The sequence below is a fragment of the Sorex araneus genome, chromosome 3 (assembly GCF_027595985.1).
Source record: "Sorex araneus isolate mSorAra2 chromosome 3, mSorAra2.pri, whole genome shotgun sequence".
Taxonomy (NCBI): Eukaryota; Metazoa; Chordata; class Mammalia; order Eulipotyphla; family Soricidae; genus Sorex; species Sorex araneus.
In genome coordinates this window covers 124,207,624-124,278,041 of record NC_073304.1, presented here as the reverse complement: position 1 = coordinate 124,278,041, position 70,418 = coordinate 124,207,624, and the positions used below count along the sequence as shown (strand labels likewise).

The window sequence follows — 70,418 nt, the reverse complement described above, 5'->3', positions numbered from 1 at the left end:
AAAAAGCAAAAAAAAAAAAAAAAAGAAAGAGAAAAAGAAAAAGAGAAAGGAGGAAGAAATAGAAAAAGAAAGAAATAGAAAAGGAAAGAAAAAAGAGAAAGAGAAAAAGAAGGAAGAAAGAAAGAAAAAGAAAGAAAGAAAGAAAGAAAGAAAGAAAGAAAGAAAGAAAGAAAGAAAGAAAGAAAGAAAGAAAGAAAGAAAGAAAGAAAGAAGGAAGGAAGGAAGGAAGGAAGGAAGGAAGGAAGGAAGGAAAGAAAGAAAGAAAGAAAGAAAGAAAGAAAGAAAGAAAGAAAGAAAGAAAGAAAGAAAGAAAGAAAGAAAGAGGAGAAGGAAGGAGAGAGAGAGAGAGAGAGAGAGAGAGAGAGAGAGAGAGAGAAAGTCAGGTCACTATCAGAATGGGCAGGTAATGGGATCTTCTACCTAGAAAACCCAAGAACTGACTCATAAGTAATTAAAGCTAATGATGGTGTTTGCAGTTTAACCAAGTGTGTAACAGTATTCACAAATGAGTAGGTTCCCCAATCCCCAGCAGTGGGTTAGGTGGCATTTCAAACCAAAGGGGAGAGGCTCATCCAGCCAGCAGTGGGGGAAACCAGTCAGCAATGAGAAGTGGGCGCAAACCCTGCATCACTGCCTCCCCACCAGCCTGTCCTCTGAAGACACAACTACTCTCCAGAACTTAAGGCCCTGGGTTCAACCTCTGGCAGCAAGCCCCCTCCACGAGAAAGAGAGAGAGAGAGAGAGAGAGAGAGAGAGAGAGAGAGAGAGAGAGAGAGAGAGAGAGAGAGAGAGAGAGAGAGAGAGAGAGAGAGAGAGAGAAACAAGAAACTATTTCTTTTTTGGATTTTGGTTGGGGTGCTCAGGGCTTCCATCTTGGTTCCATGCTCAGGCAGGGCTCAGGGGACCATATGCCCTGCTTGCTGGGGATCAAACAAGGGATACTCTAACCAAGGCAAGCACCTTAACTAACCTCTGTACTATTTCCCAAGTCTCAATGAACTATTTAAAAATACAACTTTGTTATCTGGGATTGAAATGGATATTCTAGGGACTGGAGCAATAGTACAGTGGGTAGGGCATTTGCCTGGCACGCGGCCGACCTCGGTTTGATTCCCAGCATCCCACATGGTTCCCTGAGCACCGCCAGGAGTAATTCCTGAGTCCAGAACCAGGAGTAACCCCTGAGCATCGCCAGGTGTGACCCAAAAAAGAAAAAAAAAAGAAATGGATATTCTAAAGCAAGGCTCAAAAGGAGCAAATCATAAGAAAAAAATATTGTTTATTCTGAATTTAAAACTTCTTTGTATATAGCCATAAACAAAGCTCTGACTGGGAGAGAACATTTGCAATTCATATCACAAGTCAAAAAATTATGTTCTTAATCTATTTTCTTAGACTTCTACAAATCATTAAGGAAGAAATAAACAACACAGAAATATAGGCTAAAGGGTAAAACAGATCCCTAGGGGGGAAGAAACCTGAATGGCTAATCATTATGTGTGAAAATATCAGTCATTGAGAAATGCAAATTAAAATAAAACCCTTAGGGGCCAGAGAAATAGTCCAGCTGGGAAGGCTCTTGCTGACCCAGGCTTGATCCCCAGCACCCCATATGGTCCCCAGAACCTGGCAAGAAGTAATCCCTGAGCACAGCACCAGGAGTAAGCCCTGAACACTGCCGGGTGTGGCCCCCAAACCAAAACATTGATAACAAACACACAGATCCCCGTTTCCGGAACTCTCTATGATAAATAGGGCTCCCTGGAGATAGCTGGTCCGATGGCTGAATGGCTGCAAAATTCAGGAACCTCATGAAGTGCCAGAAAATAAGGAAGGGTTGAAAGGGGAGGGGAGCCAAAGAAAGATAGGAGCCTCCTGAAAGCACCCGTGTGGCGCAGACCCGAGAGCAGCTCAGGTCAGGGTGCGTGGCTGACCCCGCTCAGACCCCTGCACCTTGTGACCCTTGGCACCAGCAGGCCTTATAGCTCCTCACTGCAAAGTCCCAGCAACCCTTGCAGTGAACTGAAGCCCCATTGGCCAGGAATTGCCGGGAGGGGCCTCCGAGGTCTCCCAGCTCCACTTGAGAGGTTCCCACCACCAGAAAAAAAAGGGACTCAAGAGGCAAAGCCAGAACAATTTAACTAAAGTGGTACTGCATTATACTCCAAATTAGCACTGTCATCCCATTCATTGTTCATCGATTTGCTCGAGCGGGCACCAGTAACGTCTCGATTGTGAGACTTGTTGTTACTGTTTTGGCATATCGAATACGCCACAGGGAGCTTGTCAGGCTCTGCCGTGTGGGCAGCATACTCTCGGTAGCTTGCCGGGCTCTCTGAGAGGGGCGGAGGAATCGAACCCGGGTTGGCTGCAGTCAAAACAAACACCCTACCCGCTGTGCTATCACTCCAGTCCTGCTTTTAATTGCTTTAATAGAATTCTCCTAGTAGTATGCTACAGAATTCTATTGTTCTCTGGATGAGTGTTGTAGGAACTCCAAAGGAGGGTGGCAATGCTTTCCCCATGCTAAGTGGCGGCGTCTAGTGACTTCCTTCCAAAGAGTACAGAGGGGAAAGGGAAATAGACACCTCCACAGGGAAACACAGCAAACACTTTCTCCACCGGCATCAAGGCCGGTGTCGGCAGTCATAGCTCAGGGAGAGCAGGCGTCCCTACGGCGTGAGATGATGAAATGGCACTTGCAGGACTGGACAGAGAGTACAGTAGGCAGGGTGCTTGCAAGGAAGGAAGGAAGGAAGAAGGAAGGGAGGAAGGGAAGGAGGGAGGGAAGGAGGGAGGGAGGGAGGGAGAGATGAAGAGAAGGAAGGAGAGGGAGCGAGAGGGAGGGAAGGAAGGAAGGAAGGAAGGAAGGAAGGAAGGAAGGAAGGAAGGAAGGAAGGAAGGAAGGAAGGAAGGAAGGAAGGAAGGAAGGAAGGAAGGAAGGAGGGACGGAGGGAGGGAGGGAGGGAGGGAGGGAGGGAGGGAGGGAGGGAAGGAGGGAGGGAGGGAGGGAGGGAGGGAGGGAGGGAGGGAGGGAGGGAGGGAGAGGGAGGGAAGGAGGGAGAGGGAGGGAAGGAAGGAAGGAGGGAGGGAGGAGAGACAGAAGGAGAGAGAGGGAGGGAAGGAAGGAAGGAAGGAAGGAAGGAAGGAAGGAAGGAAGGAAGGAAGGAAGGAAGGAAGGAAGGAAGGAAGGAAGGAAGGGTGGCACTTACCTCTGCATTTTCCTCCCTACAAACTATAGTCCTGATGTCATCAAGAAAGCACCAGATATGCCCGCTCGAGCAAATCGATGAACACTATAGCACTGTCATCCCATTGTTCATCGATTTGCTCAAATACACCATGGAGAGCTTGCCAGGCTCTACCTTGCGGGCGAGATACTCTCGGTAGCTTGCCGGGCTCTCCGAGAGGGGTGGAGGAATAGAACCCGGGATGGTGACGTGCAAGGCAAATGTCCTACATTAAATATCAGAAATAGTAATGTATTTTAAAAAATGTGTAATCTTTAGGAAAAATAATTGAGCTTAAATGGTCCTTTAAAATAATAATAATTAAAAAAAAGAAAGCACCAGATAAATTCCAATGGGGGGCAGCATGGGGGTGGTGGCGGGCAGAGGGGTAGCCCAGGAGGTCAGGTGTTCGCTTGCCTTGAAATGTTGCTTGCCTTGAATTGCTTGCCAACACCCATTTGATTTCCTGTACCACATATGGCCCCTGAGCACTGCCAGGGGTTAGACTCCAACAGAGCGCCAGGAATAGCTTCTGAACAACACAGGGAATGGCCCAACCTTGCCTCTACCCCCACCCCCAGCAATCCCAAGAATGGACCCTCCTATATTTCTCAAAACCACTAACATAGTCAACTCTCTGAGGAAGAGGCACAGCCAAGGGGAGCTTCCGGGCACCGGGCAGCAAAATGCACTGCCGTCTCCTCTGGCACCTGCTGGCATTCCGAAACGAAGGAAGGACAGGGGTAACCACAAGGGAAACCTCAAGAGTCTGGGCTCCTGGGGCAGGAATAATATCCCCCTGTTGGTTTGTAAAGTGCAATAAGTGACCCAGGTTCTCGTAACTGTTGGTAATAGAGGAAACAGTGGAGGTGAGACAGGTATCTACACACTCACATTTGCTACGTTTATTTGTGGGGGAGCATTGCTTACCTGGGGGTCATGCCTGGAGGTGCTTGGGGATCACTCCTGCCAGAGCTCCAAGGAACATACGGGGTGCAGGGATAGAACCCAGGTCAGCTGCACGCAAAGCAAGCGCCTTCCCCACTATCCTATTCTCGAACCCCAGAGTAAGCCGTTCTTAAGAAAGGACTGGCCCAGGGGCTGGGGTGTGCCTCCGGGGTAGACACTCGCCTTCTGTGTGGGAGCTCTGGGTTTGATCCCTAGTACGGCAAAGAAAGAAAAAGGAGCATCGGTACAGGACACATACAAAACTGAAAGAAAGCTTCAGCAAAATACAACTGTTTTTGGATGTGTTAGCATGGCTCTTTCCACACATGAGAGACCTGGATGGAAATATCCTGAGGACACGGGGACTGACCTCAACAACACTCTCCAGCCAACAGGTCTCATAGGTGTGGTGAGCCGCTCCACCCCACACCAGGGCAACACACATCCCCTGCGGGCACGGCTGCATGCCGGCCACTGCGCCAGGCCATGAACCTCAGCAAGGGCCAGGATTGCAATCCGTACCGTACAGTTTCGCTTGGAGAACAAGCCACGCCCACCTTTCTGTGGGTATGTTCTCTCTTACCAGTGCGTGTCCCTAGCAACGTTATTTATCTAAGCGTATTTAAACTATTTTAGCATAGAGCTTTCTCTCCTCTTTCTTTCATTTGTTTTGTCTTGGAGCCACACCCAGGGATGCTCAGGGGCTACTCCTGGCTCTACACTCAGGAGTCAGCCTGGCGGTGCTTGGGGGACGTGTATGAGATGCCGGGGATCGAACCCGGATGCGCCGCGTGCAAGGCAAACACCTTCCCCACTGTAATATCTCTCGGGTCCCATTTTTAAAAGACAAAACAAAAAAAAAAATAATTCAGAGTTTGGAAGTACAGCAGGTAAAGCTTGCACACAGCCCATCCAGGTTCCCGTATATGGTTTCCCGAGCCCCATGAGAAGTGATCCCTGGACACAGAGCTCCAGGAGTAAGCCCTGGGCACTGCCAGGTGTGCCCCCCGCCGCCACCCTGACTCCCGACACCTCCCCCACCAAAAAAAAAAAAAAAAACACAAACCACAGGATCAATCAAGTTCAGGGCATCCAGGGAACAGTTTTCCATGCAGCACTCTCACGTTGGTCCCAGATGACCAGCAGAGGGCACCAGAGGACAGGGTTGGGTCCGGGCTCAGCTCTTACATGCAAAGATCTGAGCTGAACTAGAGGCTTGGGGAGAAGGGAAGCCGGCCAGTCCTACCTACGTCTGCAGCCCGAGGGTCCTCACCATTGGCTGGGAGGGTGCAGAAGCCGAGGACGCAGGGAGTGGGAATAGAATGCAGCAGCCTGAAGCTTGACAGAAGAAAGGGAGGCAAGGAGAGTGGCAAGAGGAGCTCACTGAATGGTGGATGAGGAAGGACCAGAGGGAAGGAGCGAGGGGAGAAGGTGTGAGGGTCCCTGCGATTGGTGTGTGCGCCCGGAAGGGTCGCCGCACTTCCACTGTATGTGCAGGGCCGGGGAGGGGGGGGGCGGGGGGGAGGGCCGGGGGGATGGGGGTTGTTTGCCAAGGAAGTTGGCTCCAGACCTTCTATTTCATCTCTGAAGCAGACAGACCTTATAGCAAGTTCACGATGAGAAGGGACAGAGATCTGACAAGATCCCTGGACAGGTGGGGTGCTGGGGGGATCTTGGGTTGCATCTGGGCTCCCTTATTCACACGCTCCTCCATTCTGCAAGTACTGGCTCCTGATGTCCTTGGCACAATGCTAGGATTGTCACTTATGGGGGGGGCGGGGGGATGAATGAACAACATGTCAATCAACACACATGCCAGAGCCCTGGGAATGGACCTGCTTGGAGAAGCAAACAGAGGGCCGAGCATAGGGAGTGCTGTGATACGGGGTCCTTGGGGGTGGGCTAGCTGAATTAGGGTCTTTCCAGGACAAGAGACTTGCAAAGATGGCAGGACAAGCATTGCAGGTGATGGGGACAGGAGAGGGGACGGGGGCAGAGGGGTCGAGGCAGACCCCACAGGTGTTGTTGCCAACCAGGGAGGCACGGCCCAACGCCAAGGGCCTGTTTCTAAAGCTGACCCCAGCTCTTGTGTGTAGAACAGGCCGTAAGGAGGAGCCCCGCGCCCCGGGAAGCATGGAAGCCCAAGGAAGAGCGGCTTAGCCTTTGGAATGTTCCCTGACTAAACCAGCAAGATTTGCTGCTGCCCAAGCAGCGGTGTGAGGGAAATGGTTGTCCACTGTGACTTCAGCGTTCTTTCATCATCATTATTATTATTATTATTATTAAGTTTCTCATAATATTTGATTACATTTAATATTCGAACACCTTCCCACCACCATATTTTGCATGTTTCCATTCCAAACCCCAAATCCTGCCCCCAAAGCAGAGCTGAAATGGTCCAACTTGGGTGTTAATTCTGAGCCGTTTGGTGGCTCCACCTATTTAAACAGAGCAGATGCCACCAATGTGGGGCGGGGCATGTCAAGAGTTCTGCTCCCATGCGTTGGACCCGGGTATTCTGCCCCCCACCCCCGCTCCACCCGCCAGGAGTGATTCCTGAGCCAAGAGGAAGCCAGGTGAGCCCAAAATGCCCGAGTTCCGAGATATCCTCTAGGTGGCGCTGCGGAGCTTTGCTTTGCTGGGGCTGGTGGGGCGGGGATCTGTCACTTTCTCAAGCAACACCCAAGGGTGCCCCAGAGGCAACTGCGGTGAGAGCAGACAATAGATCCGAGAAGAATCTAACAGAACAACTGGCAAGCGAGTTCAGGGAAATGGAAAGAAATCAACTGAAAGGGTAAAACTGAGAATTCCACCCCGGAATGAAGTTTCTTCCTTCGTCTGATGGCAGGTGATAAAAGCCTGACCCAAATCAAGTAGAGAAAAGCGGATCCGCCCTGGGAGCTGGAAAGGGCGTGAGGCACTATTTAACATCAGGTGTCCGTGAAGGCCACGATGGCGTGACCCACGGCCCCACACACGGGAGAGGGGAGGGGACAGACTGAAGAGGAGGAGGAGTCTCTCGCTCTGCGAGCCAGCAGGTCCCAGTTGCTCAAATACGTTGCTCGCTGCCACGGCACCCGTCCGACACTGATATCCGCTGGCAGAGGTCTGGGTTTCCAACAGGCCGGCGAAACTGGGGTTCGGCGCCCCAGCTGGCCTCATGGTGGGCAAATGCAGCTCTGGGTTCTCCGTCGCCAGCTAAAGGAATGGGCGAAGCAAGGCCTCGCCACCCCTCTGCTTCCCCCTACAAACCCAATCTGATTAGGTGACGGGTGTGACCTGGGGGATGCACATGGGGTGCGTGTGGAGGGATGGGGGGTGGTATGTGTTTGGGTGGGGTTGTGGTGTGCAGTGTGTGTGTGTATAGTATATGTGAGCATGGTGTGGTGGCGCATGTATACTGAGAGTGGGGGGTATGGGATGTGTGTGGTATGTACAGTTATGTGTGCAGTGTATATGGATGGCATGTGGGAGTGGTTGTGTGGGGTGGGCAGTGTGGAGTGTGGAAGTGGACTCTGTGTGTGTGTGTGTGTGTGTGTGTGTGTGTGTGTGTGTGTGGCAGGCAGGGGGTGGGGGAGCACCAGGATCCAGTCCAGGGCTTCATACACACTAGGCCAGTGCACTCTTGCTTTTCCCTGCTCAGCCGCCTGCAGTTTGTCCGGGTTGCTGCAGAGCCCAGACTACCCACATCACAACAGCCTCGCACCTCCAGCTCCCTCGGAGGAGGACAGGCTCTTCCCGCCCACATCCATCTCCCGAGCTTGTGCCCACCCTGTCCCCAAGGTCCTCCTCCCTCCTCCGTGAAGGCATCTTCCCTACGAAGTCTCAGGAAACCTCCATTTCCTTGGCTTTACTAGGGTCCCCAGTGAAGGAACACATGCACAGAGGCCGGGGACAGGGTGACATCCAGTGTCACACAAGTCCAGTTCCGACTGCTTGGTGGCGTGCCGGGCCTCAGTGGGTCCTTCTCTGTTCATCTGCTCTCGGGGTGCATCATCTGTTGCAAGGAGAAGATTCTTGTGGGAGCAAACCGTGGTGGGGACAAGAGGGCAACCTAAGACTTTTATATGGGGCCAGAGAAATAATACCACAGAAAAAAGCGTTTGCCTTGTATGCAGCTGACCCGGGTTCAGTCTTTGGCATCCCATATAGTACCCCTGAGCCTGCCAGGAATAATCCCTGAGTGCAGAGCCAGGACTAAGCCCTGAGCACCACCAGCTGTAGCAAAACAAACAAAACCAAAAAGGTACGCATCCGTTCACATAATCCCTCAACAGAAACACCAGGAATATCTGTGGTGGGATCAACCTGGGCAAAGCAAGACACCCCTGAGATATATGTGTGTCGGTGGGTGTGCACGTGATGGGCGCGGGTACAAGGCGGATGTATTGGCTTGTCCACATGGTGGACATCTCCATCATAAGCTGGAGTGGCAGAGGGGCAGCAGAATCATATTCTAGTCAATCCCCCACATTTCCAAGAGGGTATCCAACCTGACCTCAGACAAGGAGAGATTAGGACAGCGGGTACACCACTTGCCTTGTATGCAGGCTGACTTGGGTTTGATCTCTGGCACCCCATAGGATTCCCCCAAACTCTGCCACGCGTGATCTCTGAGCATAGAGTCAAGAATAAACACTGAGAACTACTGGCTGTGACCCCAAAGACAAAAATGAAAAACAAAAAAGATGGTACACTGGGGATACTCACCTTCCCCATAACCTCCCCCGTCCAGTCTGAAGAATTGAGCTCTACCACTAGAAATCCGGTATGAGAAAATGACGAAATATTCTTTGTGGTTCTATACAAGTGTGTAGGTGTGGTTGTGTACAGGAATGTGCCTGATATTTGTGTGGGAGTGAGTACCTGCAGGTGTGTGTACAGACACTCCCAATTCACAATGGTTCCATTTATATTATATCCTTCCTTTTTGGTTGTTTTATTTTGACTTTGTACCTCTTCGGGAGGTTCCTGGGAACTATTTCTGCAGTGCTCAGGGGAGCAGGCAGAGGCAGGGATCGAACCCAGGGCCTCTGCCGCAAAGACTGAGCACCAGCTTGCTGGGGAAGCTCTCTCCCCAGTCCAGCAATGGGTGACTTCCCAGGGTTAAGCAGCTGAGTGATGTTCTCGGACTTGACAACAGAGTGGAAGCCTTGTGACCGCAGTGGCAGCAGAAGACCCCTCTTCCCGCACACGAGGCGGCTGCGATGCTGGTGAGCTCCAGATAGCATTTTCAATTCACTATATTTTTCAATTTTCCACACAGGGGTGAAGACAGAAGCTCATGGTGAGTGAGGGGAGATCTGTGTGTGTGTGTGTGTGTGTGTGTGTGTGTGTGTGTGTGTGTGTGTGTGTGTGTGTGTGTGTGTGTGTGTAGGGAAGCATGCAAGGGGTACGCAGCTGTGTGCTCAGCAAAACACAGAGAGACTACCTGCCAACAGCTGTCAGTTCCTAGAGCAGTTGGTATGTTCAGAGAGCTCCCCACCCCTCCCCCCCCAAAAAAGTGACTGTCCACCTTCCAGAAGTCAGTCAATGCAATCTAAGGGGAGCAGGAAAAGACCTGACATGTCCTTGCATGTCCCTGACCCTGGTTCAATCCCAGGCACCCCAGATGGCCTCCCAAGCACCACCAGGAGGTACTCCTGAGCACTGAGCCAGGAGTAAATGCCGAGCATTGCTAAGTGTGGCCCCCCCACCAAAACTCTAAAACAAACAAAATAAGAACACACCATGGGACGCGCCACTGTTCCACGTAACCCTGACATCCCACCTGACTGGAAGAAGTGTGACAAATGCCAGGGGGCAGGCCCGGGCCTGGCCAGGAGCTGGGCTGGGAGACTAAGGGTCCTGCATCCTGGAGGGCCTCCCTGGAGAAAGGCAAAGCCGTGCCACAGGTTGGGATGAAGAGATGCCCCTTCTGGAGAAGGCAGGCACCTCTGTTTATGGGGTACACAGCCCGGCCACAGCTCCTCCACCATGGAAATGCGATGAAATACATGTGCACACTCATGCATATGTGCACACATGTCTACACGCATGTGGACTCCCACACATGTGCACTCATGCACGTATGCATGCCCATGGACTCCCACACACGTGCACTCACACATATGTGCCTTCATGTCTGCATGTGTGTAAACACACACACTCCCACACACATACACACTCACATCTATGTGCACATACGTCTCCATGGCGTGGACTCCCACACACTCCCACACATGTGCACTCACATGTGCACACATGTCTTCATGCATGTGGATTCCAAGACAGGCCAACATACGTGCACACACAGCTGATGAAATCAGAAAACCGAAGCGAGAAGCTGAGGAGCACAGGAAGGGCGAGCCTCTTTTATTATCCCAAAATGCAAAGTATCGAAGGCACTTACAATGACGAGAAGGGGGATGGAGGGGGCAGAGAGGGGACGGTCACAGGAGGTAAATCAACAGTGCCCACCGGGGTCACGACCTGGCGCCAAGAAAGGGAAGCGCTACAGGGCCAGGCGCGGACTCGGCCGGGGTGGCTAGTACTAGCAGTCAGAATCCATCCTACCAGGGACTGGGGAGTCAGGAGCCCCCCCCCCCCCAGCGAGGGGCAGGGCCATCACGAGTCAGCGGTCCTCTGAGGGCCGTGCGGGCAGGGGCCGCCTCAGGGACCCTGCTGGAAGAGGTCGCGGTACATCTCGATGAGCCGGGCCGCCTCGCGCTGGCCCGAGAGCAGAGCACCATGGGTGGTGGAGTAGTACTGGCGGTGGGTGGCCTCCCCGGAGAACAGCACCTGCATGGGCTGGGGGGCGACAGGGGCCGGGAGTGAGGGGGTGGGGAGCAGGAGCGACCCCCGGGCCGCCCGTCTGCCCAAGAGACCCCCACCCCTACTCCCAGCCAGGCCTGGGAGGCCTGCGGCTGCCTCAGCCTCAGCGCGGCCTCAGCCTCAGCGCGGCCCGTCCGCCTCGGCCACCTCCCCGGCTTCTGTCCCCGACTTCCGGGCCGCCCTGCCGTCTGCCTGGAAGCTCCCCAGGGGCTCCCTGCTCCGCTAATGAACTCGGGTCGGCGGTTCCGAGGTTCCCAGACTGAACCTCCCAAAGTCTTGGTTTTCTCCTCGGCCAAGGCACGCTTACGACCTGCTTCTTGGGAGGACGGGGAGGCGGGAGATGGGGAAGGAAGGCACTCAGAGCCTGAAGAACACCAGCGCTCAGGCAGGCCGGGGGGGTAATTTAACAAACCTTGATGGGGCCCCTAGCAGGGTCCAGGGACTGTTCTGGGCAGCTGGAAGATAAAAGGTGACCGGGCTGCTGCTTTGAGGTGCTTCCATGCTGGTGGGGAAGCCAGACACGAGACCCAGTTACCAAACGGTGTCAGACAGGATGGGGTGGGTGTTCGAACAAGGTGCCGAGTCCCGAGGTCAGAGGTTTCGGGGTGCACCAAGACTTCCCCTCCCCCGACAGGGCCTGAGGGCTACTTCTGGGAAAGTGCGAAATAAACAGGCCAAGGGGGTTTGGGGAGGGGGCAGAGCAGTCCCCAGGCACGCCTTGCTGGGGGAAAGGGAGACTCGTGGGTGTCGCCAGCGTGAAGCAAGCTGGCTGTCCGGGCGGGCTCCCGGCCCGGGGAAGCGCTGGCCTTCTGGAGCGGGAGCTGGACTTTCTCCCAGGGCCCTCGAACCCGGGGTCCATCAGAGGTCCCAGTGGGATGCAGCGGTGAAGTCAGCATCTGGGGGTGGGCTGGGAGTTTTCCTTCGAGCTACTGTGCCTGGACCACCCACTCTGAGTCTGAGTCTTCAACCCACCAACAAGGGGCCCAAAGAAGTGGTTGAGCTGGGAGGGGGGTGGACGGCAGCAGAGGGCAAGCGGCCTGCTCCCACACCCATTCTCCTCTTCCTCCTTGGAAACAAAGACCTGATTTTTAACTAGGCTCCTTGCCACCCAGAATTAAGTCAAGGTCCCAGACTCTCGGCAGCTGGGGTGGCCATGTGACTAAGTTCCGGCCAATCACTTCAAGCACATGGCTGCTTTGTGTCTCATCAAGGGCAGGCTTGCCCACCCCCCAGGTTTTCCCGAAACCTCCCCCCTCCTTTTTTTTAGCCCAAGTCTCATGCATGCAAGGCAGGCATTCTAGCCTGAAGTCACATCCCTGTCGCACCCGAAAACGAATCCCCCTCTTTGGTTGGTCTGCCCATCCCCCTCCTCCTTGTATCCTAAAGGATGTAGATGTGAGGGTAGGAGCCCCTGCAACCCTCTTGGATCACAGGGGCACTGAAAAGAGGAGTCGGGTGCAATGACGCTGGGCCCTTTGCGAGATACCCTTTGCGCTCTGGGTTTCCTTTTGTGTGATAGAAGTAAATTTCCACAGCATCTAGGCAGGTGAGTTTGTTTCAGAAAGCCTTTTGTTCTATTCACTGGAGCTGAGGCAGGGGACAAGAGAGGCTTGATTTTCGGGAGGACGGCTGTGGCAGCACAGGGCCTCCTCCTTCCCCTCCTGCACCCAGCTGGGGCAGGCACAAGGCATGCTGGTCCTCGGCTACATCAAACACCTTCTCTAAATACAACTTCACTGGGGTTTTAATCGATTTCTTCTACACTCTATCACGTCCCTTCTTGTCTGTATCAGAACTCAGACAGAACAGTGAGTTCCGCCCTGCAAAAGAGGACCTGGCGTTTGCCCCTGTCTCAAAGCCTCTGTCCGGCTGTCTGACAAACACCCACACGGGTGCTGTCTCTGTGTACACTTGGGGAGGGAAAGTCAAGACACACTCAGGGAAACAAATCTATATAGTCACTTCTCTCAGATTTATTGCTCTTCCTCTCCAAGCTCACGGCTGGTAGAGCCTGGGGAAGGCCACTCGTCTCCGTGCTGCCTCCTCCACCGTACTGGGAGGGACATGCTTGCCTTGGATCAGGGCTGCCAATCCGGCTACCACGTGGAAATGTTCAAGAGCTACGACTTCTAATTTGGCAGCCAGGGCGACACATGCTACTGACTTGAAATGTGGCCGGTGCTCCTCCTTCCTTTACATGAGGCGTGGCTCACGGCTACCTTCCTGAACGATCAAGCATCTAGCGGCTGTTTTTGTAGCCTCAAGACGTCTCAGCTGGATGCCCTCTGTCCTTCTAGTTGTTATAGTGTACACTTTCCAGTTTTCTCCTCCATTGCAGTTGCACCTTGGCACCTGCCCCAGACAGCGCCCGGCCCGCTACCATCCCTCCTTATTGCCCTGGACCACAGGGAGGAAACACCCACCCACCCCGCCCCCCCCCCGGCACAGGGCACCCCGCCCCCACTTACCGCAGTCTTGGAGCTCTCCGTGTACGGGAGGGGCTTGGCCAGCCTCTCCACGTCCGCCCCGCTGGAGCCCACCTGCGTGTATGAGTAAGAGCCCCTGAAGTAGGGGTTGCTGCCCCAGGCCGAGCGCAGGATTCGACGAGGTTTTGGAATGTTGGGGTTCCCTGTTAGGGAGTCAAAAGAAGGGGAAGGAGAGTAAGGAAGGAGAGTAAGCATACACAGAGGGACCCCCCCTCCAAGTCTGTCCCACTCTGGCGCTAAGGTGATCGCAGGTAGGTGTGGGGGGTGTGGAGTCGGGGAGGCACAGAGGAAGCTGCGGTTCAAACAGTGGCAACACTTCCTTGTCACCCCCCCTGTCAACATCCCTCACGTTTCCAGACCTTCACCCGCTGATCTAGAAACTACTGCAGAGTGAGCCCCATTTTCCCTTCCTACTTCTGGGGTGCCTCTGGGGCCCTTCCAGGACAGGACATGGAAGATGTTCAACCCAAAAAATCCAATAGTCAGGGGCCAGAGAGATAGTCCAGTGGGCAGAGCACAGGCCTTGCACGCGGCTGACCCAGGTTTGTTGCTGAGCCCGGCCAGGATTGATTCCGAGCACAGAGCCAGGTATGATGACCCCAACCCTCATCCCCACTAAAGGAAGAATCCAACAGAGGGGAAAAGACCAAGACCTCACTCATGCTCCGTGTGCAGAGAACAGGACAAGGGTATGGAAGGTATCAGACAATGCCAGACTCTCAGCCCTGCTCCTCAGAACTGATATGTAAGGAGGTAGTGTATGCGGGGAATGAGGCTGACCGAAGGAGACGCTGGCACATTGGCCAAGGGCCTGGGGTACTTTGCTGACAGAAATATGATGTGACTGTGTACATCAAAACCAGGAGCATAAACACTATTGTAAATACGTGACCTAAACTGCAACTAAGAACATATATTTTTAATTCTGAGTTTGCCAGCCAGGTCACATGCCAAGCCAGTTCCTGAATGGCGGTTGGTCCACTCTGAGTTTACAGAGGTTCACCAGTGGGGTCCCAACACCTCCTGAGTACCACTGGGGAGGATCCCCCCCTCAAATAAGTAGATACGAGTTTGCAAGGTGGGGTGGAGGGAGGGGAGGATGTGACCACTGATGTTCAAACATGGTAGGCCTGAAACTTGATTATAGACAGCTTTGTAGATCACTGGGCCTGCATACAAATTTGGAAACGGTAAACACATAAAACAGAGACTGGAGCGATACAGCAGATAGGACACTTACTATGCACACGGGGGGACCCAGGTTTGATCCCCGGTACCCCCAGGCTTGGCATGTGACCTGGCTGGCAAACTCAGAATTAAAAATATATGTTTTTAGTTGCAGTTTAGGTCATATATTGAGAATAGTGTTTATGCTCACGGTTTTGATGCACACAGTCACATCATCTCTCTGCCAGCAAAGTACCCCGGGCCCTTGACCAATGTGCAGTGTCTCCTCCAGTCTGCCAGGTGGGATCCCTGGTCACAGAGCTAGGAGTAAGCCCTGAGCAAGCATCACGGGGTGTGGCCCGAAAAACAAAATAAAACGACATAATATATTTGTGTGTGTGTGTACTTTGCTATGGGGGACAAAACCTGGGTCCCCATGTGCAAAGTAAGCATCCTACCCCCTGTACTATTGCTCCAACCTCGTGTGTGTGTGTGTGTGTGTGTGTGTGTGTGTGTGTGTGTGTGTGTGTACTCTATGGGGGACCAAACCTGAGTCGCCGTGTGCAAAGTAAGCATCCTACCCCCTGTACTATTGCTCCAGCCTCTATTTTATGTTTCTGTGTGTGTGTGTGTGTGTGTGTGTGTGTGTGTGTGTGTAAAGGATTCAGCAGCAAAAGATAAAGCCTATCTCTGAGCAAGACACTGGCAGTCAGAAACGGGCAGTCCGGGTGCGGTAGTGACCACAGAGGATTTTCATGACCCTGGGGCTGGAGCCACAGGGCAGCGGGCAGGGCGCTGGCTTGCCTTGCCTGGCACACGGCCGGCCCGGGCTGGCTCCCCCGCCTCCCACCCGCTTCCCCGGGAGCCACCGCACCGCCGCCCGGCCAGGAGCGCAGCATCCTGAGTGCAGAGCCCGGCGGGGTGCAGCCCACGCGGACACCGACCCCGGCGAGGCGCGCCGGGGGCGGGAGCACGCGGGGCTGGTCGGTGGCGCGGGTCGCCCGCCCCCCGCGGCCGGCCGCGCACCCGTGAACTGGCGCAGCATCTCGGTGCAGATCTCGGCCACCGCCTCGTCGTCGCAGCGCTCCATGACCAGCGCCTCCTCGCCGCAGATCCAGCCGCTGAGCACGTGGCCGTAGCGCTCGGGCGGGTAGAGCACGTCGAAGCCGCAGATCTTGCGGTGCCAGAGCTCGGGCGGGTAGGTGAGCGTGCGGCTCTCCGCCTCGTCCTCCCACACGAACTGCAGGCTGTTGCACTCGGGGCCCCAGAAGGGCTCCTCGAACTCCAGGAAGATCTTGTCCGTGGTGCCGATGCCCAGGCGGTGGATGGCCGCCACCTTCTCGGCCGGCAGCCCCGGGCGGAAGAAGCTCGCGTGCTGCCGCTTGAGCACGCCCAGGGACACGGTCACGATCACGTGGTCGGCGGGGATGACCTCGCAGTCCTCGCACTCGACCACCACTGGCCACGGCGCGTCCTCGCGGTCGCCGTCGTCGTCGTTGTCGTTGCGGCCCCGCCCGGGGGGCGCCCCCGTGCCACCGCCACTGCCAACGCCTCCACCGCCTCCGGGGCCGTCCTCCCCCGGGGCGTCGTGATTGTGGTCGCCCCGGGGCTCGATCTCGGGGCCGCGGGGCCGGGCCGAGGCCTGGTCCCAGTGCACGCAGCGCACCGGCTTGCCCAGCTGGATGACGTGCGCCGGGAGGCCCTCGGCCAGCAGCTCCACCACCCGCATGAAGCCCGACGGGATGACGTGGTGGGCGCCCGGGATCTCCGTCCACTCCCCAAAGGCGCTCAGGGACACCTCGTCCATGCTGTGCGAGCTGCTCTCACAGCTCTCCACCTGCCGGGGAGCCAGAGAGGGGCCAGGTGACCGCAAGGGACCGCAGGGCGGCGCCGCCCCCACCCAGCCTAGAATGGCCCAGGACTAGGTCTCTCGCACTGGTGCCTGTATCTATCTCCACCCGCCATAACCCCCCCCATCCCCAACACACACACACACACACACGCGCGCGAACACTCGTGCACACACTCCCCGGCTCCCAGCTCCCACAGGCCACAGCTACCTTCAGGTACTGCTGGATCATGGCGAGCTTCAGGCGCTTGGTGGCCTCCGGCTCGTCGGGGTCATCCCGGATGCGGTTACGCACCTTTTCCCGGGTGAACACCCCCACGCTGTTCTGACTCTCCGCATTGACTGGTTTTCCATGCTGGAAGAACTCCTGGGTCAAGTTATAGACCTGCCCAAAGAAACGTCCAGAAAAGGCTGGAACATTCCCACCTCTGTCTCTCCCTTCGGAAATCACTACCTCCCAGGTGTCCCCCACAGGGGTCTGAGCCCCGAGCCCCGCTCCCTGGATGCAGAAATTCAATGCTGCACTAAAGGGCCGAGTCCCAGTGTAGGGGTGGCCGCAGTCCAGAGAGACTATGATGGGGGATCCCCCGGGCTCTGGGCTTGGACCCTGCTTAGAATGCAGTGACAAGGGGCCCCAGGATAGTAGAGGGTAAGGCACTTGTCTTGCACTCAGATAACCCTAGTTTGATCCCGAGCACCTCCTGATACCTGAGCACAGAGCCAGGAGTAAGTGCTGAGCACCATCAGGTGTGGCCTGAACACCCCCACAAATAAATTAATTTTTTAATAAAATAACTAAAGTTTCGGGGGACCCTACAGTCCTGCATGAAGCTGGGCCCTCAGGCGTTCTGTGGGGCTGAGCTGACCACCCGCTGGAGAGCCCGGGTTTACACACGTTTCTTTTTTCCGCAAACCAAGCACGCAGCCTCTCCTGCCCAAACACGCCTGCCTCACTCTCTCCGCAGCCTGGCCAATATTTGGGGGTGAGGGATGGAGAAGAAGGGTCCCTGACCTTATGAGGCCCTGCACCCCCCTTCCTGCAGGTATCAGGCTCGGGAAATGAAGACAGCCCTGTTGGGGGGTGCAGCAGGTGGAGGAGAGGGAGCCCCAGAGTGCCAACGGGCCGGAAGGTGTTTTGTTGGCATTGCTTGGCAAGAACACGAGCTCACAGCTTGTGAACAGGAGCAAGGAATGGACATCTAGTGCCTCTCTCCCACCCCGCACTAAGCACTATGCACTATGCAGGTCTCCCTGGGGAAAGTATGCTAGCCCTGGGTCAACTCTAGGACGCCCAAAGGGCAACATCTCAGCCCCATGTTCACTCAACAGACCCTGAGTATTGGGGCAAACCAGTCCTGAGCCTCTTCACTTTCAATCTGGTCACCATCAGAACTGGACCATCTCTACGTGATACGCTGTCACTGGAGAGAGTCCCAGGGTTGTACGATGCACCTAGAAAACCCTGGATGGTCAAGAGAGGGTCAGGTGTGCAGGGGGCGAGAGAGAGGGAAAGTATTTCAAGCAGAAAGAACTGAGCACTGATGATGAGGAAGCCGGGGAAGTGTCTCAGAGGGGTGGGGAGCATGCATGACGTGGAGACCCCGGCTTCCATCCCGCACACCACCTGGTCCCCCGAGCACCACCAGGATGGCCCTGGTGGGTACCATGACTGCTAGACCTGAACAGTACTAGCCCAAGTGCCACCAGGAATGATCTCAGGGTCACCTACACACTGCTTGGGAGATCCCTCCCTGCTTCCCATCCGAGAAAAATGAAGATGAGGAAGAGGCAGAGAGAAGTGATTTGTACTCAAAGTGGCTCAGCCTCGCTGGAGTGGGCAGCACGGAGAGAAGAGGTCGAGAGGGATGGCTCCAGCAACACAGGCAGGGCCAGGGGACAAAGGACTCAGAGTCATGCCAGGACACTGGGCTCAACCCCAGGCCTGGGCACCACTGCTAGGTTGTGAGAAGACCACATGTCCACTCTGCCTCCCGGGGCTCTGGCAGATACCGGGTCCTTGGCCAAACTGCTGTGCCCGGGGCCACTTGCTCGCAGGCGCTCCTTCCTCCAGTGTGTTTGCATTCGACGGGCACATGGGCATGAGCATGCCATCTGCCCGGAAGCCAGCCCTGGGCTTGCCCCAGTGGGAAAGCAAGATGGGAGCTCTGCTGTCACCCACCCTCCACTCCGGGGAAAGCCCTCGGCATGAGAGAACTGTGAATCCCCTAAACAGGCTTCTGGGCTGTAGACTCTCCTTTCTTGGGATCACAGCCAGTGGTGCTCACGACTTACTCCTGGCACTGTGCTCAGGGATCACTCCTGGCAGAGCTTGGGGGAACCAGATGGGATGCCAGGGACCAAACCTGCAAAGCAAGCGCCCTGCCCACTGCACTTTCTGGTCTGGGGTAGGCTCTAAGAGGCAAAGGCTTCATTTTCCTCCCTAGAGTCACAAGATGCAGGGTGTCCACTTAGCCTTTCTGGAGCTCCAAATTCCTTACCTAGTGCCGCTGCCAAGGAGACCGACTTTGAACTCACCGCACTCACCCTCCTCCCTGAGTTTTGTTCCTTGGGTGAGAAGCGACATGGTAGCTGAGATTTCATTTATGTTGACCAGCAGCCAAGTGCTCGGCTGAGGAGTAACAACTTGAGTCTATTTACATGAATCATCCACCCCCGGGAGCCTCTGTGCCAGCTTTAATTGAATATGGGTTTGTCCCGTGGGTTCCATCTCCTGTCCTGAGGGAAATGACACCCTCTTAGGGAAGGGGAGAGGGAAAGGACCCAAAGAAAGAGGAACATATCTGTGATGGGGAAAATACCCCAAATCTCACGAGGTACCTTTCTCATTTAAGCCTCTTTATACAACGTATAAAGTAGGTAAGACTTCCAGACATTCACTAGATGTCCATTTGATAGAGGAGAAAAACAAGGCTCAGAAAGACTCCCTAACCAACTAAGATTTACAGCAAATTAATGGTTGAACTGTTATCAAAGCAAGTTTGTCTTTATCGCCATTGAAAACTGTTGCACAGACTGATTAACAGATAAAATAATACAGGTGAATGCCCTTCAGAGTCAATGCCTTGGCAGGGAAGATGCATATTGATCACAAAGACGGGACTATCTGGCAGATTAAGAGCACACCTCTTTAGAACAACCACACAAGGACATCTATCTTTTGCACTTCTGACTAACACCTCCTTCCTCTGACCACACGGATTAATATTAGCACCACCACCCAGATTAATAACCTACCTGATCCCTCCTATTTTCCATGACTCATAGCCATGACTTGCAAAAGCCAAACCCAGGAGCAGACATTGATAATGATCTACTTTTAAGGGCATTTAGAAGAGTAAGTCAGTCATGGACCCTAATAGTCATTCTACCTGAGGTATCCATGCTTGAAGCACTTGAAATAATCCAAGGGCAGGACCAGGGAGGTCTCCTTTGGAGAATGAATACTAGCTCCTATCTGTTCATGGGAAATCTAATCTTCTGGGGTCTGAGAGAGAAGCACATGGAGCGTGCACATGTGGTGCATGCGTAGACTGGGTCTCCCTTCTGCTGAGCAAGAAGGGCGCTCAAGCCAAGAGTTCTTTCTCCCTTCCCAAGCCCAGGGCAAAGAAACCCCATAAGACATGCTCATTGGCCCATGTACTGAGCCAGAGCGAAGGGTCTTTAAGGGACAAGCTAGCAGAAGGCAGCGCCGACATGTCACCTTGCTTGTTCAGTGTGGTTTACACCAGTGAAAGACACTCAAAACAATGTTGGGCCTTTTGGAAACCTGAATGAAGCAAGGATGTGTGCCAGTGCCCTCACTCTCCGACACTCTACTGCTGATACTAGCCAAGGCAACAAGGCTAGGACAAGAACTAGAGAGGCGAGCTCTGACATCTAATAAAGATACCACTGGAAACCTGGGGTGATGGAAGTGAACTCACTGTGTTCCTCCATTTTACACACTACACTTTATTTATTTATTTATTTATTTTGCTTTTTGGGTCACACCCGGCGATGCACAGGGGTTTACTCCTGGCTCTGCACTCAGGAATCACCCCTGGAGGTGCTCAGGGGACCATATGGGATGCTGGGAATAGAACTCGGGTCAGCCGCGTGCAAGGCAAACGCCCTACCCGCTGTGCTATCGCTCCAGCCCCTACACACTACACTTTAAATGCTCAAGACCCATGCATGGCTAAGCATGACCCTGTAGGATTTACAAGGCTCTAGCTTCTCCATCACTGTGAAAAATTCTATTGGACAATGCTGGTCTAAGGATTAGGAAGGGAAAAAAAATCAAAATTTCCATTTTTTTAAATGTGACATATACTCCCAAATTCCAAAATATTGTAATTTATTCATAATGAAAATGAGTAAATACATCACTCGAATGAAATCATTTAGCAAGGTCATTCAAATCAGTGTATGAAAGCCTGTTATGGCTCTATCTTTAGGAATAACTTAAAAGTAAACTTTTTCCAAAAACCGTCTACGGAACCAGAGCAATAGTACAGAGTGTAGGGTACTTGCTATACATGTGGCTGACCTGGGTTCAATCCCCGGCACCCCATATGATCCCCAAGCCCCTCCAGGAGTGATCCTTGACCAAGGAGCCAAGAGTAAGCTTTGAGCATCTTAAGATGTGGTAAAAAATCAAAAAACAAAAAAAAAAGTGTGGGGGGGGAACCCCACTGGAAAGATAGTACAGCAGATAGGGCCTTTCATGCAGCCAACACAGGTTTAATCTCCAGCGATCCCTATGATCTAAAGCAGGTGTAAGCCCTGAGAACTGCCAATTTTGGCCCCAAGCCTAACAAGCAAAACCTTACCATCTGCAAGAATATCAAAAAATAAGGACAAGATTGTGTACCGGCCAAACATGAGTGTACTGCATACCATAAACTTACTACTTCACTAATCTGCAGTCTCTCCTCTTATTGTCCTGTTTTTCCTAAATGCTGGGCCCAGGAAGTATATAAAGATATGACCAGGCTCCCAGAAAACCTAGAAGACCTCTCAATGCTCCCATTCCTCCAACATGCCAGGGCCCTCCTTGTCCCTGCCTCCCACCCACTCCACACCTACAGACACCCCAGGACACCTGCCCTCTGACACCTCACCTCGTTGTATAAATCGCTGAATTCCTCAACCACATCCTTGGGGATCCGGTGGCCGCGGTTGGTAAGGTAACAGGCCACGCCATTCTTGGAGTAAAGGCTGATGCGGCCCACGCTGCGTTCCCCATCCGTTGTCTCTTCCAAGAGCCCATTGGCTTCTGCTAGATGATAGATGGGATTCCCATGGGAACCATGGATCCAGGTGGCTCCCAGCTCAAAGGTGGCGTGTCCTAAGGGTGACAACCATAGGCCCTTAGAGAAGCAAGGAATTCAGAGAGGAGCAAGCCTGCCTCCTCCTCCTTCTACCCCCACCCAATAATGGGGCAGGAAGGCGGGTAGGCGCCCTCCCTCCGGCAACCAGTGAAAGGGGCCAGAGGCAGTTGCCAGTATGAAATCCAAGTAGCCCTTTGAAACTGTGATTTAGAGGCAAATCACATACTGGCTTATTCTGATCCCCAAACTAAAGCTCTCCTACATAGCTGCTTTTCAGCCCAGGTTCCTGCTCACAGACTCTGAAAATCTTAGAGTTGAAAGAGTGAAAAGGTGCCTCTTTTCTTGTTTGTTTGTTTGTTGTTCAGTTTTGGGCTACACCTGCAATGCTGGGGGATCGTGTGGTTCAGAGGATCAGAGATTAAACCCAGGCTTCCTGCGTGCAAGACCTGTGCTCTAGCCATTGAGCTCTCTCTGGCCAAAGGTGTCTCTTACTAAGGGAATGAGGTAACTTTTTAGGAAATACCAGAGAATGAGGGCTGGATGCCAGGGGAATCAATCATATGATTGGAATTTCCAATCTGAACCCCCTAACCGACAGGGAGGGGAGGGAAGCCGGGGGCTGAGGTCAGTATCAGTCTACAGTGGCCAATGAGTTCATTTGCCTTGCCTAAGTAATGAGGTTCCATAAAAATACAAGAGGAGATATTCTTTTCTTGTTTGATGTTTTGGGGGTCACACCTCGTGGTGCTCAGGACTGTTTTTTGGCTCAGTGCTCAGGGATCACCCCTAGAGGACTCAGGGACCCATATGGGGTACCAGGGATTGAACCCAGGTCAGCCACATGCAAGGCAAGTGCCCTATCCACTATACTATCTTTCTAGTTTGCCATGAGGAGGGATTTCCACTGGTCCAGCTCCGATGCTCCTGAACCCTGTTCACTGGACTACACTTCCAGGTAGATCTCTGGGCTGAGAACTCCAAGGCCATTTTGGAATGGGGCGGGTGGATTCCCGTCCCTTCCAGCTAGGCCTGGGAGCCTCCACACAGAGAGCTGCGTGACGGCTCCTCATCAAAATTCACATTATTCAGTTACATTTCTTATCACTTGGTGAAGACAGACAGAGAAGAGAAGAGCAATTCCCATTCTAATTCCTCAGAATCCCAGAAGGGCTAATTACAAAGATTCACATTCAGCACAACAGGATTACAACTAACACGATGGGGAGATGCATAAAAACCCATCAAGTTCAATAAGCAAAACCACTAACACAGAAGGCTCAACCAGCACCAAGCAGCCCAGTAAACCCTCAGACAATGACCTTTGTGACACCAGAGTGAGGATGTTTAATGAGCTCAAAGAAATAATGGCACGGGTAGCAGCAAAGTGCAAGGAAGTGTGAGTGCTGAAATGAGAATTCGACAAGCAGAAATGAAGAGTATGGAAGGTGACAAAAAAATTCAATAGATGCTCTAAGCAGCAGATTAACAGCAGCTGAGGAAAAGATCAATGAGCTCCAACATTGCACTATACTGTCATCCCGTTGTTCAAATGCCCTACCCACTGTGCTACAGCTATAGCTCCAGCCCATATTAGATGGAGGAAATCACTAGAAAACAAGGAAAAGTAGAAAATAGCGTGAATAGAAATTAACAGCATACTCCAGAATTATCAGGTGAGTTCAGGAGGAACAATATAGGAATCATTGGAGTCTCTGGAGAACAAGAAACAAATTTGATGAAGAAACAATAGTTAAAGAAATCACGAGTTGGTGTTGGAATATTGAATATAACAAATCATGAACAGCTTTATAAAAATAAATAATCTGCCACTGTCACTGTCATCCCATTGTTCATCGATTCATCGAGCAGGAACCAGTAACGTCTCCATTGTGAGACTTGTTGTTACTGTTTTTGGCATATCAAATACGCCACGGGTAGCTTGCCAGGCTCTGCTGTGTGGGCAGGATACTCTCGGTAGCTTGCCGGGCTCTCTGAGAGGGACGGAGGAATGAACCCGGGTCAGCTGTGTGCAAGGCAAACGCCCTACCAGCTGTGAATAAATAAAAGAAATCATAGATAAGAACTTCCCAGCATTGAGAAATACAGGCACCAAGATCCAAGAGCCTAGTGAAAACAGACTCAAATCAGAAGATTCAAAGACACTTTTTACTTGACATGACAAAATCCAAAGATAGAGACAAAGCAGCAAGATCAAAAAAGGAACTTGCATTCCAAGGAAGCCCCATGCATTCAGAGCAGGTCTATGGAATGAGACTCTGTGCCACAAGAGAATGGAGGGATATAGTACAAACACTCAATGGGATGAACACGTCACCAACAATTCTCTATCCAGCTAGAATATAATTCAGATTTGAAGGAATGAAACAGAGCTTCAAAGACTGGCAACAGCTCAGGGAATTCATAGCCTTGAAACCAGTCTCACAAAAAGCCTTAAACGAAATTCTTTAGAAGGCAAGATGAACTCCGAAGCACTTGACCCTGAGTATGACATCCATTCATGGCACTTTCGGTTGCCCTCTACTAGATTAAGAAAGTTTTTTTCACTCCCATACTGCTAAGGGGTTTTATATATTCACAATAATGAATTAAAATTTTATTGATATTGAATGCTATTAAATATTATATACATATAATCAGGTGTGTTTTTACACATCCTCAGAAATATTCACTATAATCCTTGACTTATTAATGAAGACACTTTAGCAGTACCTGTCACTGTCACTGTCACTGTCATCCCACTCTCATCAATTTGCTCGAGTGGGCACCAGTAACGTCTGATTGTGAGACATATTGTTACTGTTTTTGGCATATCGAATACACCACGGGTAGCTTGCGAGGCTCTGCCGTGCGGGTGCAATACCCTCGGTAGCTTGCCGGGCTCTCTGAGAGTGGTGGAGGAATCGAACACAGGTCGGCCACGTGCAAGGCAAATGCCCTACCACTGTGCTATCACTCCAGCCCTACAACCTAATATTTTCTAGCATTAAGCCAATGTTCCCTTTCTTAGGATAAAACACTCTTTTATACTTCTATTGGCTGTTTCAGATTCTCCTCTTAAACTTTACTTAACTCTCTTCACTCTTACTAAACATTCCATTTGTAGGATTTATCTATCTCATGTAAATCTTAAAATGTATTAGCACAGAATTATTCATAGTACTAATTTTTAATTTATATACTTGTAAAAAAAAGAATAGCTTTTGAGAAAAAGCTTTTATCAATTTATCATCGAGCTACAATTTTGTGGAATCCCAGTAGTACAGCTCTATTCACCTATGTGTGTTGGTGTCACCACCCCCACAATTTGAGAGAGAGAGATCACAAACATGAGACTGAAAAAATGAAACACGCTAAGGAAGCAACAATGGTCAAAGTTATCACAACTGAAGATTTTCTGTAGAACTACACTTACAAGGAGGTGGAGCGGGTGGGGTCCCTGGGATACTGGTGGAAGGAAATGGGCCTTCTAGTGGTGGGTGTGGTGTTCAAATGATGTGTCCGTGTAAAGTATGAATAACTGGGCCAGAACAATAGTACAGCAAGTCGGGAGTTTGCCTTACACACGGTCAACCCAGGTTCTATTCCCAGCATCCCTTGTGGACCCTGAGCACCACCAAGAGTGATTCCTGAGAGCAGAGCCAGGAGTAAGCCCTGAGCATTTTTTTGTAAATCTTGTAAATCTCAGTACCTCAATAAAAATGGTTTAAAAGAGAGAGAGAGAGAGAGAGAGAGAGAGAGAGAGAGAGAGAGAGGGAGAGAGAGAGAGAGAGAGAGAGAGAGAGAGAGAGAGAGAGAGAGAGAGACGGAGCTTCAAAGTCAGGGGGGCTGGTGGATGGGTGAAGATCTGCAGAACAGAGTGCCTGGAGAAGCCTGGAAACTCTGAGCCTTTATCCATCTTCTGCCCTCCACATCTCTGCCATGTGTCTATTGATGTAGGCCTTTCATGGTCTCTGCACTAAATGGTGATGTCACGAGGAAAAGGGCTTCCTGAGTTCTGGAAGCTGTTACAGTCACTCAAGCCCGAGGACGGTGGCCTGGGAATCTGATTTAGAGCCACTCCAGGGATAGAACCAGAAGCTAAGCTGGCCTTTCCCCAGCACCCAAATTCTGCAGAGGGGGTCATGGACACCCCCAGCCTGGAGCCTGGGGCTACAAGTGGTATCTGAAGAGGAAGGGTGGTTGGGTAGATGGGGCCATTTGCCTATGGACCTGGATGCTGTGTAGTAAAACGTGGCAGAACTGGGCTGAATTCACCCTTGGGTATTGTGTGTGAGTGTGTATCTGTACAAGAGTGTGTGACTGTGTGAGAATCTGAGAGTATATGAGTGTATATGTGTGACCGTGGGTGTGTGAGAGAGTATATGAGTGTATGTGAATGTTTATCTGTGAGTGTATGACTGTGTGTTAGAATGTGAGTATCTGTGAGTGTATGAGTGTTATGTGTGTGAGTGTGGGTTTGTGTGAATGTGGATGTGTATAAGAGTGTATGACTGTGTGTGTTTGAATAAGTATTGCTGAATGTAAGACTGTTAGAATTCAGTATCTGTGAGTATAGGAGTATATGTGTGCAAGTGTGGGTGGGTGTGTAAGTGTGAAAGAGAGTGTATGAGTATGTGTGAACTGAGTATCTGTGAGTATGTGGCTGTGAATGTATTGAGTGTGTGTGTGAGTGTGGGTGTGTGTAAGAGTGTATAGTATTGTGAATGTATCTGCGAGTGTATGATTGTGTGTTAGTGCATGAGTATGAGTGTATGGGTATGTGTGATGAGTGTGGGTGTGTGTAAGAGTGCATGAGTGTGTTTGAATTGTGTATCTGTGAGTGTATGACTGTGTTAAAGTGTGAATATATGAATGTATGGTATGTGTGTGTTAGTGTGGGTGTGTATAAGAGAATATGAATATTGTGAATGTATATGTGAGTGTGGGCTGGAGTGATAGCACAGCAGGTAGGGCGATCCAGGTTCAATTCCTCCACCCCTCTCAGAGAGCCCGACAAGCTATTGAGAGTATCTCGCCTGTACGGTAGAGCCTGGCAAGCTACCCATGGTGTATTCGAAATGCCAAAAAAACGGTAACAAGTTTCACGATGGAGATGTTACTGGTGCCCACTCAAGCAAATTGATGAGCAATGGGATGACAGTTGATACAGTGCTACAGTGATATGTGAGTGTATGACTGTGTGTTAGCACCCGTGAGTATACAAGTAAGTGTGTGTGAGTGTGGATATGTATAAGAGTGTGGAGGGTATTATGGCTGTATCTGTCAATGTGTAACTGTGTATTTGTGAGCATATGAGTATGTATGTGTGTGTGAATGTATGAGAAATGTGGGTATATGAGCATGTGTGTGAGTGAGTACATGTGTGTGTGAATAATGTGATTGTATGAGTATGTGTGGGAATGTGTGAGATTATCTGTGGGTGTATGAGCGTGTGTGTGTGTGTGTGTGTGGTGTGTGTGTGTGTGTGTGTGTGTGTGTGTGGTGATTTATTACAAGGCAACAGCTGGCCAGTGTGTCCTAACAGACAGCATGACACCCTGCCCTCCAGAACTGGCCATTCTGTACTTTTGTGTCTTCTCTTTCTGGGGCTGCTTCTCAATAGATCAACATCTTACACACACGTCTGTGCCAACACAGAGCACAACTCAACCCCCTTATACCACAGTCAGTGTGACAGAATATCCCTGGAATGTATAGATCTCCTTTGTCTAGGAGAAGTTGGTGTGCAAGGGACATGGAAGGCAGAAAGTACAGAGGGTTCCTGAGGGCCCAAGTGCAGAGGGTTCCTGAGGGCCCAAGGCAGTTGTCGTTCTTTCTCCTTGAGATCCTCACTTAGGGCTCCCCAGAGTGTCTCAGCTCCCAACGGGAAGAACAGAAGGGGGCCAGCACACTGGAGGGGGCCCTGGAGCCCATCCCCAGAGCTCGGTGGGCTGCTCTGTTTCGTTCTCTACCAGACAGTGATTTCCAGGCAGGGAACATTTCCCGACCCCAGCTTCTCCGCAAGAGTGGGAATCAGGTGAGCAGCCAGAGGTCAGCAGCAGGGGGCAGCCCAGCTCAGCCCAGGGCTATGGCAAGAGCGGGGCACCCGCAGGCAGTCCCCCATCTGGGCTGTTTCCTGCCCTCTCCCACAGACCTCCCGCCCTCTGCACTCCTTGCTACACCCAAACATGGCCGCTGCCACCTTCATGTCTCTCCCCACACCCCATGTCCTGAGACCTCCTGCTGCTGGCCCTGGCCACCCCCACCCCCCCACTCTGACCACTGAGACTCACAGGTACGATTATCTGCTGCATCGATACAGATCTGGCTGTACTGGGGCTTTCAACCTGCATGTCTGCACATACACACACACACACACACACACACACACACACACAGGCACATGCACACATGCCCAGACATGTGATCCCCTCTCTTGCCAGCATCTGCCTAATCCTCCTCACGTACATCGTCCCAGGGACGCTGCTCCTCCCCTTTCCATCAGCTCCCCAACTCCCACCCCCGAGAAGGCCCTGCCAAGCTCCCGTCCCTTCCCGAGGAAGGCAGCCCTCCAGCCGCCCGCCTTCCTCGCTTCCCCGCAGGGCCCAGCTCAGCGGCCAGCTGCCACAGACACAGCAGAGGACTGTAGGTCCTCCATCTCTGTCTGCATCCAATAACGAGTGTCAACTCAACACTCTAGAGCCACCTATGAAGCCCCCCTGTCACTAGGGCGCCCAACAGGGTCAGCTGGCCGGGAGCAGAGAGCCCAGAGGCTCTCCCAGCTGTCCCAGGTCAGTGAGCACCTGGACTCTGCTTTCACCTCGCTGCCCGGACCATTTCCTCTGTGTCAGCATGTAGCTGGGAGAGAAGGACGAATCACACCCCTTCTAAGCAGTGTTCTCTGTGACCCAGACTCACCAGAGGACAGAGGTCCCTGCATGGGGCCAGAGCGATAGTACAGCAGATAAGGCATTTGCCTTGCCTGTGGCTGACCCGGGTTCGATTCCTCCGTCCCTCTCGGAGAGCCCGGCAAGCTATCGGGAGTATCCCGCCCGCATGGCAAAGCCTGGCAAGGTACCCATGGTGTATTCTATGTGCCAAAAACAGTAACAAGTCTCACCATGGAGATGTTACTGGTGGCTGCTCGAGCAAATCAATGAGCAACGGGACAACAGTGCAGTGCAGCAGCCAACCCGGGTTCAATTCCTGGCATCCCATATGGTCCCTGAGCCCTGCCAGAGGAGGAGGAAGAGGAAGAGGAGGAAGAAGAGGAAGAAAAGGAGAAGGAGGAGGAGCCCCTGTGAGTCCGTGGAGTCTGGGTCTGACCACCTCGAACCCTGGACCAGCAGCCCCACCCATCCCGAGAGGCACCTGCGCTACTCCATGTCCCCTGGGAAGAGTTATGTGACTCTGGAGGGAAAAAGTGCCCCGCCCTGCAGGCCAGAGTCTGTACTCACACTGGCTTCCTGCCCCAGGGTCAGGGCCTCCCTGCTCAGGTGCTCACCTCCAGCCACACTTCGGGCAATCCCGTCCCTTCTCTGGCTAAGCCTCCGTGCCCTGCGTGAGATCTCTAACCCACCTTTCTCCAGAGTGCTCCCTGCTCTCCATCCTGGACAGAATCTCCTTCCAAGTCATCCTTCAACTTCCCATCAACTAGCAGGGCCCCCAGGTCCCCTCCTGCCACCACTGCCCTGAGCTCCCGTCTCCCGGGGGGGGGGTCTCTGACACGCTACCCAAATTCACAATCCAAGCTGAGTGAGATAGTACAGCAGGTGGGGTGTCTGCCTTGCCTGCCGCTGACCCGGGTCCAATCCCTGACGTCCGATATAGTCCCTGAACACCACCAGGAGTGATCCCCGAGCACAGAGTTAGGAATAGACCCTGAGTACAGCCGGTGTGGTCCAAAAACCGGAACCAAAACAAAAATTAAATGGGCTTATACTCATGCTTTGAATGCAGGAAGCCCGGGCTCCATCCTTGGCACCGCCTGGAGTGACCCATGATATGGAGCTAGAAGGAGCCCCTGAGCACCATCAGGAGTGACCCCCCAGACCCCCACAGCAATCAAATTCATGGCTGATAGAAGCCTGCAAAATTCCCGTTTTTGTAAAATAGAAATCGCCATGTGGCTGGAGTGACAGTACAGCAGGTAGGGCACTTGCCTTGTATGCAGCCAACCCAGGTTCGATCCCCAGCATCCTCTCTGGTTCCCTGAGTCTGTCAGGAGTGATTCCTGAGCACAGAGCCAGGAGTAAGCCCTGAACACTGCTGGGTGTGGCCCCAAATCTTTTTTTTTTTTTTTAAGAAAAAAGAAACAAAGAAAAAGAAAAGGAACTGCCACAAGAATTTGGCACAGGGCAGGGTCACCTTCCTCGTAAACCTGGTGTGGCCTCATTCATGGTCCCGAAGTAGAGGTAAGAGCCCAGCTATCCCCTGAGCGGGCTGCAGAGGAACAGAGGAAGCTTCTGGAAAACATCCAGAGTGCATGATGAAACACCCCAGGGAAGGGACTAAAATAGGGAGATGCTGGCATGACCAGGGGCCCCGGGGGTGAGAATGGGGAGACAAGAAGTGGCCTGGGGGAGCCGGAGCAGGTAGGGTGCAGGTAGGGTGCTTGCCTTGCACACAGCAACCCGGGTTGGACCACCAGCATCTCACAGGGCCCAGGAGTGATTCCCGAGTGCAGAGTGAGGAGTAAGCCCTGAGCATCCCCAGATGCAGCCCCAAACCCAGCAAACGAACCAAGAGGCACTCACCAAGTTTCACGCTCTGCACCCGGCCTCCGATGCGGCTGGAAGCCTCAAGCACGGTGACATCGGTGAAGCCCTGCTCCAGAAGCGCTTTGGCTGCAGCCAGGCCAGCCAAGCCGGCGCCGATCACCACCACGCGCGGCTGTCCCCTTCTCCGGAGGCCACGACTGAGAGGGTCATCCGCACTGTCGCCACTGGATTCACAACTTTGCATACCGTCCGTGCTCACCTCCTAAGAACCTTCAGAGAGAAGGGAGGGGGGTGTCGGGGCAAGGGCTTAGCCGGCCCGGGGTCTGGTTGCGACCTCTATGCTCTGGGAGGACCTCACCCCCGCCCCACCCAGCCCCCCGATCACCACCCCTCAATGACCTGGACAGAGGCGTCATGGCCAGAGGCTGTGCAAGAAGGTGAAGGACAGAGAAGAGAGAAAGGGAGAAGGGACAATGGATCGTGCCCCCCACCGGAGATGCCAAGAGAACAATGAGCCCCTGTAAACACAGCCCATCCCAAACCTCCAGGGTACTCGCTGCCCAAGGCTGAGACGGGGACCAGCCAGGGAAAGAATGACAGAGAGGGCAGAAGTCAAGAGAAACCGATCTGGGACCCGCTGACCCAAGGCAGCGCTACCCAGCACAGCTGCTACAGTGACTCAAAGATGACCACACACACACTCACACACAAACACTCACACACACTCACACCTACATACACACTCACACAAACACTCATACACACTCACACACTCACACACATACACACACACTCCCCCCACTCGCATACTCACACTCACTCTCACATTCACACGCACACTCACCCCACACCCTCACAAGCATTCTCACACACATACACACACTCATTCTCAGACACACAAGCTCATTCTCACGCACGCTCACTCCCACTCACACATTCACACACTCAATGACACGCACACATACACACACACATACTCATCCCACATACTCATTCCCTCACACTCCCATTCCCATACACACACTCCTTCCTTCTACACTCATTCACACACACACACATACTGACCCACACACACCATGGAGGCTTACCCTAATCCTAGAATGCTCTCCCCAAATCCAGGATGCAAACACCCCCTGGGATATGCTAACTGATCCCAGGAGTCTCACATGACCCCCAGGAGAACACGCAGAACCCGGAACACTCACAGCAACGCTGAAATACTCATACTGAGATGAGCTCATCCCCCAAGAGGCTTGTCTGGACCCCAGAATCCTTTCACAAATCCCAGGATGCTCACCTAGACCTCAAAACGCTCACACAGACCCCCAGACCGCTCGCCGGGACCCCAGGATCTTCACGAGCATGCCAGGAACGCCTCCACAGACCCCCAGAGCACTTACAGAAAGCCCAGGGTGTTCCCCTGGACCCGAGATGCTCCTCACAGCAACCTCACCAAGTCGGCAGGGTCTCAGGGCGCCCAGAGAGGGGTGCACACGCAGCACCAGTCCCGGAGCACCCTCCCACAACGCTTCCCTTCCTTCTCTTTCCCTGGCCCCTTCCCTGCTTCACGTCCTCACCGAGGTGGCAATTTGGTGGGAGGATGGAGTCCCACCCTCCTCCCAGGAAGTGCCACGGGGCTGGTACCAGAGGCGCCGCTGCTATTTCCGGTCGTCCCTGGTTGTTTTCCCTGGCCACCCAGCCCCTTGGTCACCGCAAAGCAGTGGACCAGGAGGACCTGTGGCACCAGAGGCCAGACATCAAATTGACAGTTACATCAAGCCAGCTTGCTCAGAGACGCCAGGCTGGCGTGACAGCTGGAAGGCCTGAACGCAGCCCCTCCCCATGGGGGGAAGAGGCAACCTTCAGAGTGACCCCCAAGGTTTGAAGGTACCAGGGGGCGTCCTCAGATACAGGTTCCGTCCCTGCTCCTCCCCTGGCCCAGGCTGCCTTCACGGAGGCCTCTGGCAGCGGCTGCGGACTCTGGCTGTATCCAGGAAAGAACCAAAGGGAACAAATGTGGGTGGAAGGTGATGATCCGCGCAGCAGCAGGAGACAAGTAAACACTGGCCCCTGGGCCTTGGAAGAAACCAGGCCTGCTCCCCGGAGAGGCGTGCCAAAGGATGGTCCTGGCAGCTTCACCCCAGAACAGTCCAAGGCCCCTCCATCGGAAAAGGGATGAACCCGAGTGCTCTGGGGAACATGTTCAGACAGAGGCATGGTCTTCGGCAACAATCAGAAGGAACACAAATCTGCTCCACAAGTCCCTGGGCAGAGTCGAGAGCACGCAGCAAAACCCACTCATGCCGACACAGCTCCTGGCTGGGACAGCGAGTGTGCAAGGCTAGACCAAAAACTGGGACAGGGGCGGGGGCTGGGCACGGTATTGCAGGGGTGAGCTGGGAACGTTCTGGCTGAAGAAACACGTATGTTGACCCAAATGTTGGCTATAGAGGGGACAGATGACAAGTCGCTGGGTTGGACATTTGGGATTCAGGCCAGTCACTGTAAGTTTGTGTGTTCATGTGTTCATAAATGTGTGTCTGCAGGTTTGTATATGTTCACCCATGTATGAACATATTAGTGTGTTCATTTACAACTGTGCATATGCGTCTGTGTGTGCACGCATACAGACTTGTATGTGTGCACGTACATGAATGCACTTGTGTGTGTTCATGAATGTGTACGTGTGTATGTATATAGATTTGTATATGAGCACATGTGCATGAATGCACTTATGTGTGTTCATGAATGTGCATGTGTGTGCATGCACACAGGTTTATAGTGTGCACATGTGTGTGCGTGTGTGTGTACCTCACTAACAATACAAAAATTCATCCCCGGATCCCTATAGAAGAATTAATACTGCCCCCTGAACAGGCCTCTGACATCTTCTTTATCACAGATGGTCAAGGGGTCTTTTTCTTTTTTCTGTTGGTTTTTTTGTTTGGGGGCCATTCCTGGACATGTTCAGGAGTTACTCCTGGCTCTGCACTCAGGAACCACTCCCGGTGAGGCTCAGGGGCCGTAAGGGGTCCCGAGATTGAAGCAGAGTTGGGTGCTTGAGAGGCAGGTGCCCTACCAACTACACTATCTCTCCAGCCCTGGGGTCTTTTCCTAAAGATGCTCCAGGTCTAAACTGGAATATAGAGAGAGAAAGCAACAGGGGAAACAGCCTCGCTCGCAGCTCCTGTGGTGCGTGGCCTCCCCCCCCCACACACACACACACTCTTTGGCTACTAGGTGGGGGCATGGGTGGGACCCTCCCCCCACTCCTGCCTCTGAGCCCCCAGACCCAGGCAGCAGGAGAGGGCAAGGCCAGTCTCCCCGTTCTGCCTTCCGCTGCTCCTCCCTCCCTCAGTCCTTCTTCCCAGGAGACCCCACCCTGCAGGCACCCCCGAGAGAAGGGGTGAGCAGAGAGGCCTTGGACTGGGACTAGGTGTGGCCATGCTCAGACACTCCCCTACTTTCTTTCTTCCCGGGGGGGGGGGGGGGGCTAGAGTGAGGCATGAGGGTGTGGCTGCCTCTATGGGGAGGGGGGCGGCTGCAGGGAGGAGGGTCCTGGGCAGTGCCATGGAGCTTGCGTCAGTTTGCAAACACACCTGGCGTGGGCGGATGCCACCACTGCCCAGCACCCCGCCAGGCCACGTGGCACTGCTGCCTGCCGTGCCCCACCCCCAGTGCCCAGAAAGGGGGGGTCTGCCGAGCTGGTGCCAGGCCTCCACTCCTAGCCCCAGTCCAAGGCCCCCATATCCACACAACAGAGCTCACGACTTTGAAAAGTGGGGTGGCCCAAAAAAATCCCCCAAAGAGAACACTGCTCGGTGTTGTGTAGTGTAAGGAGACGGGGGTGCTGGCATTGCTGCCTCGCAAACACCACCCCCTAAAACACACACACACACACACACACACACACACACACACACACACACACACACACACACACACACACACACACACACACACCCAGGAACCAGGCGAGTGGCTGCTTGGGAAGTGGAGAGGGGAGGATGCTGGGGTGCAGATCTCAACTTCCCGGGTCACCAGCCTCAGTGTCCTCCAGGTCCGGGCCACACTAGCAGGCCAAGTGGGCAGGGTGGGGATGGGGGAACACAGGGCTCAGCACGTGCAGGAACCCCGAGCCCTTTCTAAAGGTCTCCTGCAGGACGATGAGCGCAGTCTTGGGAATCCGGACCCTAAAGGACTGGGAGGAACGCAGTATGGCTGTGCCCTTAAGAGAAACCCGGGACCCCGACAGATCAGAGACCCTGAGCCCCGGTGTGCGTGCCTGGGCTGAACAGCTGCACAGGTGAACAGGTGGGCGCAGGCCAAGGGACCACCGGTGTCCTGCCCCTCACAGCGAACTCTGTTCTGTCCCTCCTTGGTTTTGTCCCACGAGGGGCTCCGGGCAGCCCCCTGCACAGAGGGCAGAGCCGTGAGCCCTCGCAGGGCCCACCACCCATCACACCCTCAGCCCAGGCCCAGACACGAGGAGAGCTGCACAGGAAACAGCCTCGGTCCCTCCCACTGGGCCGTCCCAGGCCCTAATCTGCTGCCTGTGGGGAGGAAGGGGGCGGGGGGCCAGCTTGTTTGCTGCTGTTGGTGTCATCTTTTCCTCTCTCAATTTTTATGAGAAAAGGTCTCCTTGAGGAAACAATCACTTAATGCTCCACGGTGCCTCCTCTTGCCTTCGGGAACGAGAGAAATAAATAACATCCGCTCCTCGATCTGTATGCGCAGGAGAAACAGAACACCCTGTACTTTTTTGAGCAGATAAAGGAGAGAAGGGAAAAAAAAAAGTGCTGGCTCAGCCAGGCGGGGAGGAGCGGGAGGGGAGGCTCCTGCAGACACTGGCCCGCTTGCCCTGCTTCCATGGTGAAGGGGGTGCCGGGGAGGAGGGGGACTGCAGCCCCCACGGCCCCAAGTTGATCAAGCTGCTGACTCAAAAAAAAAAAATCAGGCCAGCCCCAACATGAATGGGGCTGGGTGCCTCATCCCCACTAGAAATGCCCCACCATAGTCTCCAGGGTCCCCCACTTCTCCAGCCCAGGCCGCCCCTCTTCCTGCCACCCAGAGCCAATATTGCTCCACGAGAATTGGCCTGATGTGGCTAAACTGGAAAGAAAGCAGCAGGGGGCGGGGGGGGGGGGGCGGGCAGGGTGCAGCGGGCTGGAGCACGGCCTTGCAGGCAGGAGCCCCTGCTTGAAGCCCCCACACCACACGCCCCCCTTGGCCACTGAATTGGGAATAGCCCTCCCCCATGCTACCAGACACACACACCCCCAAATAGAAATAACACCTGTTTGGAGAGACAGTGCAGTGCAGGGCACTTGCCATGCACATGGATGACCTGGATTTGATCCTGAGCCCCCCAGATGGTCTTCCAAGCCCCGCCAAGAGTGATATCTGAGCACAGAGCCAGGGGTAAGCCCTGGGCATCACTGGGTGCAACAAAAAGTAACACTGAGAAAATGTCAGAATCTTTACACATCTTGAGAAGTTTATCCAAGTAAAGAGCGTGGTCCACTGGTGGGGGCTGAGGGGCCTGGGGTGGAGGATGTCACCAGAGGACCAGGGGAGGCCAGACTGGAAGGTCCCAGCAGGTGAGCAGGAGACCCCAGCTCCACACCCCTCTCATCACCTCCCAGCATCTCCTGACACCCTCATCACTTCCGGCTTGGTGACTGACACCTCCAAGCAGTGACACTCACGGCCAGATCCTGGAGCCAGGCTTTGGTCCTGACTGCCTCTGCGCTGCTCAGCCCTCGGCACCCCCAGGGGCCAGAGAAAGAGCACAGTGGGTAGGGCTCTTGCCTTGCACATGGAAAACTACCGCCCAGGACCCTATCTGGTCCCCCAAGCCCCACCAGGACTGATCCCTGAGCACAGAGCCAGGAGGAAGCCCCCAAGCACAGCTGGATGGGGGCCCAAAACCGAAAAGAAAAGTGAGGCGTAGGGCCAGGGCCAGCCACGTGCACACGGAGGACCCGAGCTCGGAGCAGGAGGGGCCCTCTCCGTGCCTCACACACCCACCATCGTCCGATCAAGCCAGCGACCCTCAGTCCCCCAAAGCCTCTGCCCCCTAGTGTCCCACGCCTGGCCCTCACTCTGATCCCCTCCCCGAGGGATCGCACGGCTGCACGGAGACAGCACAGCCAGGCCCTGAGGTCATGACCGAGAGCAAAACCCAGCGATTCCTCCCAGCACATCCCAGGAGCACAACCAGGCATGGGGAGGGGCCAGGACCTGCATTGCAAGTCGGGGGCCCCTGAGCTCTGTCACATTCCCAACTTGTATTTTTATTTTTTGCCCTGTGGTGCTAGGAAGTCAATGAGGGCCTCATGCATGTGACACAAGTGCTCAACTGCTGAGCTGCATCTCCAAACCGCTCTCTGAATCTCTGTCTCTCTTGGCTTTATCTCTCTCTCTCTCTATCTCTCTCACACACACACACATCTATATATATATATATATATATATATGTATATATACACACACAGACACATGTAAGAACATGCATATACACTCATTCACACACATATGTACCACATGCACACTTAAGCATGTGCGCACACATGTATATGTATACCCCACTTGACCACAGCCTGATAGGCCTGCAGGGCGTGTGTCCCCCGCTCACCCCTGAGGTGCAGCCAAAACGCAGAACCTTGAACCACTCCAAGACCAGCTCCATGGAAGTTTCCTGAAGCTGCAGGCACCCTGGAAACGAGTCTTCCCAGCACCGATTCTGCTCCTGGCCACCCCACTCCCCCCTTCCCCACAGTGCTCAAGACACAGGCCTCTCCCCAGGAAATCCTACTACCCCTGTCTCAGGGGTGAGGCTACGGCCCGCTATGGCGGGCGGAGCAGGGCTAGACTCCAGACACACACACACACACACACACACACACACACACACACACACACACACACACCGCCAATGTCCACACTCCGAGCCTAGGAGAACACACACACACACACCGCCAATGTCCACACTCTGAGCCTAGGAGAACACACACAAACACACACACACACACAGCCAATGTCCACACTCTGAGCCTAGGAGAACACACACAAACACACACACACACACACACACACAGCCAATGTCCACACTCAGAGCCTAGGAGAAAATGGCAGAGGAGCCAAAGGCACAGACAGAGCACAGGCCCCTTTGCCCTCCACGCCGGAAGCCTCTCCAGTTCCCCCCAAATCAGAAGAGTTTTCTCCCTCCCCCCAACAGTGCCATGAAGCACTGTCATGGAGGAGGGGCCTACTTCCGGGCCCCCACCTCCCCAGTGGGGTTCCTCCGAAGGATAAACAGGCCGACCCCTGGGTCCTGGACAGGATGCACATGCCTGGCATGCAGGAGCCCCGCGTTCCATCCCACACCACAGGCCCCCAGAGCACGCCAGGAGTGGTCCCCAGCACTGTGGGACTCAACATCACACGCCAAGGAGGCCCCCAAGAAGTCTATACCCCCCTCTGGGTTGCACAGGCTCCTCCCAAACGTAGGGTCTATTTCCCAAGATCCCCCAGGAATAGAGTAAGTGGGGCCGTGGGCATCCTGCCCTCCTCCCCCAGCCCCCCGCCCCTGCAGGGACCCGCAGAAGCGCAGTCCTGGCTGCGTTCACTCTTGCCAGCGAGCAGGTCTCTCCCTTCCTGAGCCCCACCTTTGCTCCTGCTTGCGCTCGGGGGGACCCCTCCACCCTCCACAACCAGCCCTGGAACTTACAAGTCTCTCCTCCCAGTGAAGACGGGTGAAGTCCAACCTCAGAGGTTGACCTACGGCCCTACCTCAGTTTCCCCGAGGGAGCCCCCTAACCTGGTTCTGCCTCAGGCTTCCAGGAGGAAGAGAAAGGGGGCTGGGGAGGTGGGGGGTGGGGGGGAGAGGCTGGGCCAGGGGATTCTCTTTAGACTGCCTGGCAGGTCTGGGGAAGGATTTGGATTCTCGAGGGCCCCCCAGACAATGCAATTATTCTTCAAATGTGAAAAACGCCCAGAAATCCCAGACCAGCTGCTTTGCACAGCGACCCGGACAAAGGGGCTCTGTGTCTGCAGCGGGCACCTCCCACCCCTTCCCCCCAGGGAGAGGCTGGGCCCAAAGTGGCCCCAACCAGACCCTCCTGGGCCTCCTCACCGGGGCCGGCCAGCCAGGAAGCACAAGAACAGCAGTGCCGGGCCAGGCTTGGGAGAGGGGGCGCCGGCTGGGGACAGACAGAACCGTCAGGAGTGGAGAGAGCCCTGCCCGGGGGGTCCAGAGACCCCCCGCCAGGTCGTCCCAGCTTCCTGCCGCCGGACCCCACCTGGCCAACACCCAAGGGTCCCTTCTGGGTCCTCCTCCCGCCCCCAGCCCCCTCTGATGCCAGCCTCTGTCCTGGAGTCCAGGTCCTCCCAATTCCAAACTGGGCGGCAGGGGGACGGGAACCTGCTCGGAGGGCATTCACCGAGCCCGCGCAGGCCAGAGGAGTCACCCCTGCCAGAGCCACCCCCCAGAGGCAGGGAGAGAAGGGAGATCCCAAAGGGACCCGTCCAGAGTGGGACGCCCCCCTGCTCGGGCCCAGAGAGCCATTTCACTTACAGAAGAACCCCAGGCTTCAGCTGGCGTCACCCCAGCCTCCACCAGGACCCCGAGACCAGCTCCTCACCCGACAGTCAGCCATCCCCTCACCCCAAGTCTGAGTCACGGCAGCCCTGACTGAGCCCCCTCATCCCCCCATATTGTCTGCCTGACCACACCCCCCACTCGGGCGAGGGGCGTGCAGAGGATCCTGTAGTGACCATTAGGCACCCCCTGACCACAAGCTCATGAAGGAGGGAAGGCAGGGCCCCACCCGAAACAGAGCACCCTCTGACTCACACAGGCTGATGGGGGGCACGGGATCTTCCTCCCTGGTACAACCTCCCTCCCTCCGCCCCCACCCCCAAGCACAACTTTAAAGACTTAGAAGCAACAGAGAGAGAGAGAGATAGCACAGCAGGCGGGGTGCTTGCCTGGCACATGGCCGACCCAGGTTCAATCCCTGGCATCCCACGTGGTCCCCCCCAGCACTGCCAGGAGTGCTCCCTGATCGCAGAGCCAGGAGTAAGCCCCGAACACCTCTAGGTGTGTCCCCCCAAACCCAAATATTAAAATAAAGGGCTTCCCAAGAGGGGGCTGGGGATCTGCTCCGCAGAGAGGCCAGGGCGGGGGCGGGGCGAGCTGACCGAAGCAGCAGGGCGGGGGCCATCCTGGAGCAAGGCAGCCAGAGCCCCCAGACCGATCCAGACCCCAGCCTCCAGCTGCCCCTCCCATCACGGCCACAGCTCCCCTGCCAGAGCCTGAGGACAAAGGGCCCCAGGCCCAGCTCCTGGCCCCCAGGGACGTGAGAGGGGGGAGGGGGATGCCTTTCTGAGGGGTACGGGCTGTGGCCCCAGAAAGGGCTGGCGCTGGGGACTCCAGGATGCCAGCAGGAGGGTATACACCTTGCCTGAGGGATTCAATCCCCCACACTACCAAAATAATAATACTAATAATAAATAATTAATAAGTTATAATAAACAAATGTAGCACTGTAGCACTGCGGTCCCATTGTTCATCGATTTGCTCGAGCGGGCACCAGTAACGTCTCCATTGTAAGACTTGTTGTTACTGTTTTTGGAATATCAAATATGCCACGGGTAGCTTGCCAGACTCTGCCATGCGGGCGGGATACTCTCAGTAGCTTGCCAGGCTCTCCGGGAGGGGCAGAGGAATCGAACCCATGTACAAGGCAAACGCCCTACCCACTGTGCCATCGCTCCAGTCCATAATAATAATAATAATAATAATAATAATAAAAATAAATTGTTCAGAAAAGGGAGAGCTAAGCCGGAACCCTAGGACTGCAGTCCTGCCCCCGCAGCCAAACAGCCTCAGCCCAGATACTTCCCGAGAGATCTGAAGGAAGCAGGAGGACGCACTCAGCGAAGGTCCGAGCAGGACGAGGTGTGTCGGATCCTGCCCGTCTCTGCAACTTACCTCACCCCGCACAGCCCCACACTCGGCCGAGGCCCTGGCCCGCTCCTCGCACCCACACCCGGCGTCCCCTCCCACCGGGGCACGCCTCGCCGGCCTGCACACAGATGCCGCGCCTGGCCAGGGAACGGCCACCTCTCTGCAGAGAAGCCTCCGCTCCCTGTATCAGCTGCAGCTCCCAGCGGCTGGGAAGCCCCCAGCAGCCACGGCACAGAGAACTCGGGCACCCAATGTGACCCATTACATGGGACTCCAGCATGCACCCGGAGGAAGTGAGATGGCCCAGCCAGCAGGCTCCGCCTCTCACCCAAGCAGCCTCAGGAGAGGCCCGGGCAGTGACCCCTGGGCTTTCCCAGCTGCAAAGCAGGAACCATCGTCCCTACGCTGAGGGAGGCTGTCCTGGCCGCCAGCTGCCTGCGTCCCTAGCAGAGTCCTAAGGTCCTGACTGCTGGGGTTGGGGAGAGGCCCCCAGTGCCAAGTGCCTGCTCTGTGTTCCCTCCCAGGAGCTGTCTGGTCCCCTGAGCACCGTTCCAGGGGGGAACCCCTGAGTGCCCCCAGCTATGGCTCCAAATCCAGAAAACGATAAAACAAATAAATAACAAAGACACATTTTCACGACGGCTCCCTTTAGCAGCCCTTAGGTGAGCCCTGGCTTCCTTCCCGCTGTGTGCCAGGTCAGGCGGTGGCAGGGAGTCCACTCCAGGAAGTCGGCAGCAGGATTCTGTCCTGGAGACGTGGCGTCTGGGACTGTGCCCTTGATGTCATGAGCAGGGGAGGGGGGAGGAAGTCAGCGCTGCCACTCATGCCCCGGGGAGTGCTCCCCAGGGGGCGAAGGGAGAGAAGACCACAGTATGGGGCTGGAGAGACAGGGCAGGGGGTGAGGCGCTTGCCCTGCACACACACGGCTGACCCAAGTTCAACGCTGAGCACCAGACACAGTCCCCCAAGCACGTCCAGGAACAGCCCGAACACCAGACACAGTCCCCCAAGCACGTCCAGGAACAGCCCCCATCCTCAGAGGCAGCGTCACTGCTGGGAAGGCCAGGCCGGGAGGCAGGGGGGCAAGTGCAGCCGGGAGGAAGGTCACAGAGGGCGCCCTTCTGGAATAACCCCTGGAATTAACCCGAAGCAAGAGGTCTGGGCAAAGAACACCCCAACCTAGCAACTGCTACGGGGGGCAGGGGAGCACCTCGGGGGAGAAGCCCCCCACGCCCATTGGCTAGAGGTTCTTGGGCAGCCCAGAGAAGAACAAGGAGGTTGTAAGAGCCATCTGGGGGGGTCACTAACCTCCCAGGGGACGGTCAAGGACCCTGGCGTGCTTGTCCAGCTGAGCGAGCAGCCCTCAGGATATGGTGGAAGCAGGGGTGAGGGTGGGGGGGCGCTGCTGAAACCAGGTCGAAAGCCCTGGCTTCTCCTAGGGAGAGGGAGGCCAGACACCTCGTGAGGAGGGGACTCCTGGGCCAGAGAGAAAGCCCAGTGGGTAGGGAGCTCGCCTAGCACACGGCCAGCCCCCGGTCCTGCACATGGTCCCCCAGCACCACCAGGAGTGAGCCCTGAGCACAGAACCAGGAGTAAGCCCCGAGCACAGCCAAGCATGCCCCCCACATAAAGAGAAGCAAAACAGAACTACCCACGGAGAGCCCTGAGGGCCAGAATGGAGTCCCACCCACACCCCATCCCTCCTGAGTGGACTCGAGTGACCCAGCCCAGGTGCTGGGGGCTTACTCCTGGTTCTGTGCTCAGGCATTCCTCCTGTTGGGGCTCCGGGGAGCTGTGGCGCTAGGGGTCGAACTTGGTGAGTCACACGCAAGATAATACAGCCCTGCCCACTGTGCTGCCAGCCCCAGTGGGGCCTTCCGAGATGGCAACCCCAGCCTGGGGCGGGGGCACGGGGAGCCTGGGGCCAGCCAGGGGCCTGAGGATAGTCTCAGGGCCACTGGGGGGCACTTTCTGCTTGGTCACCCGAAGAAGGCAGATTTCTAGGGCAAGCGCTGAGTGGCGTGTTCTTTCTAGAAAGGAAGAGATGGGTCGAATGTGCTTGAGAACCTCTGACCAAGACAGCACCCCCAGCCCTGAGACCCCCAAGACCCTCAAGAAACCACTCCCACTGCCAGAGCCACAGCCCCTGGGCAGATGAGAAATGCTTGCTGCTGTTTTGAGCTACGATGTTTGGGGGTGCACTGCTGGCTGCAGAGTCAAATACACCAGCAGTTCTCGCCCCGGAAGCCCCCCAGGAAGGAGACCCTCATATGCGCCCTCCTATGCAGGAGACCAGGCACCCCTTTTCTAGAGCCCATGATCTCGGGGCAACCGGGATCAGAGCCTGCGCAGACGCACCCGAGGTCCGGGGGGCAGGGTCTCCTTCCCACCCGTGCATGGACTCCCCTGGACAGGTTTACAGAGCACCCGGGCAGAGTCCACACTGGGCCTCTAACTCAGAGGCTTGGCCGGGGTGGCAGGGGGGCAGGGGTGGCTCTGATTTCCTAAGTGGCGAATAGAGAGCGAAGGTGGAGGATTTAGAGCAGGTCCCAGAGGACCCTCCCGCTGGCCCAGAATATCTGGGGTTCCTGTGTGCAGGAGAGAAGGCGGGAGGGAAACGGTGCCCCAGGCCCTCACGCCCACCCCGGCTTGGCCTGAGGGGCTCCGGCTAGCTCTCCCTCCCCTGTCCCGCCCCTTAAGGCCTCCGTATTTGATGCTTGTAGGACAGTCCACCAGCCCGGGCCCACTCCGCCCTCAGTTCTATCACCCTGGAGCTTACGGACGTGGAGCCTCGCCAAGGGATCGTGGGGGATCCACCAGATCTGCTCTCTAAGGGATCACTGCTTCCTATTCAAAAACAGTTTTCTGAGGGCTGGAGCGATAGCACCCTGGGTAGGGCGTTTGCCTTGCACAAGGCCAACCTGGTTTGATTTCCAGCATCCACATGGACCCCCGAGCAACACCAGGAGTAATTTCTGAGTGCAGAACCAGGAGTGGCCCCTGTGCGGGTATGACCCAAAAAGAAAAAATAAAAAAGTTTTCTGAGATGCAGCCCTGAGTGACACAGACCCCGAGGGCCACCAGCTTGCAGCGCTGTGACCTGCGGTGAGAAGGGCGTGGGGAGGAATGAGATAGAGGCGGGAAGGGCCTTCAGGACAGACGTCAGGCAGGGAAATGGCACATACAGACTCCAGAGTACTGTAGAGACTCCAGAGCACTGCTCACAGCACCAGCTCTCAGACCAGAGAGACACTTCGAGGTGTCTGGAGTGCAAGCTCAGCACGCAGTCTGGGTCCCAACCCCAGCACTGCACATGCCCAAGAGCACTGAGCTGGGAGCTACCCTGAGCACTGCCAGGTGTGGACCCACAGTTTATAAAAAAATAATTATAAATTTATTAAGTTTGTTTTCGTTATTTTCAGTCTGGGGGGGCCACACCTGGTGGTGGTTGGGGCTTACTCCTGGTTCTGTGCTCAGGCATCATCCTGTGAGGGCTCAGGGGACCACATGTGGCGCTGGGGGGTCGAATTTGGTGAGCCACATGCAAGATAATACAGCCCTACCCACTGTACTACCTGTCCAGCCCTAATGATTTTTTTTTTTTTTTTTTTTTTTTTGCTTTTTGGGTCACACCTGGCGATGCTCAGGGGTTACTCCTGGCTCTGCACTCAGGAATTACCCCTGGCCGTGCTCAGGGGACCATATGGGATGCTGGGATTTGAACCCGGGTCGGCTGCGTGCAAGGCAAACGCCCTACCCGCTGTGCTATTGCTCCAGCCCCCCCTAATGATTTTTTTAAATAAAGACCAAATTCGCTCTCAGCACAACTTCCCCTCCCTTGGGCCAAACTACTCCCCGCCTCGGGGCGAGCCTTTGGCCTCTCAGGAGCCTGAGAACACCCCGAGCCTCCTCGGACCAGTGAGCGCCCCCCTCCTCTCCCCACACCCAGAGTCCAAGAGAAAGGGCAGATGACTCCAGCTCCCCAGAAGACACAAGACCCCGGGGGGAGTGTCCCAGCCCTTCCGAGGTGGGATGGGGCGTAAACAGGCTGGTCAGTGAGAGACAGTCAGAGCCCGCCCGCCCCCCCCCCCCCCCCCCCCCGCACAGGCACACCCAGATGTCACAGCGTTGGCGGTGTGGGGGGAGGGGTTCTGCAAGGGCACGGGCAGGATTTCTGGGGGCTGAAGACATCGAGCTGCGTCTGAATACAGCGGTGGGAGGGAATGTTCCAGAAGGGTGTGACAGTAGTACACAGACTAGAGATAAGCACAGACTAGGTACGAGACAAGAGTGGGGGGTGCACAGGGGGGTAGATCCCCAGCACATGGTCCCCTGAGCATCCCTGGTACATCCCCGGAGGCCCGCAGCACCACAGGGCAGGGGTAACAGTTCATCCTCATGCCTGTACACTGAACTGACAGCCACGTTAGCTGACAATCAAGTAGGTCCCCTGGACCTCCTCGGGACCACTGTGAGCCCCCTCCCCAAAGTGGGATGGAAATAACTAAATGATTTGGGGGTGGGGGACCACACCAGCGGTGCTCAGGGGTCACTCCTGGCTCTGCACTCAGAAATTCACTCCTGGCAGGCTCAGGGGTCCTGATGGGATGCCAGGGATCGAACCCAGATCAGCTGTGTGCAGAGCGACTGCCTCACCTGCTGTACTATCACTCTGGCCCCGGGACTGATTTTTCAATCACCCAAACTACTGAGTGCTCACATTCATTAGTTTGGCTACTACCGGAGGTGAACAGCAAGTGTTGGCCAGGGTGTGGAGAAGCGGAGGTCCAGGCACTGCTGGTGGAAAGAGCAGTCTGGCGGATCCTCCCCAAAGGAGAACTGCCGAGGGAGCCAACGGCCCCACTCCTGGGCAGAGCTGGAAGCAGGATCTCGAGGTGCCACATTTGCGCCCCCACTGTGACACTGCTCACAGTAGCCGGTGTTTCAACATGGCGGAGAGATGGTTCGAGGATGCAGGAAGCCCGGATTTGACCCCCCCCTCCCCCACTGCATGGGGTGCTGGTACTTAACGGGGACAAAGTTCAAGTTTTGCAAGATGGAGAAAAGCCTTGGAAATGGATGGAGGGGAAGGTCCTTAATGCACTGCACTGAATACATGCAAATCATCAAAATGCTGAATTTGGGACTCGCAGGGGCTGGAGAGATAGCACAGGGATACAGCACTTGCCTTGCACATGGCTGCCCCGGGTTTGGTCCCCCAGTACCACATACGGTCCCCTAAGTACGGTCAGGAGTGACCCCTGAGCACAAAGCCAGGACTAAGCTCTAAGCACCACCAGATTCAGGGGCCTCACTGGCAGTGCTAGGGTCCACTAGGGTGACACCTGGTGGTGCTCAGGCCTCGGGCAGTCGGACTCAGGGTCCTGTGCATTAGACATGGGCTCTGCCCTCTGAGCCTTCTCCTCCACCGGAAAATGATGTTCCCCAGGCAGAAAATGGTCAGCTTTACGTGATGCTTATTTTAGGGCAGTAAAAATCAAAGCCAGTGACAGATACACAGAAGCCAGCAGCAGAAGAGTCACCCCAGGAAGCAGCAAGAGGTGACAGGTGCCCCAGAGGTTAGATCAGTTGAGGAGGGGGGAGGGGCAACAGCTGTGTACGGAGATCAGGGTGGCACCAGGCACCAGGGTGAGGAAGTGACGGGCAGGAGGGCACCCAAGGGTACCTGTGAGTGGGTGACATCCTGGGCACTCTGTGACCGGCAGCATGTGGTGGGAAGGGCCAGGGGGATCCGGATGACTGGGGTGACCCCCGGGGACCACACAGGGACACTCCCTGACAAGTTCTAGCTGTGTGGTGTGTCTCTTCACCCCAGCCTGGGAGAGGAGGTGAGAACAGGAGGGAAGGAAGGAGTCAGGCTCCAGCGGCCCAGAGGGTGTGACTCCAGGGCACAGTCCTGTCACCGGGCTGCCGCCAGGCCCCAAGTGCCCCCAGATCCAGGGCTGAATTTCATGAGGCATCACCTGCAGCAAGGGGCCGCTCCCCCGTCCCAGCAGGCAGACCCCGCCCATCCCTGGGGCCTGGCAGCTCTGGAGGGGTGAGCTGGCAGAGGAGGCGCCCGCCCTGCACCCCCCACCCCCGCAGGCTCCTCCAGGATTTCTCTCTCCCTGCCAGGAGCCTCAGCCCTGGGGTGAAGCAGAACCGCCCTGTCAGCACTTTCCACGACTTGAAAACCACCACAGACAAGAACCCAGGCTGGGAGGGCCGCGGAGCAGGGCGAGCTCAGTCCCCCGCGGCCCCTCGTGACTCTGCACAAAGCCCGTCTGTGCTCCTGGCTCCAGCTCCCCACGGTGGTGGCGGGAGGGGGGTCCTCTCCCCTGAGCCACGGGGTCCCCACCGCCCAGAACCTGAAGAGACAGAGATGCTGCAGCGGCTTGGCGAGCTGAGGGGGGCCGAGCCTTGGAGGGTCCCCCTCTCCCCGCCCCCCCTCTGGGCACTCTCCGCCTGCGAGCTCTCTCCCGGGCCCAGAGTACTGGCCTGGCCTCTTCGGGAGCCCCCCACCACAGGACTGAAGGAAAACGCCCTCCCCCAAATCCAGCCCGCGGGGAACCCCTCCGGAAGACTCCAGCCAGCCTCTCGGGCCCGTGGCTGCTTTGCGGATGCTCCCCACAGTGACACCCCTGTCACAGGAGGCAGCCTGGAGACCCAGGGGCAGGTCTGGCTCCAGGGCCCTGAGCTCAGGTCTCACTGCCTGTGGCCTCCTGACACAAGCCCCCTCCACAGGGGCAGCCCCCCACCCGCTCTTGCCTCTCCCCTCGCTGGGACACTGCACACTTTGTACCAGGCACTCCGGGCTGGCAGGAGGCATCCCAGGCCTGGCAGCTCACCCGACGGCACCGCCAAACCTTGGGGCTGCCCTGGGAGGTCACTGGCTGGTCACTGGCCAGCCAGTTGGCAGGGTGGGCTGGAGGCCACTCTGTGCTCCCGCCCCGGGAAGCTAGCTGATGGGCACTTGTCTCTGTTTACTCAGCCCTTCACTGTGGCTTTGTGTCCAGAAGAAAAGGGACAGCGAGAGACCCCTTTCTCACTAGTTGTTGGGGTTTTTGGTTTAGGTGGGGCTTGGGTTTTTTTTGTTGTTGTAAATTTGTTGTGCAGAAACTTGCTTTTTCTTTCTTCCCTGCCTACCCCCACTACCCCTACCCCAGTTTTGGGGTCACACCAGGCAATGCTCAGGGGTTACTCCTGGCCCTGCCTTTAGGAATCACTCTTGGCAGTATTTGGGGGGACCATATGGGATGCAGAGATGGAACCCAAATCAGCCGTGTGCAAGGCAAGCAACTTACCCGCTGTCCTATCTCTCTAGCCCCATGAAGAAGCTTTTTTTTTTTTTTTAAACAGTTTAATACTATCCCACTTGTTTAATCTGTTTGGGTTGGGGTTGGGGGCTACTTCTCGTTCAGTGCTTAGGAGTTGTGCCCAGCAGTGCGCAGGGGACACTGTGCTGCTACAGAATGAGCCTGGGTCTCCTGCAGGCAACTTCTAACTGTATCAATGTAGCTAAAACATCAACACGACACCCAAACGTCATTTGAAAAATGATATGCTGTGAGCCGATCCATGTCAAGAAGGCTTTTCCCTGTATTTTCTGATTCTGAATTTTATTTCCAGCCTTTTATGTCAGGTTTCTGGGGGTGTTTTGTTGTTGTTTTGGGTTGTTTTTTTGTTTACTTTTTAGGGTTTTGGTTTTTTTTTCTTTTTTGGACAAAGGTGCAAAGGCATTTCACTGGAGAAGGGATAGTATTTCCAACAAATGGTGCATGAACAATTTTATTTATATAAATAAAAATAAAATTTGATCCATACCTGGCATCATAAAGCAGTAACTTCAAAGGGGTTCATAACCTCAAGTTAAAAATCTAAAATAGGGGCCGGAGTGATAGCACAGCGGGTAGGGCATTTGCCTTGCACACGGCCGACCCAGGTTTGATTCCCAGCATCCCATATGGTCCCCTGAGCACTACCAGGAGTAATTCCTGAGTGCAGAGCCAGGAGTAATCCCTGAGCATCACCAGGTATGACCCAAAAAGCAAAAATAAATAAATAAATATCTAAACTAGGGGCCAGAGAGATAGGATAGCAACTAAGATTCCTGCCTTGCGTGCAGTTGACCCAGGTCCAATCCCAAGCACCTGCTATGGTCTCCTGAGCACCACCAGGAGTCATCCCTGAGCATAGAGCCCAGAGCAATCCCTGAGTACTGCTGGGTGTTGCCCCACACCCTCCCCCAACAAAAGGGGTGAACAGAGATATAACACAGGGGGTCAGGCATGAGCCCTGCATGCAACTGGGCCTGGTTCAATCCGTAGTACTGCAGATGGCCTCCCAAGCACCACCAGGGCTAAGTCCTGTACACAGAGCCAGAAATAGCCCCTGAGCACTGTAGGGTATGGCTCAAAATTTAGAAAGGGGGCAAGGGGGAGACAGAGAGGATAATCGAATTGTTTCTGCCCACACAAATGAAAATTCCAAGAACATCAAAATCCTAACTCCCTCTGCAGATTATTAAGTCCTCTCCCAGCCCACAGTATTCCTCGCCTGGTAACTTCAGGGCGCCCCAGCTGAGCTCCCACAAGCCTGAGCACAGACTCTCCGGAGCACAAAGGGCTCCCCATAAAGTTCAGCCCTGAAGGAGGAACCCCACCACCGCCCGGGCAAGAGGATAAAAAGCCAATGATGTTCATTTCCAAGTGCGCCTTGGGCCCCAAGCCCAGGATTTAATCCATAAAACACCTACGTGGAGCCTGGACAATAAGCATATTCAAGTCTTTTGTTGAGTTCAAAGAGAGACTTACAAACTTCCCAGCTTTTGAAAGCAAGAAATGTCTGTTCTTAGAATTCTATCAGCAGCATCACTGCTATTTCTCACAGGGGTGCGTCTGAGGTCCAGGGTGTAATGGAAGGGACACTGAATCTAAGACCAACATCTCCACTCTAAAGAGGAGGACACGGAGATGCAGAGGGGTGTCACACTGGCCACCTAACAAAATGCATTCAGAATTCACTTAGTAATGTAGAAAGCTGAGCTATGATCTCTTTTATTCCATTTATCAACCTATGCAATTACTTTTTAACCAGATAAAAGTTGTTTTGTTTTGTTGAAATAAAAAGGTTATTGGAAAGTAGAAAGGAAAGGAAAAGAAATTCCCCAGTTGGGAAGAAACAGTATAAGGCTAAATGGATTTATTAAATTAAGACATAGTTTATTGTTCAGCTTCATGGTTGTTTATTTTGGGAGCCACACCCAGCTGTGTTTAGAGCTTATTCCTGGCTCTATCTGTACTCAGGGATCAGTCCTGACAGGCTTGGGGGACCATAAGAAGTACCGGGAATTGAACTTAGGTCGGTCGCATGCAAGGCAAGCATCCTACCCCAACTGTACTATCTGTCTGGCCCTTCAATTACCACTATAATTGAATGATAGAATAAATGGGTTAATAATAAATGATAGATACAAAAGTTCAACAGAGAAAAAGATATATTCTAAAGAACTAAATACGAATTTTAGAACTAACAATTAGCATCTGAAATTTAAAAAATCTTTTAACAGAATGAAGGCAATAAGGAGAGAATCGCTAAACTTGTAAATAAACGAAGAGCCCTACTGATAATTCTCCATCTCTCCCACATTCTATGTTTTTCACGTGCCTTCCTACTTCCGAGTGGAAGTGCCGCTCCCTTCTGGCTCTGGCTTTCTGTTGGGAAATCTGCTGAAAGTCTTGGAGCTTCCCTGATATGTGGCCCTTTGTTTTTCGCATGCAGCTTTTAGAATTATCTCTTTGACTTTTGCCAGTTTAATGATATGTTCTAGTGTGCATCTAGAGTGCACTGTTCTGCTTGAGACTTTCTGAGCTTTCTGGATCTTGGGAGGGCCTTCAATCCCTATTCAGACTAGAAGTTCCCAGCTGTTCTTCAACTAGGAATTCTGGGATCAGAAAGGTAGCTCCAGAGACTGCAGTGTGTGCTTCGCATGAGCGACCCCAGTTTCAATCACTAGCACCTGAAGCACTGCCAAAAATTGCCCCTGAGCACCAAGCTAGGAGTCACCCCTAAGCACTGAACCTGAAGTGATCATTCCCCCCGAAAAAGACTTCTGCTCCTTTCTTTCTTTCTGATCCCCGATAATGTAACTGTTACTCTTCTTGCTGTTATTCCATACAGCTCATATACATCTTCACTGTTTTTAATTCTTCTTTGTGCTTTTTTTTTTTTTAAATGATCTTCCCTTACTTTACCTAAATGCTCACAGATTTAACCAGTTTCTGTCATTCTGCTATTGAAACCCTCCACTGCAGTTTTTTAAATCGTGGTACCATGTTATCTGGATGATTTCTATTTAGACCTTTCCGAAACTTTCTCTCTTGCTCTGTCTTTGTTGAAATTCTCTTCCAGTGCCCTGTTATTTCAGTGAGCACTGTTGGGACAATCGCTTTGAAGTCTTCTGCAGGGAGCTGCGTGGCTCTGTGATGTTGGGGCTTCTCTCTGGACCGCTGTCTTGTCTATTCGGGTGTGAGAATTCCTCCATCTCCCCATCAGATCTGACGTCCTGCACAGGCCTACGAGGACCTGGGGGCCTGTGCTCAATAATTCAAGTGCCTGAGTAGTGACCAGGGCCTCAAAATAGGAGGGACCTGGGGGCACCACTGCAGCAAGTTTGAGAGGGCCCAGGAGGCAAGCAGGAGTTTGCAATCACAAGTGCCCAGGGGTGGCTGTATCTTGAGTTCAAGAGGGGACATGCAACAACCACAAGTTTCCAGCAGCCAAAGGAAGCAGAGAGCTTTTGGCAGACAGCACCAATTCTTCGTACTTGGCCCCTGGGTTCTTTTCTGCCTTATACCTGTGATTTCCGGCTGCCATAAAATGTCTATCAAGGGATTTTTTTTTGTTTGGTTTGGTTTGCTTTTTGGGTCACACCCAGCAATGCTCAGGGGTTACTCCTGGCTCTGCACTCAGGAATTACTCTTGGCAGTGCTCTGGGGATCCTATGGGATACTGGGAATCGAACCCAGGTCGGCTGTGTGCAAGGCAAACACCCTACCCTCTGTACTATCTCTCCAGCCCCCTCAAGGGTTTCTATAATGAGGAACAACAGAAAGACTTAGAAGTCTGCTGGGTACGTTCAGTCTCAGAAGGACTCAACTAACTTGCTAACAGTCAGACATGGCAGGTAGGGGCCTGTCTGCTTGACTGCAGAATAAAGTTCTCTTGATGTCTCTCAGCCCCCAACTGAAGCAGGGGTTTGCTGGGGGTGATAGTGGGTGTAGCTCTCAGGGATGTTCCCTCGGGGTCTGGGCACTGTGGGGAGGGAGAGCCAAGATGGCATCCACCACAGCAAGACGGGGTGAGATCACCAAGACGCGTCTGCCAGCAATTATGCCCCAGAGTTGCTCGTGTCCTAATCCAGTGTTGTTAAGTGCAGGACTGCAGGACTGGGGTGCTGGGTGTTTGGCACAACCATCCTCCTGCTCCCCCGGCCAAAGTTTCCTACCTTAGAATCCTCTTTCCAACCGTAGCTTCCTGCCCGCGGCAGATTTCTTTCTCGGGCAGGCATCCCTGTCTGCAGTCCATCCGGGAGCCTCCTCTGTCCCCTGCATTCTTGGAAAGTTGGCTCGTTGGAGTTTCATTGGAAGTTTGTTCCATTGAATTTGTTCCTACATAGGTGAGCCCCAGTTTTCCTGTCTGTCTGCGGAGATCCCCGTGAAGACCAACACAAGTTCTTCCTCCCTACCCCGACTCAGCAATCTTGACCCCATCCCTTTCCAATCATCTATTTTTTTTTTAATGTAGGAGCACTGCTATTTATTCAGCCATTGATTAAGCTGTCCAATCATCTTTTTTGAAAGCCAAGATGAGGAACCCAAGAAAAAGCTCCAGTGACTGAGCATATGCCCGACATGAAGGAGGCCCAGGTTTGATCCTCGGAGCACCCCACGCCACGCCACGCCGCGTATGGCCCCCAAACAAACAAATTAAATAAATGTCACCAAGGTGAGTTAAGTTCACTGCCCTTTCTTGAGTTACCTTTTCAGAGGAACTCCAAATGTTCCCCCAATGATGTATGTTTCCTTACTTTTCCAAAGGAAAAAGAGTGTAGACATGTGTTTAATATTCAGAGGCCTCCCTCTCTAGGAGGAAAAAAAACTTTCCTAAGAATGTTTGCCCACTGGTGGTCCCCATAGCTTCCTGTTTGAGTCATCTCAAAATCGAGCTGACTCAAGGTCTAGTATTTTGCCAGCCCATAAGAAGGACCCATTAGTGTCTCCTCCCTGGGGCAGGAGGTTCAGGGGACAGTGCAAATAAGGTTTGTGGGGGTCTAGTGGCAGGCAGAAAGACACAGCTGAGTGGCTTGGAGACAGGCTTTGAAGGGGGCCACTAGACCAGATATCCCAGAACTGGAGTCTCAGACCCAGATCTGCCATTTGCTGGCATTTGCCAGTATCAACATCTGCCAAATGGGATGCCCAATGAGGTGACATTTCCTGTCCATGGTGAGGATAGGAATGATGGGTCTGCCGGGGCCTAGCATTAGGTTGGCAGAGTGCAGCTGGGTTCTTTTTTTTTTTTCTTTCCTTTTCTGTTTTCTAACCAATTATGAGTTTCTGGGGCTGGAGAGATGGCACAACAGGTAAGGCATTTGTCTTGCACAGGGCCGACCTGGGTTTGATCCCTGGCATCCCATCCGGTCCCCGGAGCAGTGCCAGGAGTAACCCCTGAGCACTGCCAGGTGTGGCCCCAAAACAAAAACAAGAACAAAACAAAATAAAACAAGACAAAGAAATCAACATCTAGAGGATGACAGGTGGTGCCCACTTTCTCCCATATAAAGTCTAATTTTCCTCTAAAAAATAAAGTCTAATTTTCTCTAAAAAAAAAAATAATAAAATAAATTAGAATGAGTTTCCAAGTTAATGCTCTCCTAGTCCTAAATCAGGGCTTCCTCAATACTCTCTCCCAAGAATGGCTGGATCCTAAAGGAGTCGGGCGGGAGGAGGGGGAGGAGGGGAGCACTGCTCTTCCTGTTTCGCCCTCCTGGCCCCCAGATATTGGGGGACAAGAAAAGCCCTGGTGCCTGCTATTTGAGGAAGAAAGTGACAGGGCACTGGAGGAGGGGAGGGGAGTCAAGCACAGCCAGGACTGAGAGCCAGAGTTCCCCCCTGAGCCTGGGCCAGGGCCTCCCCACGTGCCCCCATCACCGCACCCACCGGACACTGCCCCAGGCCGCTCCTTCTCCTGGGCCACGGTGCAAAAGCCAGGAACCATCTGTCTGTCCGGACCTGAGCCTCGGGATGCAAAGTCCTCACCCTTCGGAGGGCACGAGGTGCGGCAGGAGCCAGCTCTGCGGGGCTGGGGAAGCTCACGGACTGTCCTGGCCAACCGCAGGGGAGCAGTGGGGGCTGGAACTCTCCCCCCACCACCCCTGCATTTGCAACACCCCTTCCAGGAAGACCACAGAGAGGGAGGGATGCCTAACCTTTTGGGAAAGTGACTCAGAGCTCTGAGAATCCAGGGACAGGAGGCAGGAACCACGAGCGCCCCTCCCCCCCAGGAGCTCTGCTTGCCTCTGAGGATGTCTGGTGAGGAGGGGGAGCGGAGCTCGCACCCTGCATGCAGCGCACCCCAGCCCGAGTCCCATAAAAGCGGGCTTGGGCCACAGGCCACAGCCCCGCTCGGAACCTTTCCCGGCTCCCCCCACCCCGAGTCACTGACCCAAGGCAGGCTCCCCCCACCGTGGCCACCTCCTCCCTGCCCTCAGCACGGTCCCCCCAACTCACTGCCCCCTGACCCCAGCTCCCAGGCCAGACGCCCAGACCCTGACAGGCCTGCGGGAGGGCCCCACTGGGGCACCCAGACAGCAACTCCTCCAGAAACCAAGCCCACCCACCCAGGACTCTTGCCCTATTTTCCCACGGGTGACCCTTTCTCTCCCAAGAAAGGTCACAGGGGCGAGCGCAGACCAGACCTCAGCTCCATGATGCGGTTAATTAGTTCATTTGAGGGGGACGAGGTGATTCCATTCAGAAAGCTTTTAGTTGCCAAAGTTTTTATAATCGCCCACATTCAGGGATGCGGGTCTCTCCCCAGGAGGTCACGACCCCCCCAGGTTAGGAAACAGAGCAATTTCTCCCCCCTGGCCAGAAGGTTCTTCCTGGTGCAAACAGGACCTGCCCAAGCCTGGCTGTACTCGGAGCCCCTCGGAACTGCCCCCAGCCTGAGCCCCTCCTGGAGAGCTGCCCCCAGTGCCTGTCCCTCGCGCCCCAAACACCCCCAGACAGGAGACACCATCCCACAGCACAAATGGGGGCACAAAGGCCCGAGAGGTTCCCGCTCTCCCAGACATCACAGCCACTTACAGAGACAGGGCTGGGGCGAGGCCATCCCAGAGTCCTGCAGCCCTGCTGCAGTGGCCTCCTGCCACTGACTGTCCAGGGGTGCCTGTCTGTCCCCTCCCTGGTAGACTGGGCCCTCCCATCACCCGTTTTTGGTCTGTCCTTGAGCAGCCCCCTTCCGCTGTTAGCAGCCCAGTATGGGGATGGCCTGCACACTGGGAACTATTAGGAAGTCTTCAGTGGGGGAAACAGTGCCCACGGTCCCCTCAGTTTGGCAGTTTCTTTCCTACAGGACTTATCAGCACCTTTAATTCCCTTAAGTGTCTTTAAACCTTCCTCAGGTGGAGGGGTTGATTTGTCACTTTCAACCGTCTCTGTTCCCCCTGCTCCAATCCCATCCGGAACCCTTCTGGTTTCTCAGAAGTCTTTGTGCATTTGGTTGGTCGGAGGGTCAGGGAAGGGAGGTCTGAGCACCCCAGGCAATCCTCCGGGCTTACTCCTGGCTCTGTGCTCGGGACTCATTGCTGGTGGTGCTCGGGAGATGGAGACAGTGCCATGCCAGGGTTCTGTTTGGTTTGGTCTGATTTTTGTGGGTTTGGGGGCCACATCCAGGCCTAACTTCTGGCTCTGCAAACAGGGATCCCTCCTGGCAGTGCTCAGGGAGCCACAGGAGGCACTGAGGACTGAGCCACATGCAAGGCAAAGGCCCAACCCCTTTGGAACAGTCTTGGAGACAGGCAGGTGCACGCCCTCAGGGCAGCATGTCTCAGCACTCCCCGGAAAACAGAATCCCCCCATTTTCACGTACACTGGGGAGAAAAGTCCCCCACTTGGCTCCTGGCACCAGCAACAGCAGCAAGAAGCCCCCCCTGGCGGGCTCCGTGCCCTCAGCACCCCATCTCCCACACCCACACGGGCACCCAGCCTCTGCCGCTAGTGCTTAGGCTTGGCCTGCTTCAGGCTGGCATCAGCTGCTTCCCCCAATCTCTCGGGCCCCAGGCCGGCTGCAGGAAGGGTGCTGGGTGCAGATTGGCTGCCCACAGGGCCGGGCGCGGCTGCGGGCAGAGATAAGATGCCCGGTGCCCCACTGCTTGTCACCCTGCCCTGGACAGGCACCTCAGACGCCCGTTTTGTTTTGTGGTCTCTGGAGCACCTCCGAGTCAGGTCCCCTGAGCAGCAGAGTCGACCCTTATGCCCCTCCCCCACTCCCCCTCAGCACAGAGTGGGTCCTGCTGCCAGCACCCCTTCTGCACAAATCCTGCAGCCTACAGCCACTCGGCTGCTCCCCCTCCATGCTGCCACGTATTGGTTGCACCCGTGCCTGTACCTGACCATCGGGCCCTTCATCCTTGCTCCAAAACGAATGGCCTCTGGACCAGCGGGGCACCACCTGAGCCTGGCAGAGAGGCTCACGGGAAGCAGTGTCCCATGTGACCCAAGTGACTGGGAGCGTGTGAGAAGCACTTTCAGAGCCCACTGCTCTGAAATCATCAAGCCACTGCCCTCAAGGCCTAGACACGCCCAGGGTGCCCGGGGACCTCGTGAACAAAAGCCTGGCAGTCCAGGCCCTCTCCAGCCAGGCGCGGGGCCCCCCTCTGCTGTGGGAAGGCCAGCCCCTCTCTTGCAGCCCAAAGTCGCCACCCGGGACGTCAGTGGAAGTACCACCGCTTCCAGGAAGCTGGCCTGGACTGCGTGCCAGGACATCCCACCTGTCAGGGCTTGCTCTTCTTTTACAGAGAGTGGGGGGGGGGGCATATCCTGCCTTCCCCACAACTGAGTCCCACATACGCGCGAGGAAGCCGACAGGAAGTCCTCCCTCACCTCTGAGTGGCACAGGGCCTTTGCCTCCTCTCACAGACCAGGACTTGAATCGTGTGGACAAGCCTCGCAGACGCTCCCTGTCAGAGAAGCAGGGACCCCAAGAACCAGGAGCCTGGCAGCTTCCAGCCTCAGGGTGATCACTCGGTGCCTCCGGCTCCCGAAAGTCAGCGAGAGTGCCAACCACTCTCCCTCCCTCCCTTCCTCTCCCTTCAGGGGGCTGGCAGTTTTGACCAAACAGATGCCCTACATTCTGCAGCTCAGAGTTTAGAAGAGAGACATGGTCCCCCGCCCCCCGACAGCCATTCCTTTGTAGTTGGCCAACTCTGGCTCAGCCAGCCAGGCTCCCAGGACACGGGGCACCTGCCCAGAAGTATCCTCAGGCCCACACAGGCCAGCACGGCAGGCCGCCGGGGCTACCGCGCCCCGCTCCCTCCCTCCTGGCCCAGTTTCTCTTGGCAGCCCAGGACCCCAGGGAAGGCCTCTCTCCTTTCCGAGGGCTGCAGCCAGGCGCCCTACCACGTTTCCAACTTCCACAACCTCTGGGACCGCGAGGGAACAAAATCTTCCGACCCCGTTCTAGAGACAGACCGAGTGAAGGAGCTGCAACGACGAAGCACTTTTCAGTTCCCCATTCTCTGTTCCCCCACCCGGCTCTACCCCCAAAGCCAATGAGACCCCGGTTTTCCCAAGGCCAAGTTGGTCACTCCACCCTCAAACACTCTTAGTGGAATCCAAAACAGGCGAGTTTATCGGAAGAACCCTGTGACCTCCCAGAAGTTGTGTGTGTGAGTGTGTGTGTGTGTGTGTGTGTGTGTGTGTGTGTGTTGGAATTCTAACAGGTAGACTGAGAAGGCAAAATGGGGTGATGCCAAGCCCACGCGTGGCAGGTAGGGGGGCATGCTAATAGCGGCCCCTCAAGCAGGGAGTTGTTTCTGTAGCCAAAGCAGCTGACCTCCCAGCACCCCAAAATAACAATGGTGCCTAACTGCTTGCTCTGGGCCGGGAATAATCAGTGAAGCATGAAACAGAGAAATTCAGCTACGCAGTCTGGGTGAGGCCCTTTCTACCTTCACGGGTGTGGCTTCTTTCCTAACCTTCCCAGCCCCAGCCAGGAACCCCTGCCTGGGCTCGGAGGGGGGTTGGGGAGCCGAGAGTGTTTAAGCAGCCTTCAGCTAGCATATCTGAGAGGCAGGGAGAAGTGCAGAGGAGAAGGTTGGGGTTCAGAGTATGGAACCCGGAGCCAGCTTGTCTGGGTTCGAATCCTCTTAGTCACGACTGAATTATTTGAGTCTGCCTCAGTCTTCCACCTGTAAAACGAATGGGAGGTAAACCTACTTTAAAGAGCTATTAAGGGAATGAGAACTGAGTTAGTAACTGCAGTCCTTAGGCCAGTGAAAACACCCACAAACTTCACGAGACCCTGACCCAGCGCTCCCTAACTCCTCCCACCCAGTATGGCCTCCTGTCTCCTACCTGTCCCAACCCAAGGCCTTTCCCAGACTTGTCAGCCCGACCCCAGCTTCAGCCCCCGCCCCTCCCTCCATTACTCACCAGCGTTACACTTGCTCCATCACGGTTCCCCCTGTCCTGGCCAAGGCCCTCCTCCCTCTCCCCCAGATCTGATATCCCTGGTTCTGTTCTCCGCTCTGAGAGCACTGGCCACACAATTCAACTCTCAGCTGGCGCCTCTGTGCAAACAGGCAAGCCAGGAGTGGAAGACCAAGGGTCCCCACAGAGAAATTCCCCATCCCAGCTTCTTCCTCCCCATCAACTTAACAACTTCCTGTTCCCTGGGGGTGGGCACCCAGCAGTCACCCAATGAACACACACACACACACACACACACACACACACATACACACACACACACACACACACACACACACCTGCTGACCCAGCCAGGATTTCTACCAAAGATGGCAGAGGAAATCATTTCTCCCCAGCCCACAGTGACCCACATGCACTCCATGCCCCCAGCCAAGATCTTCCTGGTCAGACAGGCCTGCCTTCCAGCCACGAGAGTCTTCTCCACTTCCCTTTCTCACATCCCACTGGGCCTCAGAGATTCTGCAGAGATTTGCACAAATGCTTTTGTGGAAAATAAATGAAAATCCTTGGGTCACTTGAGGTCTTAAAGTTCTTCATGACTGAGGATGTGGCCCAGTGGCAGAGTACTTGTCTTGCATGGGAGAGGTTCTGGGTTCAAACCCTATCACTGTGAAAGAGAAAGGAAGGAAAGAAGAAAGGAGGAAGGAAAGAGAAAGAAAGAAAGAAAGAAAGAAAGAAAGAAAGAAAGAAAGAAAGAAAGAAAGAAAGAAAGAAAGAAAGAAAGAAAGGAAGGAAGGAAGGAAGGAAGGAAGGAAGGAAGGAAGGAAGGAAGGGTCAATTCTGTGCTGATTCTAAAGCTGTCCCTTCCTACCTTGTCCAGCCCTGACCTTCCTCCTGACTCCAGCCTTCTTTAGTGATGGTTATATGCTGGTTGTGGCAGGCACAAGGCCTAAAGCTCGGGGGCAGCACTATGCCACTCAGACAAGGCTCCCGCCCTCTCGAGCTCTGACTGGGCCAGAAAGATGGTACAGGAGTTAAGGTGCTTGGCCTCACGCAGCTGACTCCAGTCCAACCCCGAGCTGCATCCCCAGTTCCACATCGCCCTCAAGCACCTCCGGGAGTGACTCCAGCACGGAGCCAGGAATAGACCCTGAGCACCACTTGGCGTGGCCCCAAACCCACCCCTCTCCAATAAAAGGCCAGACAAAGCAGACAGCTATAACCAATAATCACAGACTAGCATGCTAATAAAGTGAAACAGGAGTCGGGAGACAACTCCAAGGGCTTCGTAAGGGGGAGGGGACACTCCAGGAGCAGCCGCAGGACATTTCTGGGTATGGGCGCAAATCAAAAAAACATGCTGTTGGAGCAATAGCACAGCGGGTAGGGTGTTCGCCTTGCACGCGGCCAACCCAGGTTCGATTCCCAGCATCCCATATGGTCCCCTGAGCACCGCCAGGAGTAATTCCTGAGTGCAGAGCCAGGAGTAACCCCTGTGCATGCCAGGTGTGACCCAAAAAAAAGCAAAAATAAAACCCCAAAAACAAAAACTTAGTTATGCCCAAGTATCTCAGTAGAAAAAATGAATAACAAAACCCCAAAATTATTCAAGGGAAACTGAGAGTAAGGAGGGAGATGATCTAATCAATTTCTCCCCTTCTTTCTTCTTTTTTTTCTTCTCTTTTCTGCAGTGCCAGGTTGGAGTTCTCAGCCTCCCACGTTGCAGGCGACACCTCTGGCCCTTCGCTATTTTTCTAGCCAACCTTGCTGCAGTATTGCAGTGAATCAGAGGAGGGCACCTGAGACCTGGAAGAGGAGGGAGCAACTCCACAGCAGGCAGGGCAGGGTGGCAGAGAAGCCAGCGCGTGAACGTGTCTGAGACGCAGAAACCAGCGAAAGGCTCCGCTGTAGGGCTGGATGCGGGGAGGAAGCTCCAGGCAGAGGTGCCACCTGGTTTCCTCCGCTTAACGGTGAGGGGGTCGGGTGGGTGGGAGCACTTGCCAAGGTGAGAAAGCTGCAGTCGGGGTTTCTTGTGCCTAATCAAAAAGATTTTGAGACACCAGGACACCCTTCCCCAGAGAGGCAGGGGCAGGAGACAATTGCTCCTGTAGATCATGAGAAAGGGGCCCCAGGCAGAACTCAGTGGCCCACCAACAAAGCAAAAAGGGAAATCCATTTTTTTTAAAGGAAAATTAAAAAAAAAAAAATTATAAGAAAAAAAAGTGAAAATTATGAGACTAAGACTCATGACATTAAATCTGCGCATTTGGAAATCTTTGCTTGATGTTAAAATTCTAAGAAAGCATACGATTGCTTTGGTCTTGGAGTCCCATCCAGCAGAGCTGGGAGGTACTCCTGGTTCAGTGCTCACGGATGTTTCCAGCGGTATTCCGGGGATCCCAGCCAAATCTCCCCTCTGCAAATCATGCGCTCCTTTGAGCTATCTCCCTGGTCCCCAAGAACGGGATTTCAGCCACTATCTTGTGTAAATAGAGGGAGGAGATAGAAGAGGGGGAAGACGTGAGGAGCGGCTGAGTACGCGATCCCTGTCTGGGACCCTGCGCCAACGCTGCTGAGCGGAGAAGTTTCCCGGCAGACAGGCCATCCAGGCAGGGAAGGGCCTGCTGCTTCCCCCTAACAAAGCCAAGGGGGGCCGAGGCGACAGGATGCAGGTGCGAGGCCTTGAGACACACCTACCCCATTTCCACTCAGCCTTCTTTCGGCCCGTGACCCCAGACACCTGCCCTTTGGCAGCCAGCTCAGACCATGGGCCGTTAGCGCGCCCACCACCACCCCCTTTCGTCAACCCGGGACTGGCACGGAATGTGCCACCAGCAGCAGCTTCTGCAAACAACCTGTGGGCACATGTCACCATCTGTGCCAGCCACGGTGCCGTATGTCATGAGGCCACGGCCCTTCCTGGTAGAAGTCCGAGGGGTTCTGAGCAGGGCTGCATCGGGACCCTCGTGGGCAGTACCAGCGCCCCGGGCCTCTTTCCTCAAACCCTCCCCCAAAGTAAGCACCAGAACCCACCCCGTACCCTCTTCCCAGCCCGGCTCTCGCCCAGCAGGGCGCAGCCTGGGAGTCCCCAGATGGCCCTCGGGAGAGAGAGCTGGTGTCCACCCTGCCGGGGGGACAGATCCCCGGGACTGCCCCCGCGCCCCGCCATCCCCCGGGGAGCCTCCCCTTCTCTCCGGGGCGCCCAGCCTCTGCGCCGCGGGGCGTCCGCGCCCGGCTTTGTCTGCGCCCCAGGAGCGCGCTCGCCGGGTGCCCGGGGCGCTCCCCTCCGGCTCGCAGCGCGGGGTCCCGCCGGCCCGACGCCCCCCGGCGCGCTCTCCCCCGCCCGATCTCCGCTCGCCCAGCCCGCCCCGCGGCCGCCGGACCACCCCGACCGCCCCCGACGCGATCGAGGGGGGCGCGGCGCCCACCGCTGCCCCCCGGCTCGGGGAGCGCCGGCCCGGGTGCCGCGCTGGCCAGCCGAGCCCCCCTCGCCCTCCCGCCCCGCACCCCGAGACCGCCGGGAGCCGCCGCGGCCCCGAGCCCCGCGAGCCGGCGCGCGGTACCTTTCCCTGCGGAGCCCGGGAACTGTGCGTGCGGCGAGCGGCGCTCCGGCCTCGGCCTCGTCCGCCTCCCCTCCTCCGCCGGCCGCCTGGCTTCCTCCTCCAGCCGCCGCCGGGACCGTAGGGGCCCGAGCCAGCCGCCGCGGCCTGTGTGGGGCCCCGCTCCGCCTCGCGTCCCCGGCCCACCCCGCCCGGTCCGCGCGGCTCGGCCCCCGCTCCGCCCCCGGGCGGGGACGCACCCAGCTCCTCCCCGGGCCCGCCCCGCGCGAGCCGGGAAGCGGGTGGCCGCGGCGGCCGCGGCCGGGGTGGGGGTCGCGGCCGCCTCTCCCCGCCCCCCGGAAGACCCGGGACGGCTTTGGAGATCCTCGCTGCGGGGGGCGGCTCGACCGGCCCCGCTCCCCCGTGCAGCTTCGCGAGGGGCTGCAGGAGGGCTCAGGCAGTTTCTCGCTGCTGAAACCCGGGAGTCTCTCCAGAACTTCCGGGGGCCGGGGCACATCTGTACTCGGGGTAACAAGTCCTCCGTGGGAGCCAGCCGTGCTGCACCCCTGGATTGCCTTGCAGCCTGCCAGCGAGCCCAGAGCCGCGCGCCCCAGCGCGGACACGGGGCCGCTGGGGTGCAGAGGTCTCCTTGGGCAAGGGGGGTTTGGGGAGTTAGAGAGCGCTTGAAGGGCTGCACTTGTTTTGAATGAGGGAGGCCCAAGCTCGACCCCTAGCACCCTGGGGTCGCACGCAGAGTGACGCCAGGCGCCACCTCAAGAGTCGCTCCTAAGAACTACTGGGTGTGACCCCCCAGATCAAGAAAAAGGTAAAAGGAAACGGATGGGTTTTTTGGTTTTGTTTTTGTTTTTTCTCCCTTGCAGGAGACACCGGCTTTGTGTACGGGTTATTTCCTTCTTTCTTGGCACAAAGGTCTGGGCATTGCCCAGGGTGTGTACCCTGCACCTAGAACCTTTCTCCCCCTCTTCTGGCAAATCCCTGTGATCCCAATGAAATTTAAAGTCAGGATAAAATGTCACACCCTCCGCTGAATCCTTCCCTGTCGCCAAGGAGAGCCAAGGTTTTTGAGTGAATCCTCAAGATCGATGGATTTGAGCTCGGCTTCCGTGTGGAACGTAAGAATATCTTCATCTCTCCATGCTTCAGTTTCTTAACCTGTTAAGAGGATAAAGAAGCCAGAGAGATAGTACAGGTGTCAAGGTGCTTGACTTACAGCCGGCTGACATAGGTTCAATCTTCTGTACCGCAAATGGTTACCCAAGCAGAGCCGGGAATGATTCCTGAGAACGATTTCTGAGCACATAGCCAGGAGGGAGCCCTAAGCCCAGCTGGCTGTGACCCCAAAGCCTAAATAAATCAATAGGTGGTGCCAGCACCCATCTCACCTGCACACCCCCGAGTTTGACTTCCCTGTCTCCCCATCCCCCAGCAGAGTGACACCTTCTCCAGGGATCAAAAATGCAGAATTTTTGGGCTGGAGCAATAGCACAGTGAGTAGGGCATTTGCCTTGCACACGGCCAACCCGGGTTCTAATCCCAGCATCCCATATGGTCCCTTGAGCACTGCCAGGTATAATTCCTGAGTGAAGAGCCAGGAGTAACCCCTGTGCATCGCCAGGTGTGACCCAAAAACAAAAAAAAAATGCAGAATTTTAGTCAGAAGAAACTGCCATCCTGATCATCCCCCTTTTAAGAAAGATCTTCTGGTTAAAACCAAGATAAAAGCATCACTCCTCAGACAGAGTTTGAGAGAAATCTCAATTTGAAAAAGGAAAAAAGAAGAAGTACAGGAGTAAAGATGCTTTTTGCCTTGTTTGCAGTCAATAGTGGTTGAGCCCCAGGCACTGCATATGACCCACTGAGCACTGTCAGGTGACACTTCAGAGCACAGAACCAGGAATAGCTCCTGAGTACCTCCAATGTGTCCCCCCAAAATTAAAATGATGATAATGAATTGTTATGAGCATGAGTGAAGAATATGAATATGGGCTTGATGGAGTGTAAACGATGGGAAACTAGTCAACGAAGGGAAGTGGGCATTAAGACACCCACCCGGGTCCTCAGTACTTTCAGCAAAAGGCCCCGCTTTGACCCAGTTGGCTCTGGCTGGGGCACATACCACTGTTGGAGCCTGAATCATACACCCAGGGCTGAAGTGGATCTTATCCAAGCCTTAGGGATGGGGAGTGAGGAAGGTCTTCTGTGCTCTGCCTGCTATTGGAATATACCAGAACTCCGTGCCAAGCTCCTGGAAAATTCACCAAAAATATTGCCTATTGTTGAGGACATTTGTCATGTTTCAGGAATCCCCAAGACCTTTTGAGAGCCATTCTCTGTTTGGGAACCTTTTTGTGTGTCACAAAATCCTGCACCCCTGTTCCAAAGCCAAAAACTGTTTCCCCGTGTCCTCAGCAGCTGGGCTGTTGGCATTATGCAGCCCTGACAACCAGTTGCACCATGGAACTGCCTTTTGTTTTTCTGCCCAGGGACTTCTCCCAACCCAATCTTCAGGGGCTCACTCAGTGCTGGGGTCAAACCTAGGCCTCCTGAATGCAAAACATGTGCATTAATCCTTTGAACTCACTCCTTCTCTCATTCCCCATAAAATATTTGTTTGTGGAAGTGAAGAGGCCATTTTTATGAAGAGACCAACATCACCCCCGAATTCATTCCGAAGGATGATATCTGGCTTTAGGGACAGCCGTGGCAGAGGCATTGAATTTCTTGCCAAAATAAAGGGGGGTGGGGAGTAGTGTATGCTTCAGTTGTTTATAGCTATTGCTACATAAAAGGCCACACTCAGAACTTCCTGGCTTAGGGTTGGAGATAGCACATTAGCCTTGCACAAGTCTGATCCAGGTTCAAATCCTTGGAGTCACCTATGGCTCCCCGGTCACCACGAGAGCTCACTGCTGAGCACAGAGCCAGGAGTGGCCTCTAAGCACTGTCTGCTGTGTCCCAGCCCTCCCCACCAAACAACGACAAAAAAAATCAACTTTGGTGTTTAAAACTATAGTGATTTCTTAATATCTCTGCGCATTTACTGTTCCTGGCACATTCTATTGGCTAAAAAACCAATCATTGGCCCCGGCTCACAGGGAGGATGAATGGCCTGCATCTCTGGATAGTTGTCTTGGTCTGCCATAGGGCAGCTGCAACAATGCCCTGTATCAATGGGGCGTCTTCATCTACGGAAATGTGTCTGTCCTGTAGTTCTAGGGACCGGGTGTCTGAAACCAGAGGGCCAGAGTACTGGCTCCTTCTGTGAGAGAGAATCTGTTCCATTTCTCTCTCCTGGTTTCTGATCATTTATAGCAGTCTGGTATGCCTCAGCTTATAAATGCATCACCTGATCTCTGCCTCACCTGAGTCTCTGAGCTCTGTTCTGCCTGAGTCCTCCCAGTGGGTGGGACTATCCCTACCTCTTTGTTCAATTGTTCCATCTTAGATGGATACTAGCATATTAGGATACACTCGAATTCACTGCAATATTTTACCTCTGTAGTCTTAAAAGAAGATCATCTTCTGCAATTTCAGGGGTAAGATATAACTCTATTATCTCTTTGGGGTAGTCAGAGTTAAACCCATAATACGTGCATATATGCATGGAAGGAATAATTGATCGCCATCTCTCCAGATAACCGGACACTAAACAGTTGCCCCAAGGAATAGTTAATGACTGATTTCTAAAGTATGTGGGCTCAAATGCTTAATAAAGCTTCACACTCCCGAGGTCTGAATGGATACTTCTTCAGAGAGAAGGTTATGGTCCATAGGCAGACAAAAAGTAATGCTCCACATCCCTGATTACCAGGGAAATGCAAATCGAGACTACAATGAAATACCAATTCACACTCATGAAAACCGCTGACATCAAAGGTAGCAGAAAGAAGTACTGGCAAAGTCCTGGGGAAAAGGAACTCTCATAAGGTCAACAGAACTGTTTTCTGAGGGTGCTGGGGGGAGGGGAGTGGGAGGACCCTTGGGACAATGGGGGCAGGGCCCTGGCATTCTTCATGGCAAGGCAACACCACAGGCATAAAACAATAAAGTTAGTACGGATATAATATGTGTATGAGTATGCACATTGTGTATAAAAAAAGAAAAAAGGAAAAAAGAAATTCACATACACTGTTGGTGGGAATGTAAATTGGTACACACATTTCTTTCTTTTAATTTTAGTGTTGTGGCGCTTTCTTTAAAAGCTAAAGATAGAAAACTACTGTATGATCCAGTAACCTCATTTCTGAAAATCTAACCAGAGAATCTGAAAACATTAAGTGATATTGACCTCAGCATTATCTGCAATAGCTAAAAATGAAAGTCATCAAAATGTCCATAGAGAGATGGTTGGATAAAGATGTGGAACTTCATATAGTGGAACACTAGTCAGTTATAAAAAGAGATAACATTTGGTCATTTGTAGTAAAACTGGAAGAGTTCCAGGGAACCATGCATAAGAAGAGGAGGCCTGAAGGCAATAGAAAGTATTAGACAGCTATAGTATGTGTGCACTGAGAAGATATAAGATTGACAAACAGGGGCCAGAGAAACAGGACAGAGATAAGGCCCTTGCTTAGTACATACTGACCTCATTTAATCTGCAGCACTGCATAAGGTCTCCTGAACACCTCCGGAAATGATCCCTGAGCACAGAGCCAGGAGTAAACCCAGAGCTCTGCCCGGTGTGACCCAAACACATCCCCCCCACCACCAAATTCAAATGAAATAAAACTGACACACAGGCTGAACAGAATAAAAAGACAAACCAGAAGGGCAGAGCATGTGACTCAGAGGTAGAATGCACACTGTGGAGGAGGGCCTGACATCAGTCCCCAACACTGGGCGGGGGAAAGCAAAAAACAAGGACATTGATAATAGGAATAAGGTGACTTGAAGAGAAAGGGGTGGGAGAGGGCTGTACGGCTGTGGAGGGAGATGAAGATAGATAAACAAATGACTAAACCAAAGCTCTTTACAAATCACAACAGCCCAGCAGCAACCGTGGGTAAAATCTGCTTTTCTATCCCACCAAGGACCTTTGGAATCTAATACGGTCAATGGGTACAGGGTGTAAGTTAAGAAGGGTCCCTATTAAATTGTCTGCCATAGAGGTGGGGTAATATACTGGGGACATTGGTGGTGGAGAATGTGCACTCATGTAGGGGTGGGTGTTCTATCATAGTATAACTGAAACTCAAATGTGAAAAAATTTGTAACTGCATCTCACGGTGATTCAGTAAAAAAAAAAATCCCTATTACTTCCTCTAGCACCACAGTGGAAAGATGGGGTTCAGGCTCTTGATCATGCACAAGCTCTCCCTTTTATCATCTTTAAGATGAGGGTAATGTGGGACTAAGGGTTGAGGCACTTGCCTTCCATGCCACTGACCCAGGTTCAGTGCTTAGCACTGTAAGATTATCTCCCTAGTACCTCCAAATGTAGAGCCAGGTGTAGGCTCTGAGCACCTTGGGGTAAGACCCAAAACCTGCCCCCAAAGGAAAGAATAAAACGGGGATAATGTTGAAAGATCATCTCAGGGCTGTGCTAAGGATTAAGAGAGAAAAAGATGGGGGCCAGAGCAATAGTTCAGCAGGTAGGGCTCTTGCCTTGAAGGTTTGATTCTTGGCAACTTACATTGTCCCCCATGCCCACCAGGAGTGATTCCTGAGCACAGAGCCAGGAGTAAGCCCTGAACACAGCTGAGTGTAGCCCCAAACAAGAACAAAAACACAACAACAAAAAAGAATAAAGGATGTGAAAAGTGGAGTCTCCACCCCGTTAGGTCCCGCTGGTTGTCAAATTGGCATCGTTATCTACCTGATTCTACCTTATTCACCGGTAAAGTTTCCACCACTGCTCAGGAACTATCAAAGACAGACACGGTCAGGGAAGGAGAAAGAGCTTTATTGGCAACACAGGACAGGTTGGACGATGGTAGAATCAAGTCCTCAAAACAACCATCTTGGGACTGGAGCGGTAATACCGAGGGTAAAATGTTTGCCTTGTATGCAGTCAACCCCGTTTAAACTTGAGTTCTCTCCCTGGCACCCCATATGACACCCCCCCAGCCTTTCAGGAGTGACATCTGAACACAGAGTCGGGAGTAAGCCCTCAGCACCACTAGGGTATGGCCCAAACCCAAAAACAACAACAACAAGCAAACACGCAAAAAGCAACCATCTTGTCTGTAGGATCATAAGAAGCAATTTTTATAGGAAAAGAGAACAAGGAGGCACATTTTTTAAGAATGGAGAGTGAGGGCTGTTTACAATCAAGTGGGTGCCAAAACAATTTTTCCCCGGGGGCTAGTGAGAGAGCTCAGGAGGGTGAAACATAAGCTTCGCATGCAGGACCCTGGTTAGAGGCCCAGCACCACCATCCCTGATCACTCAGTAGCTCCAGAGCAGTGCTGGGTGTGTCCTAAGAAAACGAAAAAAGCGAAAACAAACCAAAACAATTCCCTGGTGGGCAGGTCCTCTGAGGCATCCTCCTGACCGTAAGCTGAAGCCAAGGTTTCAGAATCAGCTTTCAACTTGTCCTTATCTTCAGCTTTTGGGAGGACAAGATAAGGGCCAAGTTCCTGCCCAGAAGACTTGTAGGATTTTAATATTTTTGTGTGTTGTTTGGTTTTTGTTTCAGTTTTTTTCCAGTGCCAAGGGATCAACCCAGAGCCTCACACCGGTCAGAGAAGCACTTTATCAGTGCCCCTGGACCCGTTGTTTTATTTTGTTTTGTTTTCATTTTGAGTTTAACCCTTCGTTTCTTTAGGGCCGGTTTCAGTATCAGTTGTATCCGCACAGCTGACTTAGGCTCCAGCGGGGGTAGGAACCATGACTAAAGCGTTGATGGCGCAAGTGCGTCCCTCTTACAAAGCACCTTCACGCCCACTCCCACTGGGCCGCCCTGTGCAGTGAGCACAGAGCAGCAAGAGCTTCTGAAGTGCACCCCTTACACCCGTGATGCCCCTCAGAACACAGACTACAGTGACTCCCACGCCAGTAGGAAGCTCTACCTTCCAGGGGCTAGAGCCATAAAACATCCGGTAAGGTGTTTGCCTTGCACGCAGCCAACCCCAGCTCAATCCCTGCCATTTCTTATGGTCCCCAGGCACTGCCAGGAGTGATTTCTGAGTTCAGAGCCAGGAGTAATCCCTGAGTATTGTCAGGTATGGCCCAAAAATAGTAGGAAAGAAGAAGAAAGAAAGAAAGAAAGAAAGAAAGAAAGAAAGAAAGAAAGAAAGAAAGAAAGAAAGAAAGAAAGAGAGAGAGAGAGAGAGAGAGAGAGAGAGAAAGAAAGAAAGAAAGAAAGAAAGAAGAAGAAAGAAAGAGAGAGAGAGAGAGAGAGAGAGAGAAAGAAAGAAAGAAAGAAAGAAAGAAAGAAAGAAAGAAAGAAAGAAAGAAAGAAAGAAAGAAAGAAAGAAAGAAAGAAAGAAAGAAAGAAAGAAAGAAAGAAAGAAAGAAAGAGAGAGTGAGAGGAAGAAAGAGAGAGAGAGTGAGAGGAAGAAAGAGAGAGAAAGGAAGGAAGGAAGGAAGGAAGGAAGGAAGGAAGGAAGGAAGGAAGGAAGGAAGGAAGGAAGGAAGGAAGGAAGGAAGGAAGGAAGGAAGGAAGGAAGGAAGGAAGGAAGGAAATTTCTACTTTCCAGGCCAGAGCAGTAGTTCAGCAGGTAAGGCCTTGAGTGTGGTCAACCCAGGTCCAATCACATATCGTCCCCACAAATGGATCCTGGAGGCCCACCAGGAATGATTCCTGAGCAAAATGGTTCCTGAGCACGGAGCCAGGAGGAAGCCCTGTGCATTGCTGTGTGTGGCCCAAAAAGCAAAATTTCTACTCTCCACATAAGCCAAAGGGACCTGCAAGCTTACTGGTCTGTCCTGTCATGTACCGGGCCCAGAGCACGTGATTTCACATGACAGCCTGCAAGAGGGATGACCCCCATTCCTACATGATATGGGGCGGGGTCCCATCGCTTGAGAAGCTAGAGGCTGGGGCAGGTCCTGTCAGGTTGCCTGAGAGCATTTAGGGACGTTGCTAGACGCGGGTCGTGATTGGAGGTGGCAGGGGTCGGGGCACAGGAGGGGCTGGGACCTGCATTTCTAACGATCTCCACATGAGGCCGATGCCAAAGAGACCTCAGGCCAGACTTTGGGCAATGACAGTCCACAGCTATGGTGCCAACCTCAGCTGTGCCTCAGAAGAAGCTTTCAAAAGCACCAAGCAGGGCCAAAGAGAAAGTAGAGTGGGTAGGGCCTTGCACACGGCCGACCCAGGTTCAATCCCTGGCATCCCATATGGTCCCTAAACACAGCCAAGAAATTATCTTGAGCGCAGAGCCAGGGGAAAGTCCTGAGCATGGCCAGGTGTTGCCCCCCCCCCTCAAATAGAACAATAATCAAAAGAAACCTTCCCCCACAAAAGAAAACCCAGATTAAGGACATGTGGGTGCCACTTGACCTCCTATCGAGTGCTATGTAGTTGTTGTCCTGAATGTGCCCTGTGCTATTTTTGGGGACCTGGTACCCCCTTGTCTCTTCGCTTCTGTTCTGGGGGCTCTGCTTGCTGTCCACTCCATTCCGCCCTTTAAGGAGACTTAAATGAAACTAAAAGGATCTTCATGTTGAGAAAGA

At 54.1% G+C, this 70,418-nt stretch overlaps 1 protein-coding gene and 1 non-coding gene across 3 annotated transcripts; both read right to left on the bottom strand.

Moving 5' to 3' along the window:
* Positions 1–10,504: 10,504 nt before the first annotated feature.
* On the bottom strand, positions 10,505–61,985 carry SMOX (spermine oxidase). 2 transcript variants are annotated; one of them, XM_055131379.1, is made up of 8 exons: positions 61,797–61,985; positions 30,583–30,816; positions 21,617–21,843; positions 16,705–16,878; positions 15,671–16,481; positions 13,460–13,620; positions 11,404–11,493; positions 10,505–10,967 (listed from the first exon to the last, which is right to left on the bottom strand). In XM_055131379.1, exons 2-8 carry the CDS (start codon positions 30,788–30,790, stop codon positions 10,830–10,832), a joined length of 1,809 nt encoding a protein of 602 aa, XP_054987354.1. In that variant the 5' UTR covers positions 30,791–30,816; positions 61,797–61,985; the 3' UTR covers positions 10,505–10,829. The 2 variants fall into 2 exon arrangements, with proteins under 2 accessions (XP_054987354.1, XP_054987353.1); XM_055131378.1 differs by lacking the exon at positions 11,404–11,493 and having other exon boundaries at positions 61,797–61,982.
* Positions 12,761–12,888, bottom strand: LOC129404053 (small nucleolar RNA SNORA40). The gene has a single exon (XR_008629657.1). It is a non-coding gene; the product is annotated as a small nucleolar RNA SNORA40 (small nucleolar RNA).
* Positions 61,986–70,418: the final 8,433 nt, after the last annotated feature.

Bases quoted from the DNA above. Each gene is read 5' to 3' on its own strand.
- SMOX (XM_055131379.1), bottom strand. From the start codon at position 30,790: ATGCAAAGTTGTGAATCCAGTGGCGACAGTGCGGATGACCCTCTCAGT. The intron at 16,482-16,704 runs GTAGCTGTGGCC...GCTCCCCGGCAG, and splicing joins TGATCCAGCAGTACCTGAAG to GTGGAGAGCTGTGAGAGCAG. The intron at 11,494-13,459 runs GTAAGTGGGGGC...CTTCCCCACCAG, and splicing joins CGGAGAGCTCCAAGACTGCG to CATGGAAGCACCTCAAAGCA.